At 46.5% G+C, this 61,855-nt stretch overlaps 1 protein-coding gene across 1 annotated transcript; it reads right to left on the bottom strand.

Annotated features, from left to right (window-relative positions):
* Nucleotides 1-29,087: 29,087 nt before the first annotated feature.
* On the bottom strand, nucleotides 29,088-61,453 carry GALNT8 (polypeptide N-acetylgalactosaminyltransferase 8). The gene is made up of 11 exons (XM_084765598.1): nucleotides 61,133-61,453; nucleotides 57,240-57,507; nucleotides 51,747-51,913; nucleotides 46,954-47,137; nucleotides 46,061-46,258; nucleotides 45,462-45,576; nucleotides 42,960-43,145; nucleotides 40,457-40,594; nucleotides 39,954-40,049; nucleotides 37,791-37,961; nucleotides 29,088-30,866 (listed from the first exon to the last, which is right to left on the bottom strand). The coding sequence occupies exons 1-11, from the start codon at nucleotides 61,317-61,319 to the stop codon at nucleotides 30,717-30,719; spliced, it is 1,860 nt and encodes a 619-aa protein (XP_084621724.1). The 5' UTR covers nucleotides 61,320-61,453; the 3' UTR covers nucleotides 29,088-30,716.
* Between the last annotated feature and the right edge of the window lie 402 nt (nucleotides 61,454-61,855).

Below are 61,855 nucleotides of genomic sequence, written 5' to 3'. Positions count from 1 at the left end.
ATTCCTTTATTCCCTCTATATCAGGACTACAAAATCCAGCACGTTATAAATAGCAAGTGCTTCCGGGGCAAGCTGACAGACCAGAGAGAAGCACCCTTCACTTAGCAGGTACTTAATGAATTGTAACTGATGAATAGCAGCTAGGGGCAGAAAAGGGATGCAGTATCCAAGATATGGAAGAGGCAGGTGGCCTCTGTAGGAAAGGCACGGATTGCTAGGCGGTGACGCAAAGCCTGACACGGGCACAGGGATAGGAGAGCAAATTCTGCGTGTGTGTGTGTGTGTGTGTGTGTGTGTGTGTGTGTGTGTGTGTGTGTGTGTGTGTAGAAGAAAAGGCAGGTGGCTGGACAAGACATAAACACGTAATCACAAATATTGCCCAATTAGCAGACATGAGGGAAGGAGTATCAGTCATATTTTCCTGTTTTTCTTTACACTGTTGTTATGAAGTATGTTTGTTGAATATGATCCAGAAAAGATGGACACTGAACCTTTGACACAGTTAAATTATACTTTCTATTGTGTCTACTGTTTAATTTGCTAGATGAAGTAGACAGTCCTTTTAGTTCTGGCAACAAATTAAATGCCTTTACGGTGTGGAATAGAAAGGCTGGGGATATGCTCTGATGGACAGCCTAAGGCAGAAGCTAAATTGCTTTGCACCAAAACAAAGAAAAAAATATTTTCTCCCCATCAGGAGCTTGGGGAGGCCTATGCATTGTACAAAAGAGGAAATAAGACGAAGAGTCTCCTGGAAAAAAAAAAGACAGGTAGTCCTCAAAATAGAGTGGGAAGGGCAGGGTCTCCGATACATTACCTGTAAGGCAAAATCTCAGCAGAGATGCAGGATCAGACGGTGATGTCTGAAGGCCACTTTTAGACTTTTCTATTCTCGGCTCGATTGCCCCTTCTAGTCTTGAGGGTTGAAAGAGCTACTTCCCCAGAGGAGAAAGTGTGAGTTTTAACCACACCCAACAGAAAAGACCCCACCAGGACCCCTCTACCATTCTCTGCCTTGGTGCAAATAGACCTTCATAGATGAAGTCATGTGACTGTGTCTGACTCCCCCCAGTGCCCAGTCATGTTTCTTGTATAAGACTCTCCAGGAAGAGAGGCCTGAATCCCTCGCGTGGTGAGTCAGGGTGTCTGTTTAGGGGGCTCTATGTTGCTGTTTTCCTTCCTCAGAGGTACGGGGTGTGATTTTAGTGTTCTGGCCCTCCTGCATTAGGGATATAATGAAATAGCTGGGGTTAAATAATGCAGAACTCCTGGCCGGTGGATGGTAACCTCTCTCTTTTTTTAACTACAGTTCCTAATTCACTCAGAGGAACAAATTATGTTTTATGACTATTTATAAAATATTCATGCCGGCTCCCCCCAGCACTCTCAGTGGTTCAGGAAGCCAGCAAATGGCCTGGTGGAAGAAAGATCTTATTTCCTCCCAGACACGATTTACAGAGGCTCCCAGGCTCCTGACAAAGGAAAGGGAGGGGTCCTGATGCTGGAACAGGCTGGTGGAAAGGCTCCCGGGCCCTCCGCATCTCCTACAACCATGTCTCAGGACATCAGGGCCTTTGAACCAGGGTAGCAGCAAGGGTGGGTTAAAGCCTCCCCCCAGGCACCTGTACTGCACAGGCCCACCTTGTTTTCTGCATCCTCATCTCTGGTGTACATGTATGTCGTTTCCAGGGCAACAGCAAAATGGCCAGTACATGGGGAGATAAAGGACAGATTTGTGAACTGGATGCAGCAAGATTGACAGTCCCGTTTCTTCCTTTCCTTTTTTCCACTTACCACAATCTGAGTGACAAAAGAGACAGGTGGATGCTGACCTTCCTTTGAAAGCGCTTCACGTTTCACCTTATCCTGAGGTGGAGATGGTGACGGTGGAGTGAGAGCCTCAGCGGGTATGCTGCCATCTTCCCTGGACCTGTTTCTTCTGCATAGAAAGGACTTTGGGTTCAAGGATGAGGAACAGCACAAATTAAAAACTCTAGTTCTATGGCCCAGTGAGTGAATTTCTGTGCCTGACTTGAGGCTGACACCATCTCAGAGGGTCTCTGGCTATCTGCTCAGTGACTGCAGAAAGAGACACATTTCTTCCACAAGCAAAAGCAGGAACAATGTCACCCTCAAAACCAGCCAGGATAAAGAAGAGTCATGCTTTGCTGTCCACAGAGTCCAAAGCCTGATTCACAGAGGGGTTTTTAGAGTGACATTAGCCTCCAGCGGCACCGTGACCAGCATAAAGCCAGGGAGACGACACAGACACTCTGCTTTCCCCGGGATCTCTTCTGTTCCAAAGGATTCCTGCACCAGCCTGTGATCTCTTTGAAGGTCCAATGAAGGGAAGAGGCTGAGGGTCTTATACTAGGATTTACAGGACATCTGTTTCACTCATCATTTAAAACCTCAAATTTACAGAGCATGTTCATGAGGTTAAAAAACGAAAACAAAAAACACAAACCAACAACCCAGTCAGTTCATGTGAACATTGTATTGTGCTAGTTAAGGTGAGAATCTGAGCCCGTAGCTTTAGCAACTGCAAAGCATATAGAATTATCTACCCATTTCATGGTCGACTTGAGGTGCATTTAGAGGTGTTGAGAGGATCAGAGGCTCAGGAGAAGCCTGCTCAGCCCCTCCTGGATCACCCTCATGCACAGGAGACTCGACAGTTTACTCATCCATGTGACAAGCATGTATGAAACAGCTTCTGTGTGCCAGGCTCTGTGTACATTCTCTATCTTGGAGACATTTGCACATAGTGCTCATTACAGCACCAGTCACAATAGCTGAATTATGGAGCCAAACTAGGTCTGCAACAACTGAGGAATGGATAAAGAACATTAGCTGGGGGCTGGACATGTGGCTCAGTGGTTAGCATCACTAGCTGCTTTTCCAGAGGATCCAAATTTGATTCCCAGCACCTACATAGCAGCTCACAACCATCCGTGACCCCAATTCCAGAGGATTCAATGCCCTCTTCTGACCTCCAGTGGTACCAAGCACACATGTGATGCCCATACACATATATAGGCAAAAAAATCATGCACATAAAATAAAAATAAGTAAATTAGAGAAACGAAGGAAAGAAAGAAAACAGGCCATATGTACGCAATGGAATTTTTGCAGCCACAGGGAAAAATACAGATGTGGCATTTGCAGAAAAGTGGATACTAATAAAGACAACCATGTGGAGCAAATTAAGCTAGTCTCAGAAAGATCAATATATGTTTTCTCGCTTATGATGCCTAAATTTTACATAAATACATAGTCATGCATGTACTCATGAGGCTAAGGAGAAGTAAAACTATATAAGGGACAAATGATGGAAAGAAAAGGAAATATGGGGAATGCAGGAAAATATACTCAACATCATATAATACATACGTATACACTCAACATATAATACATACATATACACTCAACATACAATACATATGTATACACTCAACATACAATACATATGTATACACACAACTTATAACACATACTTATAAACTCAATGTATAATACATACTTGTACAGAAATTTTTTTTGAGAAATTGATCAAATTTTTAAAAACTTATATGGAGAACAAAAGAGTCATGGCCTGTGTCAGTCAGACTTTTTGTCGCTATGACGAATACCCGAGAGAGTGTGGTCATGCTCTGCTGGATTCGCTGCTTTCAGAACTGTGGTGGGAGCTGCATCTTGATGGGACTGTGGGGTAGAATCAAGCTGCTCACCTCATAGTAGCCAGGAAGCAAAGAGCAAGGCGGGAAAGGACCAGGGACAAGATGCCCTTCAAAAGTACACCTAAGTAACAGTTCCTTCAACCAGGCCTCCCTGCCTACGAGGCCTCCCTGCCTACCACCTCCCTCAAATGCCAAGACAGTAGGAGTCCACGCCAAAGGGTAAATCTATTGCTGCAGGTAGAGCCCCATGACACAATGTCCTCTCGTGTGTTTGCATTCACCAGCTGGGGAATAAGTTTTCCAACATATGAGCCAGGGGGGAGGGGTGGGCGGTTTATATTGAAATCTTAACATGGCCTCTGCCTCCCAAGATGGCCCAAATTATAAATGTGTACATATATATGTATATATAAAACATATACACATACATACATACATATACATGCACATATATCTCCTAACACACACACACACACACACACACACACACACACACACACACACACACTGAATATCTTGCTATATCATCCCACCATGAGCAGAGAGAAAAGAACACCCCTCCAGCCTCTTGTTCAGAGAAAAAGTAACGCTCAGGTAATAGAGCATCAGCAAGGCTCCACATGCAGAGCCAGCTGCCGGCTGTAGCCTTGCTCTGTAGCTCAGAGAAACTAGACATACGGTTCCAATTTGAATTCCATTTTGTTGGGGAAAAAAAAAATAAGAAAACCTTCTAACCTAATCCCCCCTGACCTTTCCCAAAGCCAGGAAAGGGTCCTGCTCTCAGGAAGTGTTCTATGGAGTCTCAGTCCCTTGTCAAAAATAGGAAGACCATAAATGAGGAAGTGGGGTGTGAGTGGAGAGCCAGCCCATGCTATCCAGGAATCCTGCTGTAGGCGCCTCGCCTCACTCTGTTGGCCCTGGGAACCAGAGGGGGAAGGGGAGGGGCGAGGCCTTATTTTGGGCAGAGAAAGGAGAAGCAGCAGCTTTATTCTCTCCATGAATCCAGATTCTGTTTCCCATAGCTACTTAGGGAACCATGCGGTGTGTATACATCATGGTTTTCTGGAGAGACTGTTTGTCAGCAAAGGGAAATACAGAGAAGTGCCGAGTAAGTGATAAAGCCACCGGCAACATCTTATTCGTCACTAGAGTCCCACTGCCTAACTGGATGCCTAGTGAGCAGGAGCACTCAGTGCTTGTTGAATGAATGAGAAAAATGGCCTCCATACAAATGGCTAGATGTCACATTCCTCAAGTAGTTCAGGAAGCGGCCTAGCTTCCTCTGAACCAGAATCCTGCCCTTAATCTCTGGAAGGAGAGTGGGAGAACACTAACCGGATGGTTTTGCCTATCGCCTGAGCTCACATTGCAGAAGAATCATGTTGAAATACCATCCTAGTCGCTGCCCTGGATGCTGCTCACTCACTAGCTGTGTGACTGTGGGATTGACTCTTAATTTCTCTGAGACTCAGTGTTCCTATTTTTAATATAAACCCAGCTCTTTTCTTCTGAAATTAATACAAAGGCATTTGGACTATTTTTCTATAAAATAAATGTTCATAAAGTGAATTATTGGATGTTTGTTATTAAATTATGATTTGCTCTTTCTCTTTGCCTGGATTTTCCACAGCTTCAGGCATAAAATGTTGCCATAGAAATCTATAGCTCAGGTATTGAGTGACACTATTCCTTGGGAGTTGTAATCAAATGTCTACTCGCTCCAGATAAGGAGCCAGTGACAGACTAAAGTAACAATGCCACACTGGAGTTCAACTTGGTGAACCAATGTCTTTACTGGGGTTAGAGTAGCGTATGTAAGAGGTTGCTTGCAGGAGTGTGGGTGACCCAAAGGTTGATGTATCACTGAAAACCCTCCCCAGCATGAGTGATGACCCAGAAAAACTGAAACCCCTGAGCTCTCTATACAATTCTCAGGCAACTCAACAACTCTGAGAGCCTTTCTCTTCGGCGATCTTTCCTACTTATATACCCTTAGGGATAAAAAGGCCTTGGGAGTTTGATAAGATTCAGGGACTTTTTGAGACTTGTAAGTTGTTTGTTTCCTCAGTCTTGAGGAACTTCCCTTTAGAACTTCCTGACTCTGAAGAAGCTTTGCTTCAGGATGGAATGTTTCTATATGAAAGACATGCTACACAACATCACTTTCTCTATTTTATTTCTCCCTTTCCACGTCCCTCCCTTGGCAGCCTGTTACACCTGACTGCTAAGCTTGCAGCTATATTTTGAGAGAGTGGTATTTAAAACACTATGGGGTTTTAAGGAAAGCTACTCAAGACTTTAAGACAGAGAAACTTGGTTTCAAATCCCACCACTTCCATTTCAGACAAATTACTTAACCAGATGGCTTCCCATTCTGCACCTGTGAAGAGAGAGTCACCATAATCCTGTCACCAGCTCTACCATAGGACTGATGTGCTGGGCTGCTTTGCATAAAAGTGCTCTAAGGGCTCCTGGGCTGACATTAAGTGTAAAGATCACTTACCCTCATTCACAATAGAAGGAAGCCTTAACGCTTCCCCTAAGTTGGAGAGATGGTTCAGTGGATAAAGTGTTTGCTACACAAACATGAAGACCTGAGTTCAGATCCCAGAATCCAGATAAAGTTAGATATGGTAGCACATTCTGCTATCCCAGTGGTCCAACTGTGAGATGCAAAGTGGGGACAGGAGTCTCCCCTGAAGCTCAAAGTGCAGCTAGCCTGCCACATGCAGGAGCAGAACAAAAGGCCTTTTCTCAGGCAAGGGGGAAGATGAAGAATAACATCCAAAGTTGTCCTCTGACTGCCACGCTCACACTCCATGGCACGCATATGGCCAAGCTTACACAGACAGATGTGCACACAAGCATACACACACACACACACACACACACACACACACACACATGAGAGATAGATAGATAGATAGATAGAGAGAGAGAGAGAGAGAGAGAGCGAGAGAGAGAGAGCGAGCAGTTGTCTAGCAAGTGCAAGGCCCTGGGTTCGGTCCTCAGCTCTGGAAAAAAAAAAGAAACAAACAAACAAAAGGAAAAAAACCAGAAAATAAAAAATAATTTCTCTACAGTCTGACACTTTTTTTCCCCCTCTTCTATGACAGCCCCAGCTCAGAGTTTGCCTTCACTGCTGCCTTGGTGGCAGTGACTCACAGTGGCCCCCAGAGCCGACTGCTTCCACTTCCAGAAGATTTTAGAGCTGTTTGTCAAACTGTTGGTAGTTCAGAATTGGCCAGGGTGGGACCATCTAGGCTCCAGAAATGAGCAAACATTACAGCCCAGAGCCTCCCCAAGCCAGGGAGCTATTAAAACAGCACGCCCTGTGGACAGTTCTCCACCCACAAAGAGATGCTTTCAGCCCCTAAGTGCAGGACTGATGTTTGGTTGCTTCAAACTCCCAGAGCTGCCCGCCCCCCAAGGCAGAGCATCTGAACTCTCACCCACCCACATCACTTTCACCCTGAGCCACCCTACTGGTGCCTACTTGAGAGCTTGCAGCCTTCCTCCAGCTCCCCCCTCCCACTCACTCAGCTCAGCCAGCCACACCTTCCTTCTGTAAGCTCTGTGCCACCTTGGGACCGGACCATCTCGCCCGGTTTTCCAACCTACACCATGCTTTCCCCGTTCTTGTGCACAGTCACACAATGCTCTAAGGAGAACTACTCAGGACTTAAGATGGGGTGTTTAAAGATGCATTCTGAGAAATGTGTCATTATGTGACATTGCTGTGTGAACATACTCACATGAACAAATATCCTGCCGTACACCTCAGCCAGGCAGTGTGTGTCCAGATTGACACATGATGTAGCCCTTCTGCTCCTAAGGCCATGATGGGCAAAAGCATCAGGAGAGCAGATGAAACACAAGAGAAAACGGGGGCTGTCATGAAACTTGGTAAACACAAGCTGTCGGAGGATGCTGCCGGCAAAACCACGTGTTGTTTATTGTAAGCACTGTATGTGATATGTGTGTGTTGGTACAGATACATGCTTATTTATGGACACAGGTACACATGTATGTGGGGGCCAGAAAACAACCTTGGGTGTAGTTCCTCGGGTCTCATTTGTTGTTGTTATCGTCATTATTGTTAGTTTGTTTTGTTCAGATTTGTGTATGAACAATAAATATATGTGTATGTGTGTGTGCACATACACAATCACGAGTGTGAATAGGAACATGTACACGCATGGCAGTCAGAGGATGACCTTGAGAGTTGGTTCTTGCCTTCACATCCGGTTTTGCTGTTTTTCTTCCCTGTATGTCAGGCTAGCTGTTCATCAAGCTCCCAGAGCTTTTCCTGTCAACTTTAAATCTTTCTGGAGTGCTGGGATTACAGTGTTCACACTACATGCCAGTCTTTTAATGAGCTCTTGGGGTTTGAACTTAGGGCTCCCAGAATTGCACAGCAAGCACTTTTACTCAATGGACTGGTCCTTAGCCCCCCCGCCCCACTCCACGCACACATCTTGGGTTTTTTGTTTTTGTTTTGTTTTTAGTTTTGCTTCTTCTTTGAGACTGGATCTGTCAATGAGACCTGGGCCTAGAATGCTAGGCCAGGCATATTGTCCAGCAAGCCAGCCCCCAGGGATCTGCCAATCTCTACCTCCCCAGTGCTGGAATCACAACCATATACCACCCCTGGATTTTTAAAAATTTCGTTTTCCCAGACATGATTTCTCCATGCAGCCTGCATCTGCCTCCCTGAGTGCTGGGATTCCAGGCATGAGCTACCTCACCCAGCTCCTGGATTCTTTCCATGAGTTCTGGGCATCAAACTCAGGTGTTCATGGTTGTGTGGTAAACACTTTACCAATTGAGCCATTCCCTTCCCCAGTAAACTATTTTATTTTATCGCACTCTTGAGTAAATGTCAAAGTATAGTACATTTTTAAAAAAGGGACAGGAGAGCTGGGCAGTGTGGTGTGGGTGCAGGAGAGCTGGGCAGTGTGGCATGGGTGCAGGAGAGCTGGAAGGCTGACCAGCTCAGCTACCACCCAGGTCCAGATCTCAGCTTTGAGGTGGTCCACCCCAACATCTACCTGATGTATGAACTCCTGGAACATGTGAAGGAGTCCACACTGCAGAACCAAACTGCAGCATCTCCATGACTCAGGGCAACAACAGGATATCTGAAAGGAGTCTCGATGAGGATCCACTGTTGATGGTGTAGCAGAAGCCAGAGGTCTCGAGCCAAACCGATAACGCATTGCAATGAACGTTTGCAGGTAAAGCTGTTGAGCAAAAGGGTATACTGTGGGGGCACACAGCAGCTTCCATAGCAAGGTTTGGTATGGGGGGGTTTACAAGGATAAAGGCTGGATATAGGAGCACTGGGAAATGAGTGGGATTGGGGGACAAGATGTGAAATTCCCAAAGAATCAATTAGAAAATATGTTTTAAAAGAGCCAGTCACATACTCATTTAGCATGCTCATGTAGTGTGCCCTAGGCACAGCAGGATGCACTTTGCTTCCACACTGTCACCAGCTCAGGAGGCTTCCCTCCAGTGTCCCTACAGACATGTGAACAATGCATCATGTTCCAGACTGACGGCAGGCTGTCACAGCTCTGTCAAGGTCTTATAGGACTGTTGCTCTAGACAGAGTCTGTTGTCATCCGAGGTGTCATTGTGTGGTGTAACTGTACTCAGCTAACCCACACCTTCCCTTCTTCCTGGTCTCTGTAGAGGAATGTTAATTCAGAACATGACTGTTCTGGAAAGAAATCACATCCAAAGACCCTCTAGGTCTATGTGATCTGGCCGGCAAGAGGTCACATGCAAAGATCTTCTAGGTCTGTGTGATCCAGCTGGAGTACAAACATGCTTTTAATCCAGGAGACAGAGGCAAGCAGATTGGAGTTCAAGGCCAGCCTACTATAGAGCAAGTATCAGGTTTTTTAAAAAAAAAAAAAAGCTTAGATCCAGGCATGGTGGTACATGCCTTTAATCCTAAATGAAGGTAAAGTTAGTTTGTAGAAAGAAGCTCCCATGTTTGAAAGTGATGTCTAAATGAGTGGCAGAAAAGGTGACGAATCAGAGAAGATTTAACAGAATAGGATATACCCAACTCTCTCACAAGAAGAGAGAGGAAAGGGAAGCTACTTAAGAGGCTATTTTTACAGAGATAGGAGGCAGTTTTACCAGGACAGTAATAGAGAGACGGGTTGCAGAAAGAGAGAACTCAGGTGAAAACAGAACAAGCCAGAAAATGAAAAGAAGCCAGAAGATCAGCGCAGACTGCTGAGTTAGTTTGAGGCCAAGAAGAGCAATTCCGGGCCGAGAGAGAAGTCAGATTGAATGATTCTGCTGGGAGAGGAGTTTGAGCCAGGACAGCTGAGTTGAACCAGCCAGCCCAGAGCTCAGAAAGAACAAGTAAGGGTGAGCTTTATTAAGAAATATGTCTCAGAGCTGAAAACATTCTAGGCCTAGGTTAGATTGTATGGTGGCTAGAAGCTTCCAAGACTAGGCCTAGGAGGAAGTAAGCCTCCAGACAACAATTGATCCAGGAAAATAAAAGTTACTTTTACAGGTCTCCACTTAGTGTCATGTCTGTGGGGAGATGCTCTTGGGCTTTTCTCTATGTAGCCCCCGACTATTAGTTCTTCACCACACTTGTCACTATTTGGCATAAAGTTATCTGTACTTCATGGTGATCCCGCTGCCTCGGCCTCCCACATGTTGGTATGGTATGCGTGAGCCACCATGCCTGGCTCATTTCAATAGCTTTGTTGATATGGAGTTCATATGTAATACAATCTGCCCACTCCAAGTGTGTGGCTCAGTAGGTGTTGGTGCATCCCCAGAGCTATTCAACCATTACTGCAAGCTAGAATTATTTTCATCACCACCAAAACACACGCCTCCAGCTGTCACTCCCAAGGCTCCCACAAGCGTGTGCCACTTCCCACAGTACCCAAGCACTAACTACGCCTCCGTCTTTATGTGGCTGCTCGTCCTAGATATTTCACACAAATGGAGCATGTGGTCTCTTGTTGATACGGAAGAAGCTGGGAGCAATTAAAGATGCTTAGGAAACATTCGGTCACACAAAGTAGAATTTAGCTAAAAGAGCACACCTGGGTTCTCTTGTCAGGAAGAGCACAGTTGTGCCTCACAGGCAGGATGACTCTACTTAACAGTGGCCTGGGAAAAGCAGTCTGGGCCATCTGGGAAAACCTGGACCTGGAAAACTGCGACAGTGTTTTTACACTGTAAATATCCCCAGCTGTCCAAACGCCTTGGAGTTCTAGTCTCTGCAAAGCATGTTTAGTTGCTCCAAGTGTAACCTGAGGTAGTGAAACTGTATAAGCTGATAGGGATTTTCTGTTTCAGAGCTGGCTTGCTTTTGTGCATTAACCAGAACCAATTCTGTGCTGTGCTGGTTTGAAAGAAAATGGTTCCCATAGGCCCAGAGGCCCATAGTGAGGTGGCATTGGTAGGAGGTGTGGCCTTGCTGGAGGAGCTGTGGCTTTGTTGCCGGAGATGTGTCACCAGGAGGTGGACTTTGAGGTCTCAGAAACTCAAGCCAGGCCAGTGTGGCACTGTCTCTTCCTGCTGCCTGCAGATCTAGATGTAGGACTCTCAGCTACCTCTCCAGCACCATGTGTCTGCCTGAATGGCACCACACTTCCCACCATGATGATAATGGACTAAACCTCTGAACTGTAAGCCAGCCCCAATTAAATGTTTTCCTTTATAAGAGTTGCCATGGTCATGGTGTCTCTTCACAACTATTTGAGTTTTCAGCAACTGATGGGAATTTTTTGTCAAGACGCTGGACCATCTTACATCCCCACCAGCAGGATATGAAAACTCCAGTTTCTCTACCATCTCCATCCACCATTGCTATTTTCTGTTCATTGAAGCACTGCATGCTACTGAGTCTGATGTGGTACCTCCTTGTGGTTTTTGATTGGTATCTCCCTGGAGATTAACGAAGTTGAGCATCTTTCATATGGTTATTAGCCATTTGTATATCTTCCTTTAGGATATGTCTATTTTCATCCTTTGCCCATTTTAAAGAAGTTATTTATGCATTCTAAGTGCAAACTTTAATCAGATACATAATTTGCAGCATTTTCTTAAATTTTAGGGCGGTCTTCTTAATTAATACACCTGCAATTTTAGGTTTGCAGGGGGAAAAATGAGCTGTCTTTTCCCCTTCATGGTAGCACATAGAAAGCATAAATGGTTTCATTAGATGTAGTTAAATGGATCTGGCTAGTTTTTCTTCTTGTACTGGGACTCTTAGTGTCATAGCTATGAACCCACTGCCAAGTCCAAGGTCTACAACCTATGTTTTCTTCTAAGAGTTTTTGTTTTGTTTGTTGTCACTTGCTTTTTTTGAGCCAGGACCTCAGTATGTAGCCTAGGATGGCTTCGAACCTGTGATCCTTCTGCTTCTGCTTCCTGACTGCTGCAATTATGACTTTCATAATTACCTTTAGAGTCTGGTATGTGGAGAATCAATTTTTGGATTCAGTCTGAGGTGTGATCGTGTGATCCAGATATGGATACCTACTGCATCACAAACATACTTATTTTAGCAACGCTTTCTCTGCATGGCTCCATGGGCAATCCTCTCGCTGCATAGCATGAGGACCTGAGCTAGAGACCCCAGAACTCAAGTTAAAACCTAAAATCCACAATAGGTGCAGTAGCATGCATCTATAATCCCAGAACTCCTGCTGTGACACAGGACATGGCCACAGGACAATCCCTGGAAGCCCAGAGACCAGCTGACCTGATAGACACAGCAGTGACCAACCAAGAGACACTGTCTCAAATAAGGTAAAAAGTGAGGACTGATACCCTAAGATGCCCTCTGACCTCCACATACTTGAAGTGGCATGTGTGCTCCTGCATGCACAGATGTGAACATGCACACACATAATTTTTAAAAATTATTTTTCTTTCTTTTTCTTAGCTCTGTGCTCCATGGGGAGAGGGATTCTTTTCTACTTTTTCACTGACATATCTGTCTTCAGCACCAAAGCCTGCTTGGCACTTATCAGGCACACAGTATTTACTGAAAAAATGAATGAGGATTAGCTCCACAAATGTTATTTACCGTTATTGTAATTCTACACCTTCAGTTCGTATGTTCTTCTGACCAGTTGCTTGGCTTTCCTAGGACTGAGCAGTCAGTCTCTCAGAGGCTTCCCTGCCCTCACTATTCCTGGATCCTCCTTCCGAACTGTAGAAACAGATAATTCAGCCCCACCCTCACCCTCGGTGTCTGGAGGTTGCTCAGTCCTTGCTTTACCTCTCACTGCCTACTCTCCACCTCTTCTTATCATTCTGGAAGTTTCCTGGCTCCTGAGTCACTTTAGTCTCTGACCTCTAGAGATTGCCCATCCTTGAGAGGAAACAGCCACCCATCTAGTGGTCCTGGAATGTCTCCTAGATGCTGCCCTCTCTTGGGGTGGTGCTCTTGGGTTTGCCTCGGACCTCCCATGAGAACTCTATGCAGAAATCTGCCTGGTGAGTAATCATGATTTTAAAGTGTGACCCGAGGGAGCTGTGGGAGCTCTGCTGGTAAAGTGCTTGCCTTGCAAACATGAAGACCTGAATCCCATCCTCAGAATCCACGTGAAAAATAATAATAAGTATGTTGGTCCTCGGGGCATCTGGAGGTAGTCTCAACCCTAGGGAGGTGGAGCCCAGAGATCCCTGGGATCTATCGGCTGCACAATCTAACCTACTTGTCTATCTCCAGACCATTGAAAGAGATTGTCTCAAGAAAGCAAAGGGCTTGGCACGTGAGGATTAAAGATGGAAGCTGTCCTTTGATGTGCACAAATAATCAAGTGAACATGAACCCTCATATACATCCGCAGCCTCATACACACATGCACACATGCGTGCGTGTGCATACACACACACACACACATGCACGCACACACACACGCACACACACATTAGGATTGGGGGTGGGGAGATGACTCAGCAAAGAAGAACATTTGCTATGCAAGCATGGGGACCTGAATTCAAATCTTCAAAGTATTGTAAAAAGACAGGTGTGGTTTGAGGTGCAAAACCAGTTCCAGTGCTGGGGCGGAGTAGGAGATAGGAGGATCACTGGGGCTTGCTGTCTGCCAGCCCAGCTCCAGGTTTAGTGAGAGATTTTCTCAAGAGAACAAGGAGTGATGGGACAGGGCATTGCGTGACCACCTTGGGCATTTGCTTATGTATCCCGTCACATCGCTTATGTACCACACCACAAACACACATGCACACCCTAAATTTTTACTTATTGTTAAGTGTATATGTGTGCCCTATATGTGTGGATGGATGTACATGCATACACATGCAGAAGACAGAGAACAACTTTGCAGAATCAGTTCACTCCTTCCATCTTTATATGGGTTCAAGGGGTTGAATTCAGTTTGCCTGCCTTCTGTAGCAAGAATTTCACCTATGCCATTTCCTTCCCCAACCCCCACAAGAATTTCTTTAAATGATATCTGAGTCCCAGAAGTCATATTCAAAGTGCCCAAGGGACTGAAACTTGTGACAGCGCAATGACCAGAACCCAGATATTTTTCCCTGCTAAGTCACCGGCTAACTCCTAGGGTCCTTAAGGACACAGACTGGACCCTGACCTCACAATCAACAGCTTGTAGATCCCGGAATCATGTGACTTGAATTACCAGGCAAAGGAATGGGCCAAGAGTCAGATCCCCGGCCCTGGATGGAGACATGACATCCTGAACTGCCCAGAAGGCCATTACTACACAACTATCTAGAAGCCCTAATTAAACCTTATAGGATTACTGGCTAGCAGGAGGCTTTACATATTACCCCTGTGTGTGTCGGTAACAGTCAGTCCAAACAGGCCTGTCAACCACCTGACACAAAGCCCTTCAGAAAATGCTACTTGTTCTAGAGGCTGTTGAAATAGTATGAGGCCTGCCTCAAATGTAGAGTGGCCCAGTGACGTCTTTGCCATTGTCACACCCTCACCCGGGAGAATGTGCTCAGCTCTGCTCCGGAGTAAGCTCCACCCACCTTCAAGGACACTGTGCCCTTTGTGTCTTGTCTGATTCTTTCATTTGCACAAGGGCCCTAGTGTGCCCTTTGGGATGCCTTCCCACCTATCCAGCCCACTCCCTACCAAAGGGGCCTTATTTTTCCATCAGTTACATTTGATAATGTGCCACATTGCACCCCTACTCTTCCAGCTTGGGGGGGGGGTGAGGGGGGCAGTGTGCTGGCATGGGCCAAGCAAAGTTCAACCAGGTGCCCCAGCAAGAAAAGTTGGAATCCAAGCCTCAGTGTTTTAACAGTCATGCCTTGCAGCTCATTCCTGTGAGGTCTCTGTTGGGAGTGTTCCACGTTCCACAGTTAGTCACAGCCAAGATTTCTCCTTCACCCTAACAGTGACAATCTTTACACGGGTCTCGGCACCTCCTCCTTCAGAAATATCCACGTTGATGAGTACTGGGATTCTGACTTCTGAGTTTCTGTCCTCACTAACCTCGCCTCTTTTCCCCCCATCTGCTTTTCTTCTGTCACCCAAGCCAAACCCCAGCCCAACACACCTCTTCATGTCCAAGTTAGCACTCACATCAAAGGACTCTGGTAGCTTCCGGCCCTGGAGAGAACAGAAATAACTCCTGGCGGCTTAAAAGCTCAGAATCCTTCGCCACAGACATCATTTCAAACTACTGTGTCCTGTATGTCCGTCCTTTCAAATGGCTCCCGTTCCTCACGTTTGCAGCTTGCTTTGAGCCCTAACACATATGGGAAGGAGGGGAACTCGCCCCTGATAACCCCATTTAGGAACATAGGGGCTCCTAACATTCAGAAGTAGGTGTGCTTCTGAGGCACCTTGAGAGCCACTTCCTGCCAGCCCCTCCCCACAATCACAGAGCTCCTCAGAAAGCCTGCTGCGGCTCTCAGCAGCTGGACACGTAATGGAGATGGATGCGTCCCTCAGGACATCACTAATAGCAGCTCACGTCAGTTAATAGTTTCTTCCCACTGCTTTTTTCCAAGGTAAGGGCTGAGCTGGTGAAAGGGAGAAGACATATAATATACTTATTATGTCTTTAAAGAAGAAAAAGAAATATGTATTTAAATACAATCATCAGCCTGAATCAGGCTCCATTCCTCAATATGATCCAATCATGCTGGGGGGAGGGAGGGGCCAGGGGAGGGAGTGAGAATAAGTAGAAGAAGGTAGCACAGACCCCCACAAATCAATGGCATCACTGGCCCGTTTTTCTCTTCAATTCATTTGCATACTCATTGAACATGCATTTGATTTAATGTGGATATTTCTCTTGGCCAGATTGCATTTAATTCGTCTGTTCAGCTGGCCTATGGTGCCCTATTTATTTCTCTGAATTATCCTGCCTGTTCTAATCCACCCTACCCCCTTGATTACTGTTGATTTGGCTCCCATTATAATCCTCAATGTGAGGAATTAGCATGTGTGTGAATTGGTCCTGAGGGGGTAGGGAAAGCCATTGGTAGCCAGCCTAGACCCAGTGAAAGCAGATAAAAAGGGGCACGGTTCTGGATTCCTTTGTCAGACAGGGAGTTCTTTCTGAGAGTGCCCAGGGCTGGTGGATAATGTTTTCTTGTGGAGTATTTTTTTTATGGGTGATAATGGTCTATTTCTTACTATTTTTCCCTGATACCCTACACTCTAAAAGAAAACATCTAGGAAGCTTGTTCCCTCAGCCCTCAATTTACATTTTCTTCCTCAAGGGTGTGTTGTTCTCTAGCACAGCCCTCCCCCAACCCCTCCTCTCTCTCACACACAGACACACACAGACACACACACACACACACACACATACATACACACACACACACAGACACACACAGACACACACACAGACACACACACACACACACACACACACACACACACACACTGATGTGTTTTAGGCCTCTCTGAGCGCTCTGGTACCTATTTATCTCATATAATTCCAGAAACAAGCTTATCCTCATAACACAGCTGTTCTATAAACCATTTCCTTTCCCACTTAGACACTGAGCTGGACTACATTTCCCAGATACACTTGCTCTTAGTTAGGCATAGCACGTTCCTGAGTTCTGCCCAGTGAGTTTTAGGCCACATCCTGGCCTGGCTCATAAAACTATAAAAACCTTACCTTTTTTTTTTTTTTCTTTTTCTTTCTTTTTTTTTTTTTTTTCTTTTCTCTTTTTTAGCCAAGTGAGAGGGATTCCGGGGGACTAAGACGGAGGGATCCTGAGTCCCTGAATCACAGTGGAAAGAGCTACCTGAGCAGGCACACCACATCAGATGAAAGCTTTCGTAACATTAGAACTTGGAAAGTTGGCTACAGCTGGTAGCTCATACTGATCACTACAGCCCCTGTTCCACAGTTCTAATCAAGACTCAGAACTGTGGTAACTTCCCCCAAGGTCAGAGCAAGTGGCAGAGGATGGAATCACAGCCAGATCTTTGGATTCCAGCCCCCCTCTTGTCATCATATGACAGCTGCTTCATAATCAACTTCAAGAGAGTGAAGAATCTGCTGAGACAAGTGATCGCTTTATAGAAACGCGTTTCCAGTTTGCTGGTGCTGTCCTAATTAGGGCTTTTAATGAAGACGGCTCTGGGGAGTAGGAAGCTGAAAGCAGAGAGGTAATCAGGGCCAGACCCTGGTGTGATTTGGGAATTGATGCTGCAAAGTCACCTTTGAGGTCCTCAAATTAGCATTAGTCAATGGGAGGTGGCAGCCTGGAGGGTGGCAGTAAGTGTGGAGAACACTCACACTGCTTGTTGGGGAAAAGTCAAACACTTATGGCCCCTGGAAGGATGGAAGCCATGTGTGTAAGCTTTCTGCCACTATAACAAACAACCTCAGATAATCAAGTTATAGACAGAAAAGGTATAATTGGGCTCAATGTTTTAGAATTTCTAGTCTATATTCAATCACATCATGCAAGACACCATGGTGGAGCCAAAACATCCGCCCCCGGAATCCAGGAAGTAGAAAGCAAGCGGGGAAAGAGGGGGAAGGAGCTCAGGGTCCTATAATGCTCATGGGGGTATGTCTCCAGTGACTCAGACTTCCCGGTAGGCCAGCTCTTAAAGGTACCACCTCTCAGTAACTCTTTGAGGGTTTCCAAGAGACTCCCAAAGCTCTTGGGAAGCCACCATACTCAGATATGGTGCCATCTGTTTCTGCAGTCTCAGTTTGATGTTTCTTATCTGTGTCCCACAGTCCCTTCTGTCTCCTATGTTACATTGCTGTCAAGTTACATCGTCTTTCCTGCTACTAGTCCATTTATCGTGTGTCTTTTTACTTCCCTGCAACCAGCACATGGCACAGTAGGAGCTCAATAGATACCTGAATGCAATGCTTGAATAAGTAGAATCCTAAAGAAAAAAAAATCACTTGACACTGTGGTGAACTGAATACCAAGTCTTCCAAAGATGTCCTCATCTTAATCTTTGGATCTATGTTGTGGGGAAAATGAAATTAGAGCTGAAAATGCAACTATCTTTCAGGCAGGAAGGTGATAACAGGTAGCCCAGATGATTCCCCCCCCCATGGAATTACACAGATCTTTAGAAGATGGAAGAGAGAGGTTGAATGCTGACAGAAAAATCAAATGGGAGATGAACCTGGCAAGCTGTGACTGACACCAAAGAGGAGAAGTCCACAAGGCAGGGACAGCAGGCAGACTCCAGAAGCTGCAGTTGCTTTTTAAACTGCTTTGCCCCTTCCCCAGCACCTTGGAAAGCTAAAGCTCAAGATTGGTTCTGAATCAATTCAATCTCTACCAAGACCTTTGCACATGGATGTTCACTTATCCTGGAAGAGGGAACAGGGGTGCTTCCTTTGTAGTTTTAAAGCTGTGCTTGAGGCAAGAGGCACACCATGAGCTCAAGGCCAATCTACATTATACAGTGAGCCCAAGCCAACCTCAGCTGTAGTGACAATTCTGTCTCCAAGAACAACAACACCCTGGATTAGTTTTGTGTTGCTGGTGTCACAAATTTTCACGGATAGCGGCTTGAAACAAGTTTATTATTTTACAGCTATATTTACTTCTATCGTCTTGAAGGTGGGAGGCTTAGAAACCTAAAATGGGTCTCTCCGAACTAAATTCAAAGATTTCCTTTCAGAAAACGCCAAGGAAGTATTTACTTTTGTTTGTTGTTCTTGCCCTTTCCAGCTTCTAGAGAAGGTGTGGTGGAAAAAACACTTGGTTTTGAACAGTCTTGAGCCTCTGGACCAGGAAGCATCTGTCTGTCCATATTCAGGTCCCCCAACTCCTACTGCTAGGAAACCTCCTCACCCTGCGCCTTCCTGCTCCATCCCTGAATCCCAGGGATGTCAACACCATCACCTCCACTCTGCCAAGTGTGAAATAAGAAAGTGGGGGGGGGGGAGGAAAGAAGGAAGGAAGGAACGAACGAAGGAAGGAAGGAGAAATTAGCACTGGAGGTGGGAAAAGAGGGAGAAAAAGAACCATAAAATCCAGAGGGAAGCAGGACCGCATTTGCACAGCTCCGCTGTAACTAGGCCATACTTCTAGCAACTGGGAAGTCTCAGGTGACAGAAAGTGGCCCTTTCCCTCTCTTCTCTGACCCCTGCAATAGGAGGAAAGACTGTGTGTGTGCGTGTGTGTGTGTGTGTGTGTGTGTGTGTGCGCGCGCGTGCGTGCGTGCGTGCGTGCGTGCGTGCGTGTGTGTGTGTGTGTGTGTGTCCTGGCTGGGGATGTGGCTCTAGGGTACAGCCCTGGCCTAGCATGTGGGAGGAGGCCCTGCCATCCATCCCTAGCACGAAGTCAGAGGACCATCAAAGAAAGACTTCATTACAAGGTCCCTCCAGACAGGAAAGACAACACCCAGCCTCTCTGACTCCCCTTTCCGGTCCACAGAGCCACACCTGTGGGGAGTGTATTTGTCTTGGTCTTCAGTTTTCTCTGACTCATGGGGCCTAATTGGACATTCTCTGTGTGTTTTTAACACATCTGCCCCCCACCCTAACCCCCACAGGTGTAGCTTTAGAGGTGACCTGTACATCCAGCTAGGGACCATGCCTAATGCCAGTCTCGGTGTGTGCTAATAGACCGAAAACCCTGATGACACAGCACTGGATAAGGACCCCTCACTCCCTACAGTTTTCTTTCTAAAACCTGGGAAATTCTCCCTCCTTCCTTCCATCCCTTCTTCCTCTCCCAATCTCTCTCTCTCTCTCTCTCTCTCTCTCTCTCTCTCTCTCTCTCTCTCTCTCTGTCTGCCTCTCTGTGTGTCTCTGTCCTTGTCTCTCTGTCTCCGTCTCCCCACCCTCTCCGCCTCAGCGCCTCAGCTGTTTTAGGGAAAGAAACCACGAAACGGAGGCTTTCCACGGTCTACTTGAGGAAGGCCAGAGGTAAAAGCCGAGACTTGCTACAACACTGGTGCCAACAGCTGGCTTGGCAGAAAATTTCACAGCCAGGTTTTCAAATTCCAGTAACCATTATGAAAAGGCTCTTGCAAACATCTCTTTCTGAGTGAGGCCTCCAGCCAAGAAGAGTGGGAACCTTTGATGCTGTCTGGAGCCAAAACGCCTGGAGGATGGGGTGGAGACAGACCAGAGTCCTGGCTAGGACTTAGCCGGCTGTTAGTCCAGCGCCTCTGCACTGCTGAACTTGCCAGGCCATCCTGAGCCAGAGCCAGGGTGTCTGTACCCTGGACCACACTGCTGTCAGGGAGGGACCGGCCACCTTGAAGAGGCCCAGCCAGTGGCAGGCACCCTCTTCAGGAGCCTGCGCTCTTCTCATAAGGACCTCTTATCCTTGACTTTTGGGCAGAAGCTGCTCTAGATAGGTGGGAGTTTGTTTGTTTGTTTGTTTGTCACTCTCTGAGCTCCTCTATGCATAAACAGGATGTTTAAGAATTGAGATAGAAGAGGTCTGCTGTGGTGGGCACAGAGAAGAGGATGATGGGTAGCTTTGTTCAAACTACTTCCAGACAGGCTGTGGGTAAAACCCAAACAGCTACACTCCTCCTTTTGCCCTTCCTCAGCCTCTCTTCCCCTTCCTTAGCCTCAGAGTTCACACTGGTCCAAGTAAGTGGATAAGACACCTTCACTGATTAGGGCTATTTCTCAGACAGGGTGTTCAGGAACCCTCCCTATCCAAAGAAGGCTGAAGGGAGACGTGCTTCTTTCACAGAACTTGTCTCAAGACGAGTGCCCATGCCTGTGGCTTACTGGAGATGATGCTTAGGATGTGGCCCCCCTGCTGCTCCATCCTGACAGACTCAGAGCCCATCTGATCTGGTTATCCTACCGATCTATGGATCTGTGGTCTGCAGCAGCTGCTCCTCGGGAGCTGAGTTAATCCTCTGTGCACAGGGCCTGACGTCTGGGGATGGACAGAGGCCAGGAACACCTCAGACACAGCGACAGAGCCATCAAAGCTCTCCTGCAACGAAGGGTAGTAGCCACCAAGGACAACAGCCTCTTCCCTGGGTCTTTCACAGCTGATGCTGTCTCAACAACCAGGCTTAGCTGCAGACACTGCACCATGAACAGGTCCCTACCTACAGCTGCCAGAGCTTCCTGGGGGGTTGTCTAAGGGCTGCAGGAACCTGCTGCAATGCTAACTGGTGCAGGCAGAGTCCCCTGTCCACCCACCCTGTCTGGTCCCCCACAGGACCCGTTGCCTAATGGTTCTGTTTCCAGACACACAGACCCTTTATCTGGCACCACTGGTTCCCACATGGCTCCATCTGTAGTTACCCACACCTCGGTGTTCTCAAGCCCACACCAGCTTGCCAGTGGCTAGTGTCCTCTTTGTCCCTTCACCAACTGTTTCTGTTGCCTACGCCTTGCCAGACAGCTCAGGAGCAAAGTGCCCTTCTTCGGGCCAGACCTGGCAGCCCCACCTCCTCCCCTCCTCAAAGCAGCAGTGGAACAAAGGACCAGAATACCAACCCTCTCCTCTGGGCCCCAGGGAGTCTCTGGCCCTAATTGTGCAAGAGAGATGAGAATGAGAAGGCAGAGATAAGAAGAGATGATCTCATGAGTCAACAGTGTCTATGTCCCCAACTCAGGGTCAGCTGCCTGGGACCAGCAGCAGGCAGAGGCATGTGACTAGCGCTTACACTTGCCAGCGACACATGATCAGTGCCTTGTACCACCCTGCACTGGCCTGCGACATCTGCTCTGTACCACACAGCCTATGACATCTTCCCTATGTTTTCACCAGCCAGGGACACCTGTTCTATACCTGTGCCAGCCCGAGACACCTGTCCTCTGCCTGCTCTAGCCTGTGACATCTGCTGTGTGCCTATACCAGCTTGTGACACTTGCCATGAACCTGTGCCAGCCCCCTCATCTGTAACTGCAACAGCCTGTGACAGCTACTCCATACCTGTTTTAGACTGTGATGCCTGCTCTGTCCCTGCAACAGCCTGTGACACTATCCTGCATCTGTACCAACCTATGACACCCCTCCCTCCCTCCCTCCCTCTCTCTCTCTCTCTCTCTCTCTCTCTCTCTCTCTCTCTCTCTCTCACACACACACACACACACACACACACACACCCCTATGTGAACACAAATACTTACCAGTATACACACCAGACACACACACACACACACACACACACACACACACACACCCAAGAAAGGATAGAAAGCCACAATATTATTTTATGCTTGCTCTTTTTATAATTAATTTTAGGTTAGCATACAAAGACGGGGCTTCACTGTGGCTCTTTCAGACATCTGTGTAGTTACACTTCATTCTCTTTGTTTCTCCTTTCCCGGCTGCCTCTGCGCTCTTTGCCCCTCCCATCTGCAGCTGGTTCTTTTCTCACCCAATTAGCTCACTCTCCTCTTCCATTCCGTATCATCCTATTTCCTACTTCCTTGAGGCTCTCCTCCTCCCCTCTCTTGATCTCTTCTGATTTGTTAAGTGAATGGAGAACCCGGGGTAGTGGATCGGGGATGCCAGCTGTAGGCTTACTCAAAGTCGAGAGCTGAGTGATGCTGGAGTGAACAGTCAGGGCTCTGAAGACTCCCAACATCATCGATTACTCACTAAGCATTTCTAATGGCGATTAGGACAGCCACTTATGCAGAACTAAAAATCTTTTTCATACATCGCAAATATTAAATTTATGCTGGACACCATAAACCCCACCTGTGATTTCAGCACTCAAGTGAGTGAGAAAGGAGGGCCGAGAGTTCAAGGCCAGCCTTGGATACATAACAAAGCTTGTCTCAAAAAAATACAAAAAAAAAAAAAAAAAAAAAAGAAGAAGAAGCAAGGGTAGACATATTAATGTTAAAACTAGTAATTTCACAAAACTGTAGTTTATAGCATTCAAACTCTGGGAAATGTCCACAAACATCGCTCTGTGTGTTCAAATACTGTAATATTCTGATTTCTTTGTAAAGTCAGCAGCTCCAAGCAGAATGAGTGACAGGTGGAAAATTCCATTTTAAGCACATAGTTTGTTACAAAAATCTGTTACTTTTGAGAACCCATTCATAAGAGCTTGCGTGGAGCTTCTTATGAAACATCGTAAACTTAAGTGTGGACAACTGTCTGTCCACATAACCCTATTGTGCGGAATTCTCTTTGCAACACGGGAGGAGAGGGACGACCACACACATTTGTACCATGGGGATGCTGCACACGCATACAGAAGAAGAGCTGATGCCAGCCATCCAGGTTGCTTCCTCTCTTCCTGCTCCTGTCCTGGTTTCTGAAAATACTGCCCTTAATTTGGGAGTGTGTCTGTTTCCTGCCCCCGTGTGCCATTTGACACACCTGTTTCCTTCAAAACCTCAGCACATCTTCACAAGTATGCATTTTTAACTGTCTAAGAAAAACTACAAAGCTTTTTCCTGTTTTCTCACCTATTCAACCGATATTTCTTGGACTTCGGGATTGAGGGGAAAAAATGGAAATTTTTTGTGCATTCTGGGAAGGAATTTTCTGATTGGAAGATGACTCAAAATAAGACTAGTCAAGTCCAGAGAGGGGCACCGTGTAGGCTCTGGAAGGGGAGAAGCAACAGGGATACCAGCAGAAGAACAGGAGTGGGCTTCAGGTCCCAGGCCCGACTCCTTCCGTTTAACCTTGGATAGAAATGTACCCAAAGGGGAGCCAGCAGCTCACTGAGGAGGTCACTGAATGGCTTTTAAAGGCTGAAGACAAGCCTATTATCCTAACGTTCAGGAAGCAGATGCCAGAGCATTCCTACAAACTTGAAGCCACCCTCATGTACAGAGTAGGTCCCCAGCCAGTAAAGGTTACATAGAAAAAAACAAAACAGGATGAAGGGGAATTGGGGAGCATAGACGAAGAGCTGGTGGGTACACCTGTGATCCAATCCCATCGCCTGAGACGGCCAAGACGGAAGGACCACAAGGTAGGGTCTGAAGGGCTACAGAGTCAGTAAAAGGCCAGTTTGAACTGCAACAAGGAAATGAGCCTGCTTCCTGTATCTTGTAGTTCCTTGGAGGTACTGGGCGGGGCTTCACCCCGGAACCCAGGAAGGACACATCAGGACAGCATCTGAAGACGCAGAGGTGAGATAGGATGGGAAAGAAAATGGGCTTTTCAAGACACCCCCAGGAACATCACTGACCAGTCATCTGGGAGGGCATGGCAGGCCACAGTTACAGAAACCCAAGGGGAAAACCCAGAGTTCTCTCTCCCTCTTAGGGTTTTGAGGCCCTTTTATTCCCGGGTCAGCAATGGTTAACCTGTCATATTTGCTATTGGTGACACGGTCAAACTCCAGCACCCACAAAACTCTCAGGAAGAGAAGACTGTATGAATAATTTACAAGGGCAAGCTGAAGTCGGCCACTGAGAAGACCTTCCTGGCTCCTGACAAATGAGGTTGGAGACAGACTGCAGCCGCAGAGGTGCAGCCCTCTAAAGAACCTCTGGAAGGCCAAGTGAGATTGCAGAGGGAGGCAGCCAGTCACCACCCTGCCAGAACCATCAGAGCCCCATGTTACATTGGCTATGTCCATGGGAGAAGAGCCGATTTCCTCTTAGGAGTAATGAACACCAAAGGTAGCTGAGCAGATGGGCACACACACACACACTGCATACACACCACACAAACACACTCACACACATACCACACACACTCACACACACCACACACATACATTCACACACACACTCACACACATCACACACACCACACACACTCACACACACACCACACAGACACACTCACACACATAACCATACACCACACACACTCACACACACACCACACACAGACACACTCACACACATATCACACACATATTCACACACGCACACACCATACACAGACATACTGTCACACATACACATATTCACAGACAGGTTACTGAAAGCTCTGGATAGTAGCAAACCCTATATGCTCATATTTTTTCTTATTAAAGATGCAGTGATGATCAAGTTTAAATTATAAGTAGAACTAATAACTACTTCTTTAGTTTTATTATATTTAGTTTATTACAGAGAAATAACTCAATAATAAGGTGGAGAAATTACAAGAGCAAACTTAATAAAGTTAATTTTCTTTTTGTTTTCTTTTTTTCCCTTTGTCTCTCTCCCTGACTCTCCCCTCACCCTGTATGTTTCTCTGGTGTGTGTGTGTGTGTGTGTGTGTGTGTGTGTGTGTGTGTGTGTGTGTTGCAAGTATGTGTGCCTGTGATGGGGCAGGTAGGCTCCAGAGGTTAGCTGGTCTGTCTCTACTGCTGCTCACCGTATCTTTTGAGGCCAAGAAGCCCCAGGATGACCTGTCTCTACCCCTCAGCTCAGGGTTACAAGCATGCACAACCATTCCTGGCTTTTATGTGAGCTCTGGAGGTCTGAACACAGATCCTCATGGGCCATCTCCTCAATCCCAACATGTTTTTTATATGTCTATCTATTCTTTGATAATGTTATACAATAGATTTGAACATATTTTCCCCTTCCCCCATGTTCTCCTCCCAGATTCTACCCTCTTCCCCTACACACTCCTTGTTCTTTTACTCTCCTAAAAAACAAACACACAAAATACCTACAAAAAGACAAAAAAAAAATGGCATCTGATTTGTGTTGACCAACTTCTCCTGAGCATGGGGCCTGCCCTGGAAGGCCCCGTTGTCATGCCATTGATGAGAACTGATTTTCCCTCTCCTAAAGCTATCAGTTGTGCATAGACTAAGCGTGACCTTGTGCCCACATCCCCACCTCTGTGCTGGGATTGTGTCTGGCGGGAGTCTGTGCAGATGCTGGGCATGCTGTCAGTCTCTGTGAGTTCATGTGTGCATCTGCTCTGTTGTGTCTGGGAAATGCTGTTTCCTTGAAGTCTTCTCCCACCTGTGGCTCTTGTAGTCTTTTCCCCTCCCCTCTTCTGAGCCTTACAAGAGGGATGTGATCCTACTTAGGGCTGAGCACTCTAAAGTCTCTTTGTCTCTGCTTGTTCTCCAGGTGTGGGTCTCTGTGTTAATTACCATCTTCTGCAAGAAGAAGGCTTCTTGGGCAGTCGTTGCAGGCAGGTCATTATTGTAGCTTTCAGGTTAACTTATTTAAAATTGTAAATTATTTCTAGAATTTTCCATCTAATGCTTTTGAACCACTTGACCTCAAGAAACCAAATGTGTCTAAAACAAAACCGCACAGAAGTGACTATCTACACAGATGGGGCAATTTGTGTTTGAACTTATTAAATCTTTTTATTTCACAATTATTTTAGACTTGGAGAAAAGTCACAAAGAGAGCACAAAGAGTTCTTGTATGGCCTTCACCGTCCGTCCACGGAGTCTTACTATCATCATCTTCCTTGTCATCCTTGGCTCCATCTACCTTCCACTCTAGCAATCATTTATCCCCACACATAAAATCTCAGAGATAATGTCCCCTCCCCAAGGACAGTCAGTGAATATTTCATAAAATCAAGGACAGTTTCTTTTATAGACAAGGACCGTATCAGACCAAGAAGAGTGTAGGCACAGCACTACCATCCAAGCAACAAGCCCCATTCAAATGCCACCAGTCATTCACTGCTGTTCTGGACAAAGGAAAAGCGCCCCTTCAGCCTAGGGTCATGTCTAGGGCCACTGGACACATCATTGTATCTTTAGTCTATTTCTTTTTTTTTTTTTACAGTATTTTTTATTTTATTAATTTATTCAGATTACAACTCAATTGTTGTACCATCACTTGTATCCTCTCATTCCTCCCTCCCTCCCACTTTCACCCTATTCCCCTCCCCTAGGTCTATGACTGAGGAAACCTTCTCCCCCACTATGTGGTCATAGGCTATCAAGTCTCATCTTGGTAGCCTGCTTATTCTTTCTTTGAGTGCCATGAGACCTCCCCATCAAGAGGAGGTGGTCAAATATGGGCACCAGAGTTCATGTCAGAGTCAGTCCCCGCTCTCCACATAACTATGGAGAATGTCCTGTCCATTGGCTAGATCAGAGTAGGGGTTCAATGTTTACTACTTGTATTGTCCTTGGTTAGTGCAATAGTGTGAGCAGAACCCCCTGGGCCCCCGATCCACCCGTCACGATGTTCTTCTTGTATTTCTAGTCTAATTCAATATGTATGGTTTTCCAGTCATTGTGGGGCTTGGAGGTGAGGAGGCTTTGGCATTTTGAAGCATGCAGGCTAGTGTTGCTTTGTTTTTGTTTTGAGACAGTGCCTTACTATGTCACACCACCGACATGTAGCACCAACTGGCCCCCAGTTCACAATCCTGTTTCACAATCCCTCTTGTGTGGGGGATTACAATTGTGCACCCCTACATCAGATCAGACTATCTTAGACAACACCCCTCAATTGTGGCTTAATTAAGGTTTTCTCAAGATCCCAAGGTGAGGCACTGTATCCTGGTCCTTGCTGCTGGGAGGCATATGATAGCCACGTGTCCAGCAGCTGACGATGTTAGCACTGGTTACTTAGTTAAGGTGTGGCAGGTTTCTCATTCCTTTCCATCTGTAGTTAATGCCTATCTCTGGGAAGTCACTTTGTCACCGTATGTGGATCCTGTTTCGCAGCGCTCACTAGTTTTTGTTCATTGATGATGATTCTTGCCTGAGACAATTTCAACTACGGTGGATGCCAGATGGCGACTTCCTAATTCACGATCGTTTCAATATTAATTAGCTGGCATCTGCTCTGAAAGAAGTATTCCCTTCTCATTCACCCAAAACCACTCGTGGGTTTTTGTTTTATTCTGTGGTATCATCTATTGTTAAATTGACTTTAAAGTTTGATTGACTCTAGTGCTCACAGTGTCCCTAACTTTGCCAGTGGCGACTCCTTCAGTCTGGCTACTATGATTTGTAATAGCTCATCCTTCCTTGAGCAATTTTTTACTTTCAACATGGGAATGTGGCCCAGCACCAGCCAAAAGTGAGAAATGTCTCCCAAGGAGCCTTAGCTCCCTGGTTCCTTTTATTGAAAGAATACTTAGAAACTAGCCCTAAAGTGGGTGTGGTGGTCCACAGTCCACACCTGTAATTCCTCTACTTGGGAAGCTCAGGCAAGAGGATCAGCAGTTTAAAGCCAACCTTGACAACATAACACATTAAAAGTACATGGGCCTTTGTCTTAAAACAAACAACACACACACACACACACACACACACAAGAAAAGAAGATCTGGATGATGGATTTTAAGGGTACAGACACTGAGACAGATTATAGAAACATAGTTAGGCTCTGGGTATGAGGCTTACGCTGTTGGTTGGTTAGTTGTTTGTTTGTTTGTTTGGTTGGTTGTTGGTTGGTTGGTTTTGATTTTTGAGACAGGGTTTCTCCGTGTATCCTTGGCTGTCCTGGACTTGCTTTGTAGACCAGAGCTTACATAGATCCATCTGCCTCTGCCTCCCAGAGTGCTAGTATTATAGGTGTGTGTCACCCTGCTCTGTGGAGCTTGCGCTTTTAATACCAGTACTTAAAACATTTGGAAGGCTGGAGCAGGAGGATTGCCATAAGTTCAAGGCGAGCCTGAGCTACATAGTAAGAGTGTGTAGTGGCTCAGTGGGTAAAAGCACTTTCCTTTTGAGCCTGGCAACCTGAAGTCCATCCCGGGAAGCCACTTAAAGATGGAAGGAGAGAACAAAGTTCACAAAGTTGTCCTCTGACCTCCAGACACATGTTGTGGCATGCACGTGTACACACACACATACACACACTAGTAAAGTTAAACAAACAACAATAAAAATAGAAAGTCTGTGAGATTCACTTTTTGTTTACAACCCATTTGAGGTTTTAGTCTCTGATTTTATGTACCGGTAAACTAATTTTTGAAACATTGCTCTAAATGTCAAAGTTACCTAAAAATGTTTAGTTAGAGGACTGTCGCCTCTATCCTGTTTCTACCTCAGCCCTTTACACTGTTTTCCCAGACACCCCTCTCCCCCTTCCCCCCCTCCTCCCTTTCCCCCCTCCTCCGTTACCACCATATTTCCTTAGTTTCTCCTTTAGCCTTAATTTGTTTGTTTTTCCTTCCATGTTCATTTTATACAGGATCTCATTGCATAGCTCAAACTGGATTCAAATTCACAATCTTCCTGCCTCACCCTTTCAGGTGCTGGCCTACAGTTCTGAACATCGACACCCAGCCTTAGGCTTTTTTGTTTTGTTTTTGTTGTGTAGATATGAAGATCACACCTGTATATTCCCCTTATTTACCATAAGGAATCTGCAGGGCACACTTTTTCTTTTTCTAACTTAACAAGATAGATGGCCCCTCCCCCCATATCAGCCACAGATGATGCTCGCTGGCTTTTATAGCTGCTCAGGCAGCCCTCTGTGTGGATGGCTCCAGCCTACTGCTCTAATGCTAAGATGTGTTGCTCACCTCAACACTTTTCACTTAGAATCAATACTGCAAAGGATAACCTTTTTTTACTGTTTTCTTTTCCATGTGTTTGTTTTCATAGCTCATGTGTGTCTGCGGGATCTGGTGTATTTTTGAGTGTGCATGCCTATGTGGGTGGGCCAGAGGACAGTCGGAGGGATTCAGATCTTCCACTGTGCAGTTTTCTGGAATCAAACTCAAGTTGTCCAGCTTGGTAGCAAATGCCTTTACCTTCTGAACCACCTTGGCAACCCATTCTCATAGTTCTGGAGGTAAATTTCTAGAGATGCACTTCTTGCACAAAGAGAAAACACACATACACTATTTTTAGATCGTCCCAATTAGCCTACCAGGAAGCTGGCACTTCCTGAGAAGTCCCCGTCTCAGATGTATGAAATGACCTGTTTGCCACATCCCTGCCCACAGAATGTGCTCTGTACTGTTTGTCGTTCATCAACATGAGTGGAAAGTTACCTTCAGGCACCTTCAGTTGGTAACCACCAGGAATGAAGTCAAATGCTGTTCCATGCATCCAAGGCTAGCATGTCTTTGGCCACTCTGTAGGAGACCCCAGGAGCCCACAGAACAAGCAGAATCCTTCTCCTCCTCCTCCTCCTCCTTCGGCCCATGTGACCACTCCACCATAGGAGAGACTGGCCATCCAAAAGCACTTACAGTGAGAATGTGGTATTGGGATTTGAGAAAGTCACTCTTGTAGTCCAGACAGGGAGGGAATTGAGGCCACCTGGGTAGCTGTCGAGCTTCTGGAGTGAAGAGGGCCCAGGCTCTGACAGAGCTCAGCCCAGGACAGCCTGGGAAGATGAGCAGATGAGGAGGGAGGAGGTGTGGGGCAGGTGGTGACAGTCGCTGTCGGGAATGAAGGCTAAACAGTGTTGGTGGAATCAAAGCGAAACTGTCATCCTTCTCGCTGTCTCCACAGTACAGCTAGATCATGCTGGCTATTTCTAGAAGTTTCCTAGAATGGAGCTAGATGCATATCACGATTTCTCAAGGCAAGCTGGGGACGAGGCTTCTGAGTCTCCACCACTCTCCCCAGCAGAGACACCCTGACATGTGCCCAAGTCTCTCCTCTGTGAATTGCTTGGTGAAGTCACCGGAGATAAACATACATCTGTCACCCTCTCCCAATTGGAGCAGCACGGTGGTTCGTCACCATTCCAGCCTTGAGAACTGCCCCTACAAATCCAAGTTCTCTGGGGCTCACTGGCTGTCAGTGGCCCCAGTTCTGCCTATATGCTGTATGTTCCATATTTGTTGGGTACAATTCTCTAACACAAGCCTGTAGGGACCTGAGGGGTCCTTCTTCATCTCCAGACACCGGGCAGTATCCCTGTTTTTGATGGATTGCCCCTGGATGGGAGAGACAAAGGGAAGGTGTTGGTATGTCCTCCTAGGCAGTCAGATGTACACTGCAGGCTTCCTTGACACTTATTCAGAGGAGAGAGAGAAGCAAAGAGCAGAGTTAGCCTGCCTGTAGATCTCTGGCCAGCTTTGTAGAAATGAGGCAGCTATGATGCCTCACTGGGGTGACAGGCCTGCTCTGTACTCAGCTGGAAATCCTAGCTGCATCCTGCAGGGTACCACTCTGCCACACGCCTTCTTTCTCTGCCTTTGAACTGACAAAACCCTTTGGGACCACTCTTCCTTGTTTTCATCCCCCACCCTCTCCATCCTCAAAAAAGGAAGGTATGAAGCAGAAACCACAAGGAATCTCAGCACCTTTACCTCACCTCTCTGTGCGCCCCTGCCACATCCCTGTCCACTAGACTTTACTGCAGAACTGAGGTAGAACCCTCACTTCCTACATACATACCACAGGACCTTGGGCAACTTTCATAACCTCCCCATGTCTGATTTCCATGACTCTAACATGGGTTTAGAAGTAATGTGAAGGCTGGAATTGGGGGATGCTGCTCCTTGAATGCCCTATGCCAGACACAAAGAAGGTATAGGATGGCTCTAAGTCCAACTCTGTGTAGCCCCTCCCTGTTCTGTCTGGGAAGGAGAGAGGCAGAGAGGGCGTGGGGGGTGGGGAGGGAGAGAAGCTGATCCTTCCTTTTCTCTTACAGCTTCTCCGACCCCTCTCAGCTCCTCCCATCCTACAGCCACAGCTGAGCAGTTGGAAACCTTGCAGTCCGTGTGCACTATCTGCTCCCTGCTTCCCCTCACTCCTGGCCCTCTTATGTCTCCTCTCTCACACCTGGCTCCCATCTCTCCCAGCATTTAGCTAGCACCTGGGCTCCGTAGGTTTTCCCTTTCTGTCCTCCCCATTCTTGCCAGGACTCACAACACCACTGTGTGGTCTAGCCAGCAACCCTGGCCACACCCCTACCCCTCCTCACTGATGCCCAGATTTGCCTACTCTGGATTCCCCCACCCTGTGCCGCTACTGCTCCCTTAAGGAATCCATCTAGGTCATGTGGGACTGACCCTACGGGTTCTAGAATGCCCTCCCTGCTATCCCAATCTCCCTTCTCCTACAGACCACAGCGGGATCCTCTTACAGCAGCCAGACTTCCAGGAAACCTCCCTCCTCCACCCCCCCTCCGCCTCTCCCACCCCCCACCCCCGCAGTGATTACCTCATTGCCTGTGCAGCACTCCCTCCATCTTCATCTCTGCAAGGCACTTAACTGTCCCAGTCATCCTTCTGTTTCATCTGCTTCTTCCCAGAACAGCTACCCACCTTCCACCAGCTGCTGCTCCATGGACGCCCTCAAGGGAGCCAGCCACCCTGTCTCTCTTTCACCCGTCATCAGTCCCTCTGTGCTCAGTGCAGCCCCCATCACTTCTAGAGAGCATTCCTCCTCCTATCTAGCACCCTGTGTCCTTTACATTCTCTGTCTGTCTCTCTTTCTCATTTCCACTACCTTTAACTATATCTGTCTTTTTATATAGGCCTATATCTGTCTTTTTTTTTGTCTGTTTGTTTTTTGTGGTTTTGACAGGGTTTCTCTGTGTAGCCTTGGCTGTCCTGGACTCACTTTGTAGACCAGGCTGGCCTCAAACTCACAGAGATCCACCTGCCTCTGCCTCCCAGAGTGCTGGGATTACTGGTGTGCAACACCACACCCAGCTTAATATCTGTCTTTTTACAGGGTGTTATTGCTGTGAAGAAACACCATGACCAAGGCAACTCTTATAAAGGAAAACATTGAGTTGAGTCTGGTTTGCAGATTCAGAGGGCTAGCCCATTATTGTCATGGCAGGAAGCATGGCAGCGTGCAGACAGACATGGTGCTGGAGAAGGAGCTGAGAGTTCTACATCTGGATCAGCAGGCAGCAGAAGGAGCCTGAGGTAGCACTTCCTCCAACAAGCCTACACCTCCCATCAGTGCCACTCCCTATGGGCTATGGGGTCCACTTGTACTCAGACTACCACAACATCCAAACAAATATCACAATATTAGAAGGTAAAGAGCCCCAAATCCAAAGCTAAACTCTAGCACCCCTTTCAGCAAATATTCAGTGTCCCCCTCCTTTAGAATCTAACCCCCCCAACACACATACAAATTTAATTCTCAAACAACAGGTAATAATAACACACAGTCCTTAAGATTCTGTGCCTTAATTCTGGACAGTTGTTGTGCTGTGCAATCTTGAAAGAAACTATTATATTTTCTTTTCTTTCCTTTTCTTTCTTTTTCTTTTCTTTTCGTGTGTGTGTGTGTGTGTGTGTGTGTGTGTGTGTGTGTGTGTGTGTGTGTGTGTTGGGGCATTGCCTATCAGCATTAAAATTTATTTTTGTGTTTCTTTCATCACTTTATATATTTTTTAAATCCTATTTCATGTATTTTAGCTCTTTAAGTCAGGGTTTGTGTAGTCCAGGCTGGCATCAAGCTCACTATATAGCTAAGGATGGCCTTGAACTCCTGAGCCTCCTGCTTCAGTGTCCCAAGGGCAAGGACTATGAGTGTGAACTTCACGCCCTCTACCCGGCTTGCTTCTTAAGATAAACAGGTTTTTCCCCAAATTATCACTCAAATATCTACATAATAGTCAACTCGCCAGTGTGGGTAATTGCTGCTGCAGTGTGGACAGTCACTTTTCCCTAGTGTACTCTTCCTCTGCATTCACATGACCCTGTGGGTGCTTCTTCCTGTCACCCATGGGTGCTTCCTTCCTCTGCACCCTCATTCTCCATGGGAGCTCTCTCCTCTGTACTCCCCACACCCCTTGGGTGCTGCCCCTTGCACCCCTCATTCATTGGTGCTCCCCACTCCTACCACCCAGAGGCCCTCTCTGGGTCATGTGCTGTCACCATCGCCTTCCTCTGGCCTCCTCAGCTTTACTGTAGATGCCAGGCTCCTCACAGAAATGTCTGTGAGTCTTAAGGCCCGCCCTTTCCTGCAAAGGGTCCATTGTCAGTCACCAGCACTGGCTCCCCTGTGCTCCTCAGAGGTCCCAGAGGTCACAGCCTCCTCTGAGAGACTCTAGACTCAGAATCCTGAGAGCAGAAGTAAGCAGAGGGAATATCCAACCACATATGCCTCTCGGTTCTTTGAAAAATTTCAGTAGAACAATTTGTAAGTTGGGCCTAAGAAGTGGATAGAGAAAAGTATAGTCTGAGCATCCAATCAAAGATAATTTTTATGTCTGAACATTTCTGCTTCTAGGACCCAATATGGATAGGAAAGGGCTAGAGAGAAAAGAACTGACTGAAAGGAACTTGGCATTAGGCAGTATACTAGGAGCCACCCAATAACCTTCCTCTTTAACTTGTAGAGTTCCTGTCATGGTGGTCATAAAAACTGACCAGGCCTCAGCCTCAGAGTGGCAGACAGACTGGCCTGTTGTCCTGCAGACCAGGTCACCCACTCACATAAAAATATCTCTTCTTTCATCAACCTCAGTAACTAAATAGGTGACAGAGATGGCTTAGCTCCCTGCTAACCTGCCTGGGTTTGGGATTACCCAGGAGACACACTCTGGTGACTTCAGAGAAGTTAACTGAGGAAGTAAGACCCGTCCTAAATTTGGGTGGCACCATCCTATGAGCTAGGATCTGAGACCCAATAAATAGGAAAAAGGGAGAAAGCAGCATTCATCAGCTTTCTGCCAACACCATGTCTCTCTCCACTGTAGTCTGGATCCCCTCAAACAGCAAGCCAAAATACACCCTTCCCCCCTCAAGTCGCACTTGTCAGATACTTTGTCACAATACCGAGAAAAGTTACTAATACAGCCTCTTCCAAAATTCCCTTGGGAAGGCAAACTTCCAAGTGTTTGAATAACTATCTCTTTAGGATAACAATATCTTTAATTCCAGGCATTAAGGGAAACAAACGTGTGTTCCCAAAGATTCCATATCTATTTCCTACCAGGAGGATTGTGTCAGGTTTAAGAAAACTCAGCAACTTACTAGTTAACCTTGTGATGCCCATTTTAAGGTGTGTCATTGAATAATTAGACTTGTGACTTCATGTTGAGATTGTTCCTTGTAAACACTTAGGAGATGAAGGCTCATTAAGTGTGAAGTTAAATACTGGGAGTGATTTATGAACTTAGTCTTCAGTGGGTAAGGAAATTCAATTAATTAAGCCATTAAAAGACCCAATAAAGTTAATGGTTCATCATTGTTAGACTTGTACCTTAAGGATTTAAAACCCCATCAGTACACTGGGTCTGCCAGATACTGGGCCTGGTGACTACCACCAACTAGAGAAGTCATTACAGGATGAGGCATCCAGGTCCTACAGGGTAGCTAAAACCACTGAGCTGGTAGGAAGTCCTTCCATGCTCCTGTGTCCCACCCCAGCTCTCAGAACCACTTCCCCAGAAACTCCTAGAAACACTAGGATTTGAAATGTCCCCCAAGGACCTGTGTGTTAAAGCCTTGTTCCTCAGTGTGGCACTTTTGGGAGATGGTGGAAGTTGGCTAGAGCTCTTCACGTTACTGGGACATGACCTCGAAGGGGCTTCTGAGAGCCCAAGCCCTTCCTATTCTCTTCTGCTCAGGGTTCATGGTAAGAGTGAGCTTTGCCCTGCTGTGTGTTCCCACCAGGATGGGCTCACTCACTCCAGGCCTCAGACCATGAGAACAAATGATCAGGAACCAGACTGATCCAAAATAAATATTCTCCTTTTATGAATTGATTATCTCAGGTACTTGACCCAGTGATGGAGGATTGATAAGACTTTCCTGTTTAGGGAAGAGAGCATAGTCCTTTCTCCTAGTTCACTTCCCCAAGCTAATACCCCAAGAGGGCCAGTCTTTCATTTGGTCCTCAATCACTTGTCAAATGCTATTATGTTCCAGATGTTGTCAGACCACAGAGGGATAGACAAGACACAAAACCCAGCCATGCCCTGGCCTTACAGGCCACAGTTAGGTGGTTGAAAGAGGCAAGGGAGGAGGTTAGGCACAGTAGTGCATGCCTATAATCCCTGCACTCTGGAGGCTGGGGATTGTTAATTCCAAGTCCACAGAGTGAGATCCTGTCTCAACAAAGAGCAAAGTGAAAATAAAACTTGTTTCGAGAGAAAGTGAGACAAGCACAAAGGAACCCTGAGAGTGTGCAGAGGTACCACCCACTCCTGTGGGTCACAGAAGGCTTCTTCAAGGAAAGACTGTCTGGACCTGGAGGAACACTTTGCCTGGTGCTGGTGAGGAGGGAGTGGGAAGGACAATGCTTGCACGGGCTTAAGGGAGCTTGGCCACTCGCTCTTATTAGCGCTGAGCGTGTTCCTCCTCCACAACCTCTCCTTCCTTTCCTCCTCTCCCTCCTCCTCTCCCTCCTCCTCATAATCAATATTCTCTAGTTCAAGGAGACTGTAAAACCTCTGCACCTGTTTTGCACATATTTTCCCTGAAGGAGATTTCCATAGCTAGCGGCAAATTCTTAAAAACAAAACCAAGCAACAACAACAACAATAACAACAAACTGCCTTTAAAAACATTATTTGGGGAGCTGGAGAGATGGCTCAGCATTTAAGGGCACTCGCTGCTTTTTTTTTTTTTTTTTTTTTTTGCAGAGATGAAGCTTGGTTCCCAGCACTTCCATTGAGCAGCCCACAACCACTTATAAATTCAGTTCCACATGATCTGACATTTATTAGTAAATTAATATTTAAATACATTTAAATGAATCATTTTTAAAGTTATTTGCTGGCTGGGCCTTGAAGGCTGCTGCTTGTCACTCCAGCTCTCAGGACACTGAGGCAGAAGGATCTTGAGTTCTGGGCCAGCCTGAACTACAGAATGAAAATATCTTTTTTAAAAAAATTAAAAATTAAAATTAAGAAAAGGTAATTGTCCATGTTTCTTGAAATGTAGCTCCTGGGCCTAATGTAGTAAGTGTTCTGAGACAGGATCACACGTAGGTTGGCATCTCCCCCATAGGACATCAGGGTCCCACCCAAGTGGCCTAAGACACAAGCCTCTGAAGCAGCAGCCTGGGCATAGAGAGAACTCACGCACACCGTATGCTCAGTGAGGCTACTCGCCTTACTGTCACAGGGCTTCTGTTCTGTGGCACAAAACACCTCCCTGTTCTGATCATTCAGTGTAGAAGTCAGAGGGGGGCTTTGTTCCTTGAGATGGGTCTCACTGTGTAGCCCCTTGGCTGGCATAGAACTCACCATGCAGACCAAGCTGGCCTTGAGCTTTCGGTGATCCTCTTGCCTCTGCCTCCTGAGTGCAAGGGTTATGGGTGTGCACCACTGCATGTAGCTGAAGGCGGGGCTTTTACATATTTTTGTGCCGTGCTCCCAAGCCTGATGCTCATCTCTAATAAAATGAACCATATGTATCAACTGTTCCTGTGTGCTGGGCATGTGCTAGGTCACACAGCATCTCATTTAATCCCAAAAGGTACATATTTATCATCTCCATTTTGCATATAAGGAAGCCTAGCTAGAGAGGGCAGGGAACTTTTTAAAGGTAACTAGGCCAGGATCCAAGGTCATATTCTCCAGGACCGCATCAGTATTTTGCTCTCTTAGCCATTCCTGTGTATTCCAGGAGACCCACCTCTCCAGCAAGTTCCATTGATGCAACATACTCTGTTGTTTTAAGAAAGGACCTCTGTAATGCAACCTTCACATAGCGCCACTCTAATGCGTTGGAAACTATCAACCATGAAGCAATGACACACAAATGATGGTAGCACAACAAAGCCTGAGATGGTTGTTAAAGGGTGTGGGGGGGGCGGGGACTTCTCCCTACACACTAACATAGAAACTCCTTTTCGTAAAGCTCTACAGACTACAGCCAAACCTGAACCTTCCACACTGTATTTAGATTTAGCTGTAATTTCAAACCCCAATGACTCACCTGCTGAAAATCCCAATAGATGTGCTGTCCACTGTTGGCTGCCTGAGAACACAGCTCCAACGTGGGCTTCTCCCCAATGCCAGAGTCCGTCAGGCAGTATTGCTCATGGATGTCTTCCTTTGCAATTAATTCCCCCACATAGATTTCCCCAGACAGGAGATAGTACACATTCTACAAGAGAGCAAAGAAACCATGCCAGGCCCAGGGAGTAGGGAGGCCTCAGCCATTAAACTATACACTAGAAAACCGTAGCAACAGACAGAGTTGAGAGTATTCTAAAAGGGACTAAGATAGGATTCAAGCCCAAGCTCTCTGGAGCCACAGCGATCTTAAGTATTTTTCCTTCTCAAACATCCTTCTGTTTTCAAGAGACCCAGCTTTCATAGCTAGTTCCAAGGTGGTAGTTTTCTACCTATACATCCCCAAAGAAGCAAGGGACTCGGGGGACATGAGGATGAATGGCCTGCACATGGGGAGAGCATGAACATCCTGGGGCATGGGTCTTACTGCCTCTCGCCAGCCCTAACACATTCTAGCAAGAGGGCCAGACACAAGAAGGGCCACTTAAGCCACCTTCCTAGCTACGAGGGCTCTCTCGTGGCTTGGCTATAACATGTCCTCCCAAGGCTCATAGGCTGGATGGTTGGTAACCAGTTGCTGAATCTAACCACCGAGAGTTGATTGGGGGCTGAGCATGCCTACCTAATAGACTCATCTCCTTGGTGGGTTTATAATTGGATAATGTTGTTGAGGGGGTGGGTGGCTAGTAAAAGGAGGCCACTGGGGACATGTTCTTAGGGGTTGCATCTCATCCCTGGTCTCGCCCCCATCTCTCCTATGGTTGCAAGCTTGCTAGCAACATTGCCATGATACTCTGCCTCACCAGAGGCCCATGGCAACCATGGTCTGAAACCTTGAGTCAAAAATAAAACTTTCCATCTAAAGCTTTTGATCGCAGGTCTTCTACTACAGCAGTGGATAGCTTCAAGGGCAACACACAGAGTAATGACAGCAGGCAATGCCACTCATGGGTAAAGTGCTTGCCTATCATGCAGGAAGCTCTGGGTTGATCCCTGGCACTGCATAACAGAGCGAGCTGGCATGCACCTGAAGGCATAGCACTTGGAAGGAGGTAGGATGGAAACATGCCAAGCAAGAGAGGGCATGGCAAAGCTGAAGATATGGCTCCAAAGCTGGGAGCACTGGCTGCTCCTACACAGGACCTGCGTTCCATTTCCAGCAGCCACATGGAAGCTAACAACCATCTATAACTACAGTTGCAGGGAGATCCGGTGCCTCTTCTGACCCCTGTGGGCACTAGGCATTCATATAGTGCACCTACACATATGTAAGCAAAACACTTGTACACGTGAAGTAAATATATCTTTAAACACATTTAAAAAAAAAAAAAGCAAAGTAAGGACTTTTGCTTGGTCTTGGGACCCTTTTCCTCCTACCTGGATGCCTCTTCCAGCCTTGCTATGAAGGTTTGTACCTGGTCTTATTGTATACCTTGCTATGCCATATTCCATTGCTATCCCTGGGAGGCCTCCTGCTCTTCATTGAAGGGAAACAGGGGAAAAGTGGATCTGGGGGAGAAGTGTAGGGGGCCTAGGAGAAGTAGAGGGAGGGGAGCTGAAGTAGGGGTGTAATGTGTGACAGAAGAATACATTTTTTTTAAAAAAAATGTTTAAAGTAAGGTAAGAAAATAAAGGTCTGTATTCTCAGTGACAAAGTCCCATAAGGACAACCTCCACTTGGTGTCATATCTCTTCCAACTGTGCAGGGACCTTCCTTCTGTGGGAGCATAGATGGGCTTGCTTGTCTAGCTTCCAAGGCACACACCAGCAGAATGAATGGCATAGACACAAGTTTAGAGGAAAAAAATGATGGGAGGTGACTGCCAATAAAATTGTCACTGGAGAATGAATGTCATATAGCAGAGCCTTACTTCCTGTTTCTCTGCCCCTGTGGGCCTGCCTGTCACTGTCGTACTTTTTTTGCGAACTTTTTTTGCGAACAGCACTTGCTTACACATTTCCAAGAATGCCCACCTCCTGTCTTCCCCCATCCTCTAACAGGAAGTAAACGCTAACTGTGGTCCAGGTTCTCAGGGTCTAACTCAATACAGACTACGTTGGGCGGGATGCCGGTGGGAGATACCTGAACACTGAACTCATGGCAAGGTGCCATTTTGGGAGAGTTTCCTGGGACAGGTCCTCGGTCCAGGCAAACATTTTCATCCAATGAATTTTTCATCTAAAGGAAAAAACACAATCACATCGTTGGGGAAAAAAAAGAGTTATAGAAAGAAGACACCCCAGGCCTTGAATTTTTTTGGTTTGGGTTTTGACTATACCACAGGATGACAGAAAACAAAACCAGCAGAGGGCGATGTGATCCTGCCCTGTTCAGAGGAGTAAAAGCCAAACCTGGGATGAGGAGCTAAGGTGACAAGCAAGGGCTGCACTTTGCAAAGGGAGTAGGGGAGGAGGGAAAAAAAAAAAAAAAAAGAGTGTGAGAATAGATAAAAGAAAGGAAACCACTCAGGACCTTTAGCAGGGATAGAAGAGGAAGTGGGGAAGTGGCTGCTTCGGATGTCCAGCCTTGTCTTTTCACAATGAAGCAGTTCAAATCCGAACTGCAGTTTACAAACCAACACATACTCTTCCATAGCGGACAATGTTGGGGACTGGCTTCAAGAGCGGGTAGACGTTTTGCAGGTACCAGTCAAAAGTTTTGCATTTCAGTTTCTCCCGGAGTGCTCTTCTGGAAGAAATGTCTCCATAGTCGATCCCAGAATTCTGAAGAGAAAAATACGGGTGGCCTGTGGTCATGACACTTCACAGTACCCTGGGCTCCATCAGTTGACATGTAGTCACGGACTCTTTCCTTGTAACCATAGAGATAACCTTACAGTCTTATACTCACAGGGAAAAGAGAAAATCCTTTAGCCCTTCTCCAGACAGAGCCTGTGTGGGGGCGATACAAGCTGACCTCTCAGGACTGATTTCCCCTGTTTTGCGATGCCTGTTGGGATAATCTGATGTGTTTTGATGTTAATTACTGCTTGCTGCCTGACCCACCTTTTGCTTAATAAAAAGCCATCCCACCTGGACAAGACAAAGGAGATAGGTGGGGCTTGGAGAGAGAGGAATCTAATTTAAAAAAAAAAAAAAAAAAAAAAAGACTGCCAAAAGGAGAGAGAGAAACCTGAAGTGAAGAGAGGAAGGCCGCCATGGGTTAGCTGAAGGAGAAACACATGGCCGGCAGCGTGGATGGAGAATCCGGCCCAGATGAAAAACATAAACAAGTATATGGGATTATGGATGGGAGGTAGCTTAATAGAAGTAATTGGAAACAGATGGCATGGAATTGAGGCAAGGATTCCATGCCTGAGGCCCTATTGTGGAAGATAGTTTAGAGGATTGATATCTGCCCTGCCCCAGGTTAACTAAGGCTATTTTAAAATATAACAAGTGATATATATATATATATATATATCAAGTGTCTGTGTCTTGATTCATCACTAGCCAGGCCTACAGGTAATACAGATAATTTTTTAAAATAATAGATGCCCTGGCAACAAAGAGTGTAAAATACAATGGCCAGAAAAGCTTAAGTGACACTTCTGGTACCAAGACACAGACTGTAAAGGGAACTATACAGAAAGGGTTTTAGTGAGGAGCCACTGTGAAGGGATACTGAGCTAGGAAGATGGAGAAGGGCATGCAGAAACTGTATCTACTGTCTTCCCAGAATTCCAGAAGGTCTGCTTCTGACGGTACTTAGTTCATTGGTTTAGGGAACTTCCTTTACAAGTTGGCACAACTCAAGTATGACATTGTCGAAGTATAAAGCTAAGGTTGCATGGTTCGTTTGCCCACGAAGCCTGCTTTCCTGGACACCAAGAGACTTCCTCTCTCAACAGTGAGCTAATTGCAGGAGACTACCGACACTTCAGTAGGGGAACTTTGAAGGAGGTTTGGGTATTTTGGACATTTTTATCTTCCCCAGACTAGTGCTTCCTGTGCCACATCCAGCTCCTGTTCCTAGGCATTTCCTTCTAGGCTAATTCCACAGCCTCTCACTCCCTAGACTCCACAGCTTTCTGGAGACTACCTGATCATCCCCGTGATGGAAGGGGCGTCTTCCAATGCAGTGACTGGTCTCTGTGAGCCAAGCATGCCTCAATAAACAAGATCCAGAGGTCAGAGAGAGAAGACAGCACAGTAGCCTCAAGCAGATGGGGGGAATGTGGGCTTAGCTCAGAGCATCCCTATTCATGTGAATCTGGCAATACTACAATACCACGGGGCACCAACCATATCCTTACCCTCTTCAGAGAGCAAATGCCCAGGGCTGGGTGTGTTGCTCTGTTGGTAGAATGTTTGCTGAGCATGCGCAAAACCCTGGGTTCAGTACCCAGCATTATATGAAACCGAGTGCGGTGGCACATGCTTTTAAATTCCTAGCTCTTGGGAAGCAGCGGTGGGAGGGTCAGAAAGCCAAAGTCATCCTCAGCTACAAAGCATGTTGAAGCCATCCAGGGCTACAGGAGACTCTACTTTAGAGGAAGGTGGGGGCACAGAGATGCCCTGTGTTCTACCCTTCCCTTGGTATCAGATGAAGAGCATGGAAGAATCTAGAAGACAGGCTTGACTGCTTTGAGTCTATATCTCTCCCTGCCATGTGTTCATGGGTGTTCTCTCTAACAGTTTATTTCCAGCTCTCTCTATGCCTGGCTTCCTGGTCTATAACACATTCTGGAGGTGCATAACGGTGGTTAAACATCTCATAGGTGAGCCTATACTCCCAGCACTGAGGTAGCTGGGCCAGGATTGCCACGAGCTCTAAGCCAGACCAAGATGCTATGAAGACCCCCATCTTTAAAAAACAAAACCCCAAAGGTGAAAGATGAATGCATCCAACAGTATCTGGACACAGCATTATATGTACATACAACAGTGAACAGTCGCCACAAACTGGGGGCCTTACCTTAAACCTTACCTCATCCGTCAGTGAATCATCAATGAATCATCAATGAACGAGCCTTACCTCATTCACCAAGCCTAGGTTGTTGTGTTTATCCTAAAGCTTTTCATTTCCCCACCTTTCCTGACACCTCCTCTTCCTTCATTTCCCCCCTCCGTTCAATCCATGGCCAACCTGGAGGGGGAGGTTCCAGGCCGAGTAGACCATGTATTTGTATTTGTCCATCCAGATTTCAGCCACTCGCAGAGCGTTCCGCCGCAAGGGAATGCCTGGGTCCATAGCATAGGGCTTGTGGTGTCTCTCCAGGTGAGCGACCCGGGAGCAGGGTAAGATCTCAATCTTCCCTCCACACTGCCACACCTGCAAGAGGACAAGGCCACCTTCCTTCACTGACAGAGTCCTACAGCCGATGAACTGACAAGGAGATCCCACTTGAGGCCCTCCTCTTTTGAGTCAGGGTCTCACTCTTAAAGCTCAAGCTGGCCTGGGATTTGCAGTTTAGCCCACCCTGGCCTCATTGCAATCTTCCTGTCTTAGTTCCATGAGTGCTGGGACTGCAGACATGAGCCACCACAGACATCACAGAAAGTGTTTTATCTATCACTATAAGTTTAGTCTTCCCACCCCTCACCCCCATTTTAATGTCACTTCCCAAACTTCTTACATAAATCACACTGGTGTCAAACATCTGTCAGTCCAGCCTCCTTCCAGAAGCTCTCCTAAAAGGCTCTGCTGCTCAGACCAAGGAAGCCAAGACACTAGGCTAGAGGCACTGAGTTCTAAGGCATTCTCACTAGCCAACTTCCCACACTCCTTTTCTACTCACATGCCACATACAGAGCTACAGGGTGGACAGATGCTAATAGCCTCCTTGGTCCCTCCTCCTGAGGCCAGCACCCTCCCCCAAGCCTTTTCCCTTGAGTATGGGCCTGACACCTCCCAATCAAAAAGCCATGACAGAGGCCTTGAATATATGTGTGTGGTTGCATGTTAACAGATAGCAACATGCATCTTCTGCTAGAAGTCATAATCTCTTGTTGGTTTTAAAGAAGCCAGCCAATGTGTGATAAACTACCATATAGGGTACAGTCATAGACACATAACCAGAAAGTAAAAGTGGCTTCAACTGTCAGTCAGCAGACAGACAAACAAATGAACAAAAGCAAAAATTGAACGATGCCTCAGTTGTTTCGGCTTTAAGGCATTGAATGCTATCAACATCCTGCCACCTTAAAAGCAACTCCTTCCCCAGCCTAAATAAGAATCCAATACTGGCTGTCTATTGATTTTCAGCCTCACATGGACCCTGATCACAGATGCTATGAGTTAATAAATGCATCTCTCTAGGTGTGACGATGTACAGCTGTAGTCTCAGCCCTGGAGAGGCAGAGCAACACTGTAGTATGCTCACGATAACCTGGTCTACATAGCAAGTTGCACACTGGCCAAGGTCACATAATGAGACCCTGTATAGAAAAGAGAGAGAGAGAGAGAGAGAGAGAGAGAGAGAGAGAGAGAGAGAGAGAGAGAGAGAGAGAAGGTGGGGGAAGGGACCTTTGGCCTTGTCTCTTCTTCCTTTATACCTTGGGGATGGCATCCAGAGTTAAGGTTGTAAAAGCCATTTATATGCTAACACCCCCAAATCCTGTGTCCGGAAACCTTCCCAAGCTCACTTCACCTGCAGTAGCAGAGAGAGATCTGGGCTCTTCTCTCTGACTTCTGGTGCAAATTCCGCTATGCTGTGTGGTGCTTTCACTTCAGCCTTGGGCTGGTAAGTCGGCCAAAGGACTAAAGATGCCATGCCGGCTGCCAAGTCTGATGACCTAAGTTAGATCTCTGGGACTTACATGGTGGGAGGAGACTCCTGCAGGTTGTTCTCTGACCTCCACACATATGGAGGTCACACACACACACACACACACACACACACACACACACACACACACGAAAATAAATAGATTTAATAAAATCCTTTTCCAAAAGCTATTTTATTAAAAACAAAACAAGCCAGGTGTGGTGGAGCACACCTGTAATCCCAGCACTCAGAAGGCAGAGGCAGGTGGATCTCTGTGAGTTCGAGGCCAGCCTGGTCTACAGAGTGAGTCCAGGATAGCCAAGCCTACACAGAGAAACCCTGTCTCAAAAACAAAAACTAAAACAAAAAAAAATTAACTAACTAAATAAATAAATAGAATTTATCTTTATAGTTTCTGTTGGGGAGTTTGACTTGGGAAGCTAAGGCAGGAGCATGGCAGCTTCAAACTCAGCCGATGCAACTGGAAAAGACCCTGTCTCAAAACTATAGGAGCTTTCACTGTGCCTCAGTGGTAGGGTACATATCTATCAAGTCTTTGGGCTTGTCTTCCCCAGAGATGGTCAACCCCAGAAAGTGGATTTAAAATTCGTGGAATCCTCTGGAGAGAAAGGAACATCTCTACCCAGCCTTGGCTCTCCCACTAACCACCAAAGCTCTCACATCACATGATACAGACCTATGCCAGAGACTTCCACTCCAAGGTCCTGTTGACTACCAATCACCCCAGGGCCTGAGAATGTGCCTATCTGTCCATCTCTTGAGCAGTACACGCAGCTGAGTCCTAGGCTTCCAGAATGCCTGTGACTTTCTGTTATGCCCCCCCTCTGCTTTGTCCCCTAGGGAAGAGGGAAGGTGCTCACCCTCAGGCTAAGTTCCACGTTCTCTCCTCCATAGAGCAGCATCCCACCATCCAGAGCCCCCAGCTCTTCCAGGAAGATCCTGTTGGCGGCTAGGATGCCCATGATGGAAGGGCTCCTGTAGAGTACATGGCAAGGGGGTTTCTAATCCCTCTCCAAGAAGCAGGTTTGCATGGAGGGGGGGCTGGGAAGCCCCCCGCAGTGGTCTTCAGCATCTACCCTAGCATCTTCTCATCCTGAAGGCTTTGCTGAAATGTTTACTGTGCTGCCACCACCCTTCACAAATGATGGTAGAAGTCACCTTTGTCATCTTTCTTCATAGTCTCATAAGAAGGCATGCTAGAAGATGCCCCCAAGTACTTCCTAAAATTCTAAATACTTCTGATTTTTCTCTGGAAATCTAGATAATCCAAAATGTCTATAATATTTAATCTGGGGCCAGGCCTTTGGGTTTTGTTTTGTTTTTTACTATTATTATCATTGTTAAATGCTTTTCGTATCCTTTATCTGTTCCTCCACCCCACCTCTATTACAGTCATCAAAGATAGACAAGCCCTGCACGATGCACTCTGATTGCGCTCCCTCAGCATGCTCATACTTACTTCATTGGAGCAGTGGCATCCCCCAGATCGATCCAGGCTTGTGGGATAGGATCATACTGGCACCACAGCTTCCAGCTAAAGCCATCTGAAGCCAGTTCGTACTTCTTCAGTTCAAACGTATCGAAATCAATATTGTCAAACACAGGAGACACGACCACGGTGTGGTCTTCCTGAATCCGAGCCAAAATGGGCTCCGCCCTAGAAGAGAACAAGGCAGAGCCAGCAGAGGGCTGGAGCAGAGATGCTCTATGAACCACGCCTTGATGTGGTGGGAATTCTTACTTCAGGACTCTAGATAGCTGGGACTCCTGACTCCTTGAGCCAGGATAAGAGCAGATTTGAAATTAGTGCTCAAATGCCACCCCCAGGCCTTGGTGAATGAGGACTGCCAATATTCTACCCAAGTTTACATTATCCGTGTTTCCAGATGGTGTCTCTCTGCTGTGTGATTTTCCACGCTATTCATGTAATCTTTATTTCATGTCATTTAAGAGCTAGGAAAACTGGAGGAATTGCCAGTGGTTACATTTTGCATTTTAAAGAGAAAGACACGAATGCTTAGTTAAGTGGCTATTCAAACTCACAAAATTAGCAATATTGTGAATATTCTAAGCCTTATCCACCTCACTCAAACATGCTTGCAGCTAGTGTCTTGACTTTGTGACTCTCCTGCCTGCCTCTACATTCCAAGTCATGAGATCATGGGCTTATGCCACCACACCTGGCTTATACTATTTCTCTTCTCCAACAAGACATCCCCGAATGAAAGCTTTATAGCTTCCCTTTGTTCAAGGACCGGTGTAAGTGCTCCCTGTCTCGACAGCATCCTGACTTGTCATATACAGTAGCTTAGTTCTGTCTTTTCCTGAAAGCCGCAGCCTTCCAGAACCTACCATCCAATGTTCACTTCGATGTGAGCATCCAAGATGGCAACCACATCGGCTGTAGCAGCTTCCAGGCCGGTGTTTCGGGCTTGTGCGAGACCTCTTCTCTTTTTGTGCCTTATGAGTTTCAGTAGGACTGGATAGTTCTGGTTGTAAAGCTTAATCTCCTCATCCAATCTCGCCTTCAGTTCTCCTACCAACACACAAGCACAGAGACCCTGAGTGCAAAAATGAACGTGACACAGAAATGTACACTGTCCTGTGGGTGATGCCACTATAAGGTGAGCAACTCCAGAAGCCTTACTGAGGGTGCAGATGACATTTGCCCAGTGGCTTCCCCCCAGATATTTAGTATTATTCCTTTTTTCCCTTTCCCCGTCCTTGAATATCTCTGCTTGGGACATATGAATCACTGGCTACGAGTACATCATTGTCATCATCGTTGTTGTTGTCTTCGTTGTCATTGTCGCCGTCATCATCATCATCATCATCATCAAGCTGTTTGATTACTTTACATCTGTATCACAGCTTTCCTTCCCTCCTCTGCCCCCAGTCACTCCCTCTTTACTTCTCTCATTGCCCCCCGCCTTTTCCCCTTCTCCTCAGCCTTGGCATGTCAGGTTGCAGTAAGACTGGGCACGTCTTCTTCTATTGTGGCGAGATGAGGCAGCCCAGTTAGGGGAAAGAAATCCAAAGGCAGGCAGTGCAGTCAGAGACAGCCCTGCTCCTGCGTTAGCAGTTCCACATGAAGACCCAGCTGCACAGCTGTTACATGTGTACAGACGGCCTAGGTCAGTCCCACGCATGCTCTGTGCTGGGCAGTTCAGTCCCTATGGGCCCAGGTTACTTTTCTGTAGGTTTTCTTATGGTGTCCTTGACCTCTCTGGCTCCTTCACTCCTTCCTTCCCCTCTTCCACAGAATTCCCCAAGCTCCACTCAATGTTTGGCTGTGGGTCTCTGTATCTGTTTCCGTCAGTTTCTAGGTGAGGCCTCTCTAATGACAGTTATGCTGAGCTCCTGTCTGCAAGTATAACAGAATATCATTAACAGTGTCGGGGTGGGCTCTCTCTCATGGCATGGGTCTCAAGCTGGGTCCCTCATCGCTTGGCCCTTCCCTCAAATTCTGCTGCATCTTTCACTCCTGTACATCTTGTAGGCAGGACAAATAAGTTATGGGTCTAAAAGGTTTTGTGGCTGGGTTGGTGTCCAAATCTCTCCATTGGAAGTCTTGCCTAGCTACAACAGATGGCCGGTTCAGCATCCATAGCCTCCATTGCTAGGAGTCTTAGCTAGGGTCACTCTCATAGATTCCTGGGAGTTTCTTGTGTCCTGAGAAACTCTAGGTAAAGAACCAAGGCAGGCCTGGCTTGAGAATCTAAGGCTGCAGCCCTGCTGGATGAGTTTACAGAGTCAGCCTGGGGAATCTCCATAGCTTACTTGCAAGGCCTCCTAGAAAACTCAAGATAAGCAGCTTTGCTTTGTTTTCCACATCCTGGGCTCTTCTGCTGGAGTCACAATGGGAACAAATGCTCAGACTGATCTTCTATGCTAGCATCTGGCTGAATGTAGCTCTAGTTGGCTCTCAATATTATGCAAGCAAGACTCACTCTTCCCAGACTGTTTACACGGATTTTTTTTCCTTCCCCCTCTCCCCCTTCTTTTCACAAAGCCTGTCTCTGCCTTTGTCAATGCAGGCTACCAGTTGCCTTCTTTACATATTTGAAAGCAGCCTCCGCTTTCATACAAATCGCTAAGTAGTATGCAAAATAGCTAACCAAACAACCCAGCTGTCTACTGATGACGTATTTTTTTTGGCTTGGTTGTTTTTTTAAACAGACAGACACTCTAACCTAGTATTCTTAAACTCAAAGTAATACCTGCACCTTAGCCTCCTAAGGACTGGCATTACATGCATCGCTAATAATATTAATTCACTTAGACACACCCTGTGAATATCAGCATTAACTGAAGTATTCCCAATTTACAGAAGAAAAACTAAGGCATGGGAAAAGTAAAAAACTTTCCAAATTATACACCCAGTTAATGGCACAGCCACTACCTTTAATCACGCATTGGCTCAAGACCCATGCACACAGCTGCTTGGTTCTACTAAATGCCCCCATACCCCCTCTCCTTGTGTCCAAGGGATACAATTCTTGTTGGTTACTCTCTCAAGAAATGAATCCATTTGTGAAGCCTAGGTTAGCCAGCTCCTAAAATCAACACTTACATGGCTACGGCACTAAAATTTGCCTGGCGTTATTTTTCATTTATTTATTTATTTATTTCCCGATCTGTTTTGTAGTGGAGGTGTACCCATAGCACAGCACGGATGTTGAAGACAGGGAACAGCCCATAGGAGCCAGTTCTTTCCTTTTACTGGGGAGTTTCTGAGGAATTAACTCAGGCCATGCAGCTGGAAGGCAAGCAAGTTTGTCCACTGAGCCATCTTTCTGGCTCTTGCTCCATTTTACAACATCTTCTCCATATGTGCACCGTGGCATGCGCATTTTACAACATTCCGTCCATATGTGCACAGTGGCATGCGTACGGCTGCATCCCACCACCACCACCACCACAATAGCAGTAAATAGAATAAGTTAACAAAACTATAATTTGAATGATGTGTCGCATGTTGGTGGCAGTTACCACAGTAGGCAGCTTTATCTGGCTTTTCATGATGTAGCTGCTGCCCTCACCAGTGATCTTACTTGTAGCATCAGTGTTACTGTCCCACTACAGAATCTTGAGTTGTGCACGGGATTATAGAACTATTGTAGGGGTGCAGAGATCTTTTGAGACCTTCCATCCCAACCTTTGCACCAGCTCCATGAAGAAGCTGAGTCCCAGAGACATGAGAGATCTTGTCTAAGGTCACCTGAGGCAGGACCAAGTTGGTCCTGGACCTTCAGATATGCAGGGTACACATCTAGAGCTCCTTTTTCCTACTAGCTGAACCAGGGTACAAGTTGGTACCCTTCTCCATGACTAGAAACGATTGGAACCTGTTCTCATTCACGATTTCCAGTGTAATTTGCTCTATAAAGCCTTTCTCCTTTCTCATTAAGTTAACGACACTGCTAGAACGGGGGATGTGTGCAAATGAACAGAAGTAGTTCTTCAGGGGCTGAGCCTTTTCAGCCCCACCCCCTCTCTTCCTCTCTCTGCAGTGACCTCAGGCTCAATAACCCTCCTCATTTCTCTCATCCTTAAAGATGCCCAGCGAGGGAACAAAAGGCCTACCACACGTATTGTCCTTGGCTGGTGCCATAGTTTGAGCAGGACCCGGTGGCACTCAGAGGAAGGATAGCAGGCTACCAAGAAGAGACTTGATACCCTATGAGCATATACAGAGGGAGGAAGTAACCCTCAGTCACAGTCATAGGGGAGGGAAGTAAGGGGAAAGTGGGATGGAGGGAGGAATGGGAGGACACAAGGGATAGGGTAACAATTGAGATGTAATATGAATAAATTAATAAAATATATATTTTTTTAAAAAGGCCTACCACTTCAAAAGTCCACACAGTTTAAAAATCCTTCTTTATCATCAGCCCCAACCTCTGGTTCTATAATTTAATCCTGGTGTCTTTTTATTGGATACCCAAAAATGGTAGAAGCAAGAAGAAATAGTGTTAGCTATCCTTCTTAGCATGGTTGGAATAACCCATAACCATGGTTTGCATGAAAGTGAACCCTGGGATGTTGTGATTCTTGGGGATCCATCTGTTAGGGGAGGGAGCTGCTGTTCTGAATTTAGAAGGCAAACCCTCAGGCCCATCACGGTGATGCGCCCCAGTAGTATAGCCCAAGAGAAATGATGGTGGCAGGGCATGATGGTCACTTAACCTGCAGGAACCCACAAGGTCCATCCTCAGTATTGCCTGGACTGGATGTGCTGGCACACAACTGTCATTCCAGCACTAGGGAGGTGAACATGTACGACAAAAATCACCCTTGACTGTGTAGTGAGCTTTAGACCATCCTGGGCTACCTGAGGCCATGTCTCAAAAACTGGGGTGGGGGGTGGGGAAGGGAGAAAGCAAGTACTCAAGACTACAATCTGTCTCTTCCCCTTGTGCCCTTCTTAGATAGGTAGACCTGGGGCTGGGTAGCCTGGGGACAAGACTTACTGCCACCCGAGGAATCCTAGAATCCCAGCATCCTTTTCCCCAGGCTTTCTTACCTGAGAAATTTGGTCTTGCCTTATAAAGGGAGGCTCTGAATCCCTTCTTGGGATCTGAAAGCCCCGCTTGTGGTCTCATCCACCTCAACCCTCAGGTCTCTTTCATAGCACTGTTTTCTTGGGACACAGATAACTTTCAAGTCACATGACTCGGGCCTGACTCCAAATCCATACTGACCCACCATGCAATTTGAAAGTAACATTTTTATTTGTTTGATTTTTGTTTTTCGAGACAGGGTTTCTCTGTGTAGCTGTCCTGGACTCACTTTGTAGACCAGGCTCACCTCAAACTCACAGAGATCCACCTGCCTCTGCCTCCCTGAGTGCTGGGATTACAGGCGTGCACCATGTGCCCAGCTTCTGCCATGCAATTTGGACACACTGTGCTTTTCCTGTGTCTTTCTTTCCTTACGTGTGCAACTGAGATGATGACCTGTACTCCTTGCTTCATGAAATTTAAACATGCCTGGCACAGATAGATGATTACTACTTTATCTTTTCCTTTTCTCCCCGAGAGATACTCACTATGTCCCAAACTCCTGCGTGACAACCTCTCTGCAGCCAAGCTGAGATGGCCAATGGGACCCGTGTTTCCCCATCCTTCCCTCAGGATCCTCACCGTGGGAGCTAAAGTCATCCACCAGGATGATCTCCTTCAGCAGCCGGGTTGGGGTCCGGTTGGTGACGCTGGTGATGGCCCTCTGAATGACGGACAGCGCTTCATTCATAAATATGAGGATGACACTGAGTGATGGGAGCTGGGCGGGGTATGTCTTCTGAAGACACCTGTGAGAGTAAGACAGCATTCTTCATAACACATTATTCTTTCATTACTTAAACATTGATATCCAGTCTTCCTCAAGTCACTAACCCTCAAGCTCAATGGGTGAGGAAAAACCTGAGGTTTTTATCCAAGAAGCAAAAAGGTTTTATATCTATTTTTTTTTTACAGTTTTTTTCTGTTCATACAGAGGCAATCCATCACCTTTTCATTCATCTACAGAGGTTATGTTATACATCAGATGCCTAGAATTTAGTCATCTGTGTAACTATGGCTTTATATGTATTGACAAAACCCTCATTTTAAAAGCACTATCATTGAGAAATAATTTACATGCAATAAAATCCATCTATTTAAAAAGCATGCAACTTCCTAGATTTGTCGGTCACAGAGTTGAGTAACTGCTAGCATTAATTTTAGAGTGAAAAAAATGTATGTGGAGGTCAGAGTTAATGTATGTGGAGGTCAGAGTTAATGTATGTGGAGGTCAGAGGTTAATGTCAAGCACCTTCCATGATTGTTTTTAACCTTATTTTGTTGATACAGGAATTCTAACTAAACACGAAGCTTTTCAATTAGGCTAAGCTGGATGGCCATGGAGAATCCATCTGTATCCACCTGCCAGGACTCGGGTGACAGATGTGCTTGGGCTCAGAATTCAGGTCCTCAAGCTTCAGAAGCAAACACTTTAGTTACCAAGTCATACCCCTAGCCTCTAATTTTAGAAAAATGAATGATCACGTAGAGAGAAAGCCTGAAACATTGCAAGTTATTTGCTATTTCTCCCAAACCCATTCTGTTCACTGTCCTCATTAGCCATAGACATATACTAAAGGATTTCTGTTTTTACAGATATCTACTTACTCTGGAGCTTTCATGTAAATGAAAACAAGTTGTATATTCTGCTGAGCATAAAATTGTCATTAGTGTTGCAGCAGGTACCAGTGGCTTTCTTTTTGTGATCAAATAGCATTACATCAACAAGATCTAACCTATACTGCTTACCCATTTGCCAGCACGTGGGCATGAAGTATACTTAGGGTATTTTTTTTCCTCTGGGGAAATTATGAACAATTAGAGAAACATTCTTAAGCAAGCCTCTTTTTAGAAATTACTTATTTTTACTTTATGCGTATGAATGTTTGTCTGTATATATGTATATGCTTCACATTCCTGCAGTACCCATAGAGGCCAGAAGAGGGTGTCAGATCTCCTGGAAATAGTTACATATGGTTGTGAACCTCAACGCAGGTGCTGAGAACAAAACCTGAATCCTTTGCAAGAGCAGCAAGTACTCCTAACTGCTGAGCTACCTCTCCAGCCCCTGTACAAGCTTCTTCACTGGCATGTTCCTGGTTCTCTTATATAAAGTGATATGGCACATGTAAGTGCTTCAGTCTATGACGGGCCACATATACAAACATGGTTCCTTTTGCATTATGTCACCCAATGATATTTCAGCTGTCTTAGTTTATGTAAACACATTCCCCAAAACTTAAACTATCATGAAGTGACATGTGACTTTAATTAGAGTCTCCAGAGCAAATTGGGAATGTGAAGGTCAAAGGGATGAGTATAAAGATTTTTAAAAATATAATCTGAAGAAATTATGGCATATGGCTTTTCTTTTGTGTCTAGAATCCTAGAAGTTGACCTGGGTCAGAGTGGCTTTACTGTTTACACTACTCAGAAGATGTGACAAGGGCCTGAATGCCCAGAGGCTTCCACTGCCCTTTGGTAGGCCTGTGTGTGGGCTGAGGAACGATGGCCATCTGTTTGCTGCTCGGTGGGTGCAGGCCAATCCTGGCACACAGGCATGGCTAGTCCCCCCAGGCACGAGTGTGATTCCCAGGGTGTTCTTCTTGTCTGTGTCTTCCCAGCTTCCGTTAAATTTCTGAATGTTCCACCGTCATGCGGGTTACTAGCTAGATGGTAAGCTATGAGCTTCCTCTCAAGTTCTCCACCAAGGAGGCATGGTTAGCTGGGAGTGGTGGCACAAGCCTTTAAGCTCGGCACTAGGGAGGCGTTGACAAGTGAATCTCTGTGAGTTCCAGGACAACCAGAGCTACATAGTGACACCTGGACTTAAAGGCTGTTCCACATAAGGCCAGTTCCTTAGAAAGAGCAGGGAAGAATTTCACCCTGTATTCCATCCTGCACAGAGTTTCTGCATCAGTAGTCAGGGGCCCTAGGGGGAGCCGAAAGCAGCTCCTTTGTCCTGAGCTGGAGTGACATGCCATTCTGCAAGCCAACACAAAGAACAGGAAGGTGGTAGGAAGGAGACAGCATCCTCTGGGCTTCCTGACTTTGGTGTTCTAATATACAACTTCTTCTGTGAAAGTAGTCTGGGGGAGGGGACAACTGGAGCTCAGAGCTCTTGGTCTGGTGCAGTTAGAGCTGCGGCAGAGGGTGTCAGCAGATGGAGGAAGAGGTGGAGGTGAGGAGGGCGGGAGTCACAGGTGCTTCAGCCACCTCCCAAGGCAGAGGACTTGCCTCTCACTGTGGGGATGGGGAAGGTGCGAAGCATTTGCAGATGGCTTGCCCTTCCCGGGGTGAAACCAGAGCCCTATGAGAAATGCAGTGGTGAGAGCCCCCTTGAACACTCCTCCCCAGACTAGAGAACTCATCATAGAATATCATTCTGCAGAGCTGGGGTGGGTGGGGGGCAGGGTAGAGAGAGAAAACAGTGGCTCATATGCCACAGACTCCCACTGAGCCTTGTTGAGATTTAGAAAATGTTCTTGCCAGGATGATTCTGTTTGCTGTGTATCCTTGAGAGACATTTCTGGCACTGTTGTGCATCATTTTCCCCAGTCAGATGGCTGCTTTGTTAGGGGGGGAAAGATGCTTCAACGTTTTGCCACTCTGGAAGGATAGCCAATCCACACTTAAAAATTAAAGTGCTTGTCAATTTTCCTGCTAAATATCCACATTTGTGAAGCCTTTGATTGCATTGGGAACTTTTCTCACCCATGGTACAAAATATCCTGCAGAGAAGAAGGGCTCCTTTGTGCTCAAGGTTCAAGAGGGTACAGTCCATCAGGGCAGGAAAGGGCACAACACTAACCCACATTGCCACATATCAGGAAGCAGAGAGGAGGGGCTACTGGCCCTGCTGCCTCTCACCCCACCCCTGCCCCTTTAATTCAGTCCTGGAAAACAGCTCAAAGAGGGAAGGAAGGAAGGGAGGGAGGAAGAAAGGAAAGAAGGAAGGAAGGAAGGAAGGAAGGAAGGAAGGAAGTTGCAATTCAATAATAAAAACAATGTATCCAAATAGACACTTCTAAAAGGAAAAAAAGACATGCAAATAGATAATGCACAAATAAAAAGATGTTTAACATCATTAGGCCTCAAAATTTTAAATAAAAAAACAAAGCACAATGAGACTCCTTCTCACAGCCAACAAGTTAACTGCTCAGACATGCACACAGTAACAGGTGAGCAGGTGAGCCAGGACTCTGGGACTACACTTCATCAGTGGCACACTTGCTTATAATCACAAGGGCCTGGCTTCAGCCTCAGCACCAGACCTGGCTTCTGCTCGGCAGGGTGGCCCAACCCTGCAATCCCAACCCTTGTGAGGCAGAGATCTATGTAGCCCAGGGCTCAAACTCCCTGAATTCTCAATCCTTCCTCAAAGACAGAATATAAGCCAATTGTGCAGCCCCTTTAGGAAACAGGCAGGCAGGCCTTCAAAAGGCTAAATACAGAGATACCCATATGAGGCAGCAGCTCTACCGCAGGGTCTACAAGGTGAAGACCTTTGTTCAAATACAAGCTTGCACACGAAACAAGCCTTTTTTAGAAGACCACACCCACACTTTAGGGTAAGGCACTTCTTTCTGAGTACCCCTTTTCCCCTTAACCTTCTTGTTTGTGTATTTTCACGTGTGTATCAAACTCCAACTCAGCTTCACTTAAAAAGCAAAACACGACAATACTATTCACTGTAGCCCAGACCTGAAAACAGTAGAACACACAAAAGCAAATTGCTACATATCAATATAAAGGGGAAGTATCAATGCACACCATTAGCCATTGCATGCATAGTACTTTGGACACGCTATAGAAAATGAAAAAAAGACAGACAGAAACACACACACACACACACACACACACACACACACACACACACACACACACACATTACATGATTCCATCCTAAGAAAAGCCTAGAACAGGTAAATCCGCAGGGACAAGGAAGCTGTGGATGAAATGGAGCATGGCTTCTGAAGAGCACAGGCTTTCCTTATAAGATGATCAAAATGTCTCAAGATTGTGTGGCTCGTGCACAACCCTGAACATATTAAAAGCCTTTGCAAGACATCGTGCCTCACACCTGTAACACTAGCATACTAATGGTAAAGGGACCGCCAAAAGTTGGAGATCAACCTAGACTACATAACAAGGCCCTGATTCAGTTAATTTACTAATTGTAATTTAAAAAAACATTCATTTCATATCTTAAATGGATAATTCTGTGATATCTGTCAACAAAGTTATAGCCAGGAATGCAGTGTACACCTGTAATCCCAGGGCACACAGGGTTAAAACGGGAAGATCAGGAGTTCAAAGTCATCTCAGCCACATAGATTTTGAGGCTAGCGTGGGCTACTTAAGCTCATGTCTTAAAAAAAAGAAAAGAAAGAAAGAAAGGAAAGGAAAGAAAAAAAGAAAAGGCTTGAATGGTGTTTGCTTGTTTTTAATTGTAGGATGAAAGTGTGTGTGTGAGAGAGAGGAGGGCAGAAAGATCTGGAGCAGTGGGGAGGGAAACTGGGAGGAGGGCTGCACCCAGGAAAGACTCCACATTTGAGATTCAGTCAGGAACAGGATCCAGGTGGAGAACTGAGGGAAAGCCAAGGCAGAAAGCATCACTGCTGAGTGAGGTGGGCCAGGAGCAAGTCCTGGCTCTGCTCTGGGGTTTCCATCTGGCAGAAGATTTGCTCCAACGGGAAGGAATCCTTTGGACATCTCTTCCTGAGTGGCCTCACCCCATCTCCAAGGAACTAGCAGTATCTGGATGAGTCCATATCATCTCCGGTACACCATCATAAAATAAATTAAAAATAAGAGCTCACCTCGGCATGGTGGTAGGGCACACTGTAATCTCAACGCTCGGAAACCTGAGGCCAAAGGATCTCTAGTTTGAGGCCAGCCTGGGGTACATTGTCAGGACTTACCTCAAAATAACAAAACAAAATCAAATACAGCCATAAAAATGTCTGTTCATCCCCTTCCCCACAGTCCTCAGCTTCTGTCACCCCTCCCTCTACCCCTTCACTTGCTTGGCCTCGAAAGGTCATCACCAAAGTCACCTCTGGTCCAGCACACCTGGTGTCGCGGGTGTCAGGGATGCTACGGTTATGGGGTAATTGGTTGCTGAGGAACACGTTGTAGCCAAACTCCAGGAACAAGTCCAGGGCTTCCTGCTGCTGCTCCTCAGACAGCCCCTTCCCCCATTGCTGGAAGATCTTGGAGCTCGGGAAGAATCTCTTGGGTGCCAACCTTGCTTTCATTTCCTTCCAGCCAGGGAGGAATTCACCATTTCCCCACTTTGCTACGTGGCCTTGTCGCTTCGTAGTCAATTTCATACTTTTTCCTGCAAATAAAGAGGGTGGGAGTGATGTGGAAACATTTCAACCAATCTTTAAAGAGCTGGGCACTGCTTTCCATCCTAACATCCCCAAGAGCCGTTTCTCTCTGCTACAGTTTGCATCTCAAATGTCCCCACAAGAGGCTGGGGGCCTGAGGCTTGTCTTCCTCCCCAGCACCATTAGGAGAGAGTGGAGACTTTAAAAGATAGGGCCCAGCTGAGAGTCTTCCAATCGCATGGGGGCTGTCCTACAAAGGGGACACTGGGGACCTGGACAGTGTTCTCTTTGCTTCTCGTTTCCACGCAGTCACCAGCTTCCTCCACTGGTCACCTGCCTCATCTCAAGCTCGAAGCAAGCAGCAGTTCAACCGATACTGCCAATCAACCGTGAGCCTGACTTCCAAGGCATTGAGAACATGCAAGCTGTCCCTTTTATAAATGGATCAGGTCAGGAATCTGTTACACTAGGGGAAATTGGTTAGTGTACTCTCCACATTTCAGACCTTACAAACTCTTGCCCCAGAGAAGATGACGGGTAAAGGAACCTTGTCCGAGCTGTGCAAGGCTGCTCTAGCAAGGCCTGTGGAAGGTATAGCTTCCCCTCAGCACCACCAAAACCTACCCAGCCCTCACCCTAAGGTTCCTTTAGGAGATGACTTTGGTCTGAGAAATGATTCATAATAAGATAATAGCTCTCAGAATGAGACCCCAGAGTCACATAAGAGATGTCAGTTGTGGTTTTTTTTTTTTAAGTTGTTGGTTTGGGTTGTTTTGGGTTGGGCTTTTGATTTTTAATGTTGATATCCCCCAAATTAGAATCTTAGGGCCAGGTGAAGGCAGAGACAGAAGAAAGCTCTGTAATTGTTTCACAAAAACCAATCACACTATTGTAGCTAGCAAAAATATGTTGGAGTGTCACACCAGCCACCCTTACCTTCCCATCCCACCAGAAACTTTTAAGTTAAGGACAAGCCAGGCTTATATTTTCAGTTTGTTTGATTTTAAGATTGTCCTCAGGAGCTCATGGGAAATGTAGCACCCCATCCTTCCCCAGATACCCTAACCATGGCTCTCGGGGTAGAGTAGAGAAGCTGTTCATTTGGTTTAGTTTGGTTTGTCTCCAACAGTTGCTCCTGATAGAGCAAATGGCTACAGTCATCTGGGAAACACGGCCTTAACCCAAAACAATGACCAGATGGTGACAGACACACGTAGGGGAAAGTCCTTGCAGAGGAGGCCTAACAGGTCCAGTGGACCAATCGTCACAATGATGCTTCCCACTCAGAAAGTGGCCTGCAGATGTCACCCTGCCTCCTACTCCTACTGACTTAACTTCACCTTGACAACAGGCCTGCAGGACTTATGCTGCAAAGTGGAGAGAGTCTTCATGGAGGCAATTTAAAGGCTCTCCAACTGCAGAGAGAGAGAGAGAGACAGAGAAAGAGACACAGAGAAACAAAAGAGAGAGGGAGAGACAGAGGGACAGTGAAACAGAGAAATGAGAGACAGACAGACAGACAGACAAAGACAGACAGAGACAGAGAAGACAGAGACAGAGACAGAGAGAGACAGAGACAGAGAGAGACAGACAGTGAAACAGAGAAATGAGAGAGAGAGAAAGAGAGAGAGAGAGAGAGAGAGAGAGAGAGAGAGAGAGAGAGAGACAGAGAGCGCACTTTAAGTATTAGACCCCACAATGGTAATGAAGCCTTTCTACAGTGGGACCACTTGTTCCTCCCCCCGCAACTCACTTTAAATTCCAACTGGACTGACAGGAGCCCTTTACCCCATCCAGAACCTCTATGCATGTTAGGCAAAGGCAGAGTTCTGGATGACTTCAGTCCAGGCTTTCCAGCTTGGCAAGGGACCATCCTGCTGCACGGCTTCTCCCTTGGACACAAGCACGTGGCTTGTTGAGCAGAATGTGTGTTGGACTCCAGAAGCACGCAGAGCCTTCTGAAACAGGAGCAGGAAAGGCTGCAACTGGGAGGCAAACGTGTGCAAGGGATGACATAAGATTGACCCAAGGAGAAAGAAAAAAGATTAAGGGAGGGGCTTAAGATGAAAGGCAGATGAGAAAAAACAAACTTAGGAGGGGAAACAGTGCTTCGTCTGTCAAAAGAGACCATGTAAATGCCCTGCGTGTTTGCTCAGTGGAAAAGAAAAGCAAGAGCACAGTACTGAGTGTTCAAATCAAACCCTACTATTATTCATACTGTTCCACACTGCGCACCTGCTCATACAATGGCCCCGTGTCCCCTAGCCTCCAAACCCCTCTGTGAATATTGTTATTTGATTAATTTATTACTTTGAGAGCACTTCTTCTCCTTTGAACTCTTGGTCACAGGTATACAGCACCTTGCCTGGTTTTCACGTCTCCATCATTTTAAAAGACTCTTTAACTAGACATGGCAGCACATGCTTAGAATCCCAGTCCTCCGAATACTAAGGCATCAGGGCTGTGAGCTGCAAGTGAAATAATAATCGCAACAGCATCGTTAGCTCTAGCTCCAAGCTGGCACACCCTGGGGCTGTAATCCTGATCCTGGTTTACACATTCAATGCCTCCTGGCAATTTGGAGACATGAGGCTTTCGCGAGGAAACAGAATCACAAACCATCCCAAGGCATGTTGAAACCTTACCCTGAACTTTAAATCAAGAAGCTAAACTTGAGCATATATCAGCCAGTCACACTACAACCAACCCCAGAACTCAGGAGGCTGAGGCAGAAAGATAGTTAAGTCCCAGGACAGACATGGCTACATAGAGAATCCCAGAGCATCGTGAGCTCTAAAGCAAGATCTTGTCTCAAAAACAGGGATGGGATTTGGGGTGGGGTGGGGTGGGGTAGGGTGGAGGCTGGTTTATATTACTTTCCAAATAGCCCTTGAGGGTTGGCAGGTATCTCTCCTCATCCCTGTCACTGTCATTTCTTGCTCAGAGTCTCACACCAGATGTCCATATTGTGTCTTTGACCCTCTAACAAATCTGCTATGTAATCATGATGAGAATTCTTGGCAAAACAGAGTCAGGTCTTTGCCCTCTCAACACTCCCATTGTTAAAGAACTTCTGGATCACAACCCGTGCCCCAGGTCAGGTTCAGTCTCCTGTTCTCAATGAGCCAATTAAATGAGCCAAATTAAAAATAGAAAGCAGGAAAAAAAATAGAAAGCAGGAAAAGGAATTCATCTAAAATAGCCAAGTTGGGAAGAGCAACAAAGAGATCTAGGGACACCTTTCCCCCACGCTCAATCCATCTTCTGTGTCCTGAGGGAGATAAGGCTTGAGTAGAGGGCCTAAGACATGCACAGCTAAGCCGTCAGGTCCATCCTTCACCTCCACCACTAACACATCCTTGTCTGGGCTCCAGTCTCACCCAGTAATGATGATCTGGGACAAGTTGTTAAAACTGTGTGAAATCTTGCTGAAGTTCAGTCTCCGAGTACGAGATCCCTGGGGGAATTCCCCTTTCTTCAGAGTCCGTTGTTCCCATAGTGCTATAGTCAGATTGAAGAATCGGCCTCTCTGCTGACTTTTTTCCCTTGGTGCCCCTTTCTCCCTTTAAGTTCCTAAAGCTACCTTAGCCCGCACACCCTAAGATGTCCCCTCTGAGAAGGCGTGGTACTTACTCAAGTGGTGCATATCCTTCTTCAGGTTCAAGGGGCTCTGGGCCACCGCAGCCCCCTCCTTGTGCAGGCTGCCCACAACCAAACTATGTATGGCCTCCCTGGTGTAAAACAGCAGCAGGATGTTGGCTGCTAGCAGAGTAAACTTGGCACAGAGGGCCTTGGAGCAGCTCCTCCTCCAGAGCCTCATCGCGAGCCTTGGGGAGACCTGCTCCCTTCTTCTGGCAGAGCCGGTGGCTACCCAGACAAACCCGGGAGCAGAGCCCACCAGCTAGGCTGTGTCTCAGATGGGTGGTAGCTTCACAAATGACACCCTACCTGCCAAGCCTGGTGGCCTCTGGCTGGAAACACTGTCACAAGGTACCTGGTTTGTCTCTAAAGAGTGTCAGGCATGGGCAATGAACCAGGGCAGTCACCCAACAACTGGGAGATCACCCAGGCATATTTGTCCTCACTTCAGAAGTCAGGAGCATGGTAGTGGCTCCTGTAGTTACCTCAGCCTGCCTAAGGAAAAGTCCTTCCTCCATTTGACTTTGGGTTTTTGCCTATCAAGTGCAAGGCTTAGGTAGTGAGCCATTATGTCTGGTTAACGTTTTGCTTTTCATGGTCTCTTGCTATGGAATAACAATTAGGGCTGGTCTCAGAGGGGCCCAAGAAGAGAAGGAGGACGTGAAAGGAATCTGTAAAGCAGAAAGAGCCCATGGTGGATGTCTGTTCCTACACAAC

The sequence above is a fragment of the Acomys minous genome, assembly GCF_964271855.1.
Source record: "Acomys minous genome assembly, chromosome: 17".
NCBI lineage: Eukaryota > Metazoa > Chordata > Mammalia > Rodentia > Muridae > Acomys > Acomys minous.
This window is presented reverse-complemented; position numbering and strand designations above follow the sequence as displayed.

Excerpts from the sequence above, each read along its gene's own strand:
- GALNT8 (XM_084765598.1), bottom strand. The coding sequence starts at position 61,319 with ATGAGGCTCTGGAGGAGGAGCTGCTCCAAGGCCCTCTGTGCCAAGTTT. Across the intron at positions 47,138-51,746 it reads GGATGACTTTAGCTCCCACG|GAGAACTGAAGGCGAGATTG; the intron begins GTGAGGATCCTG and ends GTGTGTTGGTAG. Across the intron at positions 40,050-40,456 it reads ACATTGTCCGCTATGGAAGA|ATGAAAAATTCATTGGATGA; the intron begins GTATGTGTTGGT and ends TTTTTCCTTTAG.